The sequence below is a fragment of the Mercenaria mercenaria genome, chromosome 12 (genome assembly GCF_021730395.1).
Source record: "Mercenaria mercenaria strain notata chromosome 12, MADL_Memer_1, whole genome shotgun sequence".
Taxonomy (NCBI): Eukaryota; Metazoa; Mollusca; class Bivalvia; order Venerida; family Veneridae; genus Mercenaria; species Mercenaria mercenaria.
Genome location: NC_069372.1, coordinates 24,182,694 through 24,254,782, shown reverse-complemented (window position 1 = coordinate 24,254,782; position 72,089 = coordinate 24,182,694). Strand labels below are relative to the sequence as shown.

Below are 72,089 nucleotides of genomic sequence, written 5' to 3'. Positions count from 1 at the left end.
CAATTTGTAAGTGATCTAAGAATTGTCTAAATTAAAATCGTCATCCAGCCTTTACCGGTTAACCGATTTGGCAGCGAATCGGACAGAATTCTCTCAAAATTTAGTTCTGAGTCTTATACAGAAGCTTGACCTTCTTTGCAACAGAGCAACAAACACTTGTGTTGCAGTGTACCGATATTACTAAGGCTTGTAATAACCTGTGCTGTTCTCACTTGCGTTGAGTTGTGCTATATGTATATATATAGTTAGGAAAACCGATTCAATCATTTGTTTATGTTTCACAGCAATTAGTTATTCGTAGAAATCCCTAGTTCTACAAAAATCAAAAATAACAAATTGAATGCAAATGCAATTTGCAGTCAGTACTATTCAGACAGTAAATTTCAGTGAACATCCCTTCGAATAATAAATGGTACTGCCCGAATTGAAAGATGGGCTAGTCCATTTAATAAATTTAGCAGGGTGAAGGTTAAGTAACGAACGCAATGTAATAACGTATCAAAGAATATAAGTAACCGGTATGAGCGGTAACAGCAGTAACAGCAGTATAACGTTATAGCAATAACAGCAGTAATACTGCTGTTTCCAATTAGAACTTTTTCCATTACTCTTAGATAAAGAGCTGAAAAGAAGATTTAGTCTGGAAGGACAGTGTCTGAAATAATGTCAGAAGGTATTGTTCCACCTACAAACAAAAACAGCCCTTTTATGCAAGCTATGTTAGTTAAATCTCAAACGACCGAAAGAACATTGTCTTAAATTTGAATATCAATATCTGCAGAGAACTAATCAATTTTAGTTAAGATTATTTCATGAATAAGAGTGACATTTTATGACGGGTAGAAATGTATTGACAGTTCTTTTAAAAACATGAACATTTATCAATAATAGAAAAACAAATCTCTAAATAATGGGTTTGACGTTTACGCGTTATCAGATTTACATGTTGCACAATGATAGGAAATAAATCAACATTTTGAATAAACAGTTTCTTTGAAATGATAAACATTTAGTTTGCCCGCCCAGGTTTTTATTGAGAGCTTAATACAAGTACTTTTTCTCTGTCACAAAAGAAAAGTGAGTGCAGATTCTTGTAGGAGCCTGAGAACTATCTTTCTAAGGCGTTATGCTACAATTAGCTTATTAATGGATACTTCGAAAGGTTGGTCAGGCATTAGAGATAAAACAGCTTAAGCTTATTCGTCCGTTTAAAATATATCCTTTAAATGAAATCAAAATCATGTTTGAAGAGATACTATAAAGAAGTTTGAACCGCCCTTTTAAATTATTTGTAAATTTTGCAAATAAATAGACGATATTTTGGACAGACAACAGGTCAGATATTTGAATTCAAATACAGGTGAGCGTGCAAAACCTAGTGTATATCTGGTAAACCTATTACTTGTAGCACATCTGTAGATTTGCCTGTCTACTCGACACTGAGTACGACTCTTCAAGCAGGCTAAAAATTTCTTTAAAATATCAAAACAAAAGTAAACATATTGCCAAATTTAATTATAATCTTGGATTAATGCTGTCAAACTTAAAACGCACATATAGCCGCTCGTGCATTGTACCGTGAGTTTTAGCAGATACATTACACATGCAATTTAATATATTAAACTTTTGATGTTAAACGTATTCAAGCACAGGTGTGAACAAACGCACACTTTGAATGACAATAACTCATTTAGATTTATCAATCAATTCGAATTTCTACATTACTTCCCTTAGATCAGCATAATCTATATCCGGAAGGAATATCAAATAACGATCATGTAGACGCGTCGATAGACAAACATTTGACAATGCGGTGATAAAAGCTAGAACAAACATCGAGATTCCTTGTGTTATGAGGTAGGACTTAGACACTCGGTTATGTTTTAATATATAAATATCGGCGTATAAAGGAACATAAATTATAAGAATGGCGTCAAGCGGAAACCTAGGAAACTCATTCGAAGAAACGTTTGAAGCGAAAATGCGAAACCTCGAACACATTTTACACAAAAAACACGAGGGCTCCGGCACGACAAATTTATTTGTCGAATTCAGTAGTTTGCTGCTATGAATATGTCATGTTGGCGCCCTTTATTGTCGCGTTGTCGTGACTTCGCCTTGCCGACACGAAAACAGGGGCCTCGGCGGCCGGGCGGTCAAGATCGCGGACTTCAAATCACTTGCCCCTCACCGATATGAATTCGAGCCTCACTCGGGGCGTTGCATTCTTCATGTGAGGAAGCCATCCAGTTGGCTTACGGAAGGTCAGTTGATCTACCCAGATAACCGCTTGTGATGAAATAACGCACGGAGGGGCACCCGGGTCATCCTTCACCATCAAAGCTGGAAAGTCTCCATATGACCTTTAATTGTGTCGGTGCGACGTTAAACCCAACAAAAAAGACACGAAAACACGACAAATATCTTCTTTTTTTCGAGTTTTCGTTTTTTTTGTGTGTGTTTTTGCCCCGTCGACACGAGTTTTCGAGTTTTCTCCCCGCCGAGTTTTTGTCTTTTTACTTTGGCGTCTTCCGTAAGACATGCGCACAATTACTGAACTAAACACAACATAACTGCATGCAAACATTTACCAAAACAACTGGAAAATCTAAGGTTAAGAATAAAGATTGACCTATATTATATGTATATTTTGGCCGAATACCATTTTGCTATGTTACAAAATATCCAAAGACGAACATAGAATGTCAAACAAATTACATCTGCTTTTTTACCCTTCGCCTCCACTTTATGTATTTTCCCATAATGCATCAAGGCAATTTCTTACTAGATAGTACAGCGCTGGTCAAGTTAGGTAGTTTGCTTTTCGGGCCTTTAATTACTCGCGGGATGTAAATCTGTTTTTCGTTCAGATGAAAATCATTCTTTGTAACGAATTCCTGCTGACGATGCAATATTAGATCAGTCTGATATTTTCCATTTTTCCCAGATCAGATGTCTACAAGGGTAGACACGAAATCTCGACGCAAGTGCTGTTCTGTCGTGTTGGTATGAGGCGACGACACGAGAATACGACAGCTCGAACGAAATGACAAATAAAAGTGCCAACTCGAAAAAATATATAAAAGAAATTGGACACTTTCAGAAGTTCATTCTGTAAACATCAGACAAGAAACAAAACTATATAATTGAGGTTGTAAGTTCTATCCGTGAGCTGACATTTCCTTTTTACTTGTAGCTAACTATAACGTAATTTATCAATATTTAATAGCAGAATCTCGAACACGGTATATATATTTATCGAGATCTATTGCAGTTTTATTTATGTATTATGTATACTAAGGATATGATTAGAACATGACGTGTTCTGTCAAGAAAAGTATTCCAATTATAAAGAAAGAGAACTAATTTGAATTCATCATGCAAACGTGTATTGGAAGGCAGTTTTGGGTATATCTAGTCAGTTCGTTTTCATTATTTGATTGAAAGAAACGTATTGTATTACAAGAGTTTACTGATCAACTATTTGTTATAATTAAATTATTATAGAGCACATCACTACTCAAAAGTTGTCTAAAGTTCTCAATCTGAATATGTAAGCTCTACGACTTCACTCGGTAAATTGGCAAAGTAAAACATACAGAAAGTTACATCTTGCTCATTGTGCACAAAGTTTCAATTTTTATTTCCACCATGTTCTACGCATGTTTTTTTTTTTTTTTTTTGGGGGGGGGGGTTAAAGCCACATCGGCAAAGTTTAGGTCATATGACAACATTATAGCTTTTCGTGGTAGAGGAAGACCCCGTGAGCCCCTCCGGTTATTATTTCATCACGGGTGGGCATCTGGGAAGAACCACTAGCCGTACGGCCTTCGATAAGCCAGCTGGGTGGCTTCCTAGTTCTACTCCCCAAGTTAAACTCGGAACCACTCGGCCACGGAGGCCCTACCATGTTCTACAGATATGCAGAAAGATAAGAACATACCTTACGCAATGGTTAAAAAAGGCACTGCATACAGAACACAAAAAATGGCCGCGTAAATATGTTCTCTTAAATCAAATAACGAACTACATGCCCTATACTCGTTGTTGCACAAAATAGGAAATCTAGAGAGACACAATTTAGAGCGAAAAGTTTTAGAATATATTTCAAATAGGGTATTAGAACCAGATTGCTCTACGAACTGCCAATCATGTAGTCATCCACTTATTCCACCAAACTATCTCCATAAAGATTGTGGGGGAGGGGATGGGGGGGTGCTCCGAGTTCTTCTCCCGAGATATAGTTTTCGTATAAAAACAACCAAAATGTCGATTCCTGAGCGTGTGAAAGGGGCCTCAAACGACGCTTTCTATGCAATAACATTGTATTTCACTATATTAAACAACATTATACAACCCATCTGATGTGACCTTTTCTCGTGAATCTCCTGAATTTTAATCCCAAACATTCCATACTTACTTATGGGCGTTTGTTAAACCTGTCCCAGGTTAACGCGAACGATGCATCAAATAATTGTGGTGAACAATTGTGCTAAGTTCCTTCAATATCTCTAGATGTATGTCAAAGTTAGATTTGCATTGACCTCTCTCATGTGTGTACAAATGGTCCTGCTTGACTGAATCTAGGGCCGGTATATTTTCAAGGTCAAAAGGATAAGGTAAGCCGTACACAGCTAGGTGTCATGTCTTGTATGCACACTGTGCAAAACACGCTGTACACAACTACATATCGTGGTGTTACGCGCTCACTGTACACAACCCGTCGTACACAACTAGAACATGCCGTGAATTCCCAGTCAAAATTACCACTTTAGATTTTCGCAGTAGAGAACTGTGGCAAGTCTATATCTGCATGTAGTTTTCGTGCGGCTATCGGTGTGTAACATTAACGTATTCGAATTGACCGTTAATTATAGGCTATAGCATTTATTTTTATCCATTGGTATTTAACAAATTAGAAGAGTTAAAGACCCACCAATACCTAGTGGTCTACTTTTTCCTCCCACATGAACTTTGTGCAAATAATTCTGGTAATACAGGTATCATACAACTATTCTACAAGATGACAGGTGGACAAGCTCAGTCCGGTTTTCACAACTTCATCTGCAAACTTACTCAGTCATTCTCTTCTCAGTATAGTTTTATAAAAATAGAATAATAACTATCTTACACTGTATACAGAAACAAAGTGTGATCTAAACTCACCTTAATACATGAATTACCGTGCATAATACTACATTAATTGAATAATATATTTAGTAATACATTTTTAGCCTTAGCCTTATATCTGTTACTGTCAAACTGTAATTAGACACTTATTTCTCATTTCTCCATACAAAAATGTATAATTACAATTATGGAACAATCTGACTGAAGTACTTGATCTTCTAAACGAAGATCCGAGAAGGACCCATTCTTAATCGTCTTCTGTTTATTTTTGATTTCCAGAATTGCTATTTTTGATGTGTAGGCTGTCAGGGACTCGAATCCGAGACCAGTCGCTTACAGAGCAAGTACTCTACCGACAGAGCTAACGCTTTACCGACAGAGCTAACCGGCTATCTGACCCTTTACGTCATAAAAAATGTAACTATCAAAAACCCGTCTAAATATAGATTTTTTTATTCTTACAAAATGTTGTAAGTAAGCTTTCTGCCTGGCTAACGAATGGTCGTCAGAACGAGGCTATCAATAGCACGTCTTCAGATCCTAAGTATAGCGTAACAGGAGATGTACTTTAGTCAGACAACATTATGGAAATACAAAAGGTTACAGTTAGTTAGTGGTGTGTCTTTAAGGTAACTTGACATTAACCACTACTGACCTTGACATTTTAAAAGGATAAGTACAAATGTATATAACTCTCAAAGTTAGAATTGAAGCTCAAACAAGAGATGGCACTATTAGTGACAAACGCCCCCGAGGTTTGTCCAAGAATGCTACAGTTCGGTGCGCAAAATATGCCAGAATAGTTAAGGTATGACTAATTTTTCGACAAGAGAAAAAAATTCTCCGAAGGTAACCTTGACCTTAGAGCTAGGGTCTGGGTCTTGAGCATGACACACTAACTCATCATAGGGAAAAATTGTGACAAGTAATGTTTGATGATGGCAGAGTTATTGACCGGACAAGAATTTTTAATCTAAGTTTGACTTTGACTTTGAAACTAGGGATTTTGGACTTGCGTCTGACACGTCATTTCAATATAGGGAACGTTTATGCCAGGAAATTTAAAATGTCTTCATCTACGGAATAGGTATGGAACTGACAAGAAACACACCATGTAAACCGTTAACGTCTAAATGTGACACCGACCGTGGAGCTAGTGGTCTGGTTGTTATGCAGGACACGTTTTCTCGTTAGCGGGGAATATTTTTTCTAATTAATTTCGAAATTTCTTGATTAATGACAGAGTTACGAACCAGATATGAAACAGACCCTTTTAACCTTTCACTTGACTTCTAAGTATAAACTTGATCTTGGAGCTAGGGGTCTGGGTCTTGCGTGTAATCATTTTGTGGGGTCGAATCTACGTGAGTTTCTTTTTCATGTTTTATTTTTGTGTGTGTGTGTGTGTGTGTGTGTGTGTGTGTGTGTGTGTTTTCTTCTTTTCGTTTTCATCTTTATTCCCGTATTTTTGTTTCTTTCTTTGATGGTTTGTATTTGTATGTATGCCTTTATATAAAACAACAGTATGTTTATTATTTGCATGGCTTAAATGCATGTATTTAGTCAATATCATCTTTGATATATAATGGTAAACTTTTCTGATCTGCCATATCGGCTTATAATACTTCTCTATTGTGTTGTCACAAAGTTTATGAAGGAATCTAAATGTTTACGAGAAAAAGAAATAATGTCGATGGTGAGTTTCGAACCCACACGGCAAAAGATCTGTTTAATATGGACTGTATGCTTTACCACTGAGCTAATTTGCAATTGGTACAAAATTTAGAAATATTTAGATTGTAACATGATTAATAACAGAGTTACGAACCGGATATGAAACAGACCCTTTTAACCTTTCACTTGACTTCTAAGTGTAAACTTGATCTTGGAGCTAGGGGTCTGGGTCTTGCGCGTAACACATTGCCTTCTTATGGTAAACATTTATGCCAAGTTGTTTCAAAATCCCCTCATGGATAACAGAGTTATATATCGGACACGTAAAGATCTATTATGATATGACTTCTAAATATGACCTTGACCTTGGAGCAAGGGATCTGGGTCTTGCGCGAGACACATTGTCTGATTATAGTTACCATTTATGCCAAGATATTTCAAAATCCCTCCATGGATAGCAGAAATATGGATCGGACACAAAAATAACCCTGTTAACATTTGAACACGAAGTCTGACCTTGATCTTGGAGCTAGGGTTCTCATTTTGATAAACATTTATGCTAAGTACTTTTAAAACCTCTTGATGAATGGCAAAGTTACGATCCGGACACAAATCAGACTGTTTGACTTCTAAGTGTGACCTTGACCTTGTAGAAAGGGGTCTGAGTGTTACACATGAAACGTCGTCTCATTAAGGTTAATATATTTTTGCCAAACTATTTCAAAATTCCTTCATGGATGACAGAATTACAGCCCGGACAAGAATTTAGAAAGTTACGGTCGGACGGACGGACAACGCAATTTTAATATGGCCACCTTCGGGGGCATAAAAATCAAAGAACATACTGTAGTGTAAACAAAAAGTTATTTGCTGAAACATCTTTAAAGGATGTAAGGATGTTATCATTAAATAAAATCCTAAAACTATCAAATGTTTTTTTTTAATTCTTGAAATAGATATATACTTAATCACTTAATAACAGCATAATATATTAGGCCCTAACAAAATCTGAAAAATAGATCCCTCAGAAGCAACGAGGACAAAACAAATAGTAAATATTGCAGACTCGATTTGACTGATAGTTGGTTTAATTTGTACGCTAGTCAGCAGTGTACATGTATTTAGATAATTTACAACCATGCTTTGCACGGAATGAATTTGCAACCATGCTTTGCACGGAATGTCATGGATCAGAGGGATAGACTGGCTATATTCATCACTTAAACCCGGCAAACTGTATGAAATCTAAAGTGGTAGTATATTCATGGCATGAACTGTCTTCTTATTTTGCGGGCACACTGTGCACAACCCGCCGATCAAAACTAGATATCGTGGTGTTTTGCGTGCACGTACACAACCAGATAATTATATTGTTGCCTTGTGCGCACACAGTGCACAACCCGCCGTACAGAACAGGATATCTTGTTGTCTTGCTTTCACACTGTACACAACCAACCGTACACAACTAGATATCTGGTTGCCTTTCGCGCACTCTGTATTCAGTCCGACATACACATCTAGATATATTGTTGTGAGAACACTGTACAAACATGGCTACACAACTACTTATATTGTTGTTTTAGCGCACACTGTACAAGCATGCATTACACAAGTAGATATCGTGTTGTCTTGCGAGCTCACTGTACACAACCCGCCGTACACAACAAGGCATATTGTTTTCTTACGTACACGATGTACACAACCCGCCATACACAACTACATGTAGACAGTTTGTTTTCTTGTGCACATATTGTACAAAACACGCTGTACACAACTATATATATTGTTGATTCCGCGCACACTGTTAAAAGCACACCGTTTACAACTAGATAATTACCTTGTTGTCTTGCCTGCACTTTTCGCACAACCCGCCGTACACATATAAATATCTAATTGACTTGCTTTGCACTTTGTACACAACTCGCCGTTTACAACTGGATATCTTACTTTCTTGTTTTACACTGTATACAACCCGCCGTACACAGCTAGATATCTTGTTGTCTTGCGCTCACACTGTTCGCAAACCGCCATATACAGCTGTATACCTTGTTGTCTTGCTAGCACACTGTATACAACCCGCCGTACACAGCTAATTATCTTGTTGTCTTGCATCCATCATACAAAACTAAATATATTGAAGCCTTGTGTACATACTGTACAAAACACACCGTACACAACTGGATATCATGTTGTCTTGCGCGCTCACTGTACACAACCCGCCGTACAAAATTAGATAATTATATTGTTGTCTTGCGAGCACAGTGTACACAAGCCACCGTACACAACTGGATATAATGTTTTCTTGCTTTGACACTGTACACAACCCACCATTCACAACTAGATATATTGTTGTTTTGAACGCACACTATACACAACCTTCTGTACACAACTGGGTATTGTCTTGTTTGCAGGCTGTACACATCCCGACGTATGGATATCTTGTTTTTTTTTGCTTTTATACTGTGCACAACCCGCCTTACACAACTATATATCTTGTTGTCTTGCACACACACTGTACACAAACCGCTATATACAATATTTTAGTTTTCTTGCCCGCACACTGTATACACACTGTACACACACTGTACATGCACTGTACACACACTGTACACGCATTGTACACAACATGCCGTACTCAACTAGATATCTTGTTGTCCTCGCAGATGTGGGTTCGAGCCTTGCGTAGGGGTTTGAATTCTCTTTTTTAGGAAGCTATCCAGCTGGCTTAAGGTTGGTGGTTCTGACCAGGTGCTCGTTCATGACGAAATAATGCACGTTCCTCCAGCATCTAAAGCTGGAAAGTCACCATAAATATGACCTATAACTGTGTCGGTTTGAAGTTAAACAAAAAGTAATAAGAAGAACATAACTATAATTGCCATAGTGTACATTCATGATGCCCAGTAATTCTAATCGATCATCAACAACTATCCTATTATTTATTGCCTTGGGAAATCAGGTTTTATATTAACAAATAAAACAAAATAGCACAATAATAGCTGTAGCGTCTAGACAATGCAAAGTTCCAGATGACACCGTGGGGCAATAATGTAAGATTAATTCCGTGATTGTTTACATGCTAAATGGAAAACGATTCGTTTTAATACCATTGTTGCAGTTCTGAAAATGCACGTGAGTATTTTAAAACTAGCTGCGTATTGTTTATCATAAGTTACTTTTAGAAAATGAAAAGAACACAACATTTGCCCGATACATATTTTAGAAAAGAAGGTTGTATGAAGGTTGTATATGTATTTATGTCGAAGCTATCTAACTTTACTGAAGAACAGTGGATCAGTCCATATATCAATACCTCTCTCTATTCTATACTAAGTATTAATTATTTTACAACAATGTATAGCAGCCGGCCGTAGATGTCTGGCCGTGCAAGAGACGGGAGCGTGTATCACTGGTACAAGAAAAAACACAGGGATCCACAGTAACCAGCAAATCTGCAATGTTAACTTGGTTCTGGGTTTCCGCTTTTAATGGGTGTACCACAGGAAGTCTATTTTAACAAATGTAGACACTCCGTGTGGCCTGTAATATAAAGTCGACCTTCGTGAATGCATTTCCTTTGCTATCGAAGTAAAAACATTTAAATCATGATTTAATCCATAACAAAAAAAAAACACCTTTGATGTTGATTGTGACTCTAGTGGCCTTGATTATGTACATCAACGTTCACTTTACTAAAATGTCAGTAGCCTAGTGGTTCAGCGCTGTGCCTCGACTGCGGGTTTGCTCCGTGGCCACGACATACCAACGACGTGAAAATGATACCAGTAGCTCTCAACATGGAAAGGGAGACTGGCCTCTCTTCTCTCATATCCTCGTGGCGAAATATACCAGAAGGAACGAAGAATTGAGAGAGGTGATTAATACATTTTGGTATAAATTGAAGAAGTGGCTGCACAATCGACCTAAATAAGAATAGACGTTATGGAGTGTTCTTTTTAAATACATGAACATTTACCGATAATCAAAAAAACATATCACTAAGTTATAGGTTTGACGTTTACGCGTTATCAGATTTACATGTTGTACAATGATAGAAAAAAAGCTCAACCTTTTGAATAAACAGTTTCTTTGAAATGAATAACATTTGAGCCGCGCCATTAGAAAAACAACATAGTGGGTTTGCGACCAGCATGGATCCAGACCAGCCTGCGCATCCGCGCAGTCTGGTGAGGATCCATGCTGTTCGCTTTCAAAGCCTATAGCAATTAGAGAAACCATTAGCGAACAGCATGGATCCTGACCACACTGCGCAGATATGCAGGCTGGTCTGGATCCATGCTGGTCGCAAACCTATCTTTCCAAGGCGTTGTGTTACAATTAGCTTATTAATTGATACTTCAAACAGAGATAAAGCAGCTTATGCTTATTCGGAGAGTGTCGGAGGTAGCATTCGCCCCTTTAAAATATATCCTTTAAATGAAATCAAAATCATGTTTGAAGACATATTAAAGTGACATAAGTTTGGACCACACTTTTAAATTATTTGTAAAGTTTACAAATCAATAGACGATATTTTGGACAGACAACAGGTCAGGTATTTAAATTCAGTAAACCTATTACTTCCCGACACCGGGTAAGCTAAAATGTCTAAAACATCAAAACAAAAGTAAGAATTTTGCTAAATTTAATTCTTATCTTGGATTCATGCTGTCTTAAACTTAAAGCACACTTATAGCCGCTCATGTATTGTATCGTATGTTTTAGCATATACATTATACATATGCAATTTGTTTTATTAAGCTTTTGATGTTAAACGTATTAGCACAGGTGTGAACAAACGAACGTTTTAAGTGACGATAACTCATTTAGATTTATCAATCAGTTCGAATTTCTACATTACTTCCCTTAGATTAGCGTAATCTATACCCGGAAGAAGTATCAAATAACGGTGTAGATAACACTTTGAGGCCGCGTAACTATGTAAAGGTCGATAGACAAACATTTGACAATGCGGTGATAAAAGCTAGAACAAATTTCGAGATTCCTTGTGTTATGAGGTACGACTTAGACACTCAGTTATGTTTTAATATATAAATAACGGCGAAAAAAAGGATCAGAAATTATAAGAATGGCGTCAAGCGGTGTTGTAGGAAATACCTCCGAAGAAACGTTTGATATGTTATGTTCGGCGTGTAAGGAACAAAATATAAACAAGGAAGCTGAGAAATATTGCGTAGATTGTCGGGATTACTACTGTTCAGAGTGTTTGAAATTGCACTCGACACTTCCGGCACTGAAAGGGCATAAACTTCTGGGTAAGGAAGCTGGTCAGAGTGGACAATTACTCATGGTGCCAACAGAACGATGTGAGAGACACGACTTTAAAACAGTTGATATGTTTTGCCAGAATCATGACCAGATTGGGTGCGGAACCTGTATTGCGGTTGACCACAGGTAAATGATAAAATTCTAGATTGAATTTCCCGATTTTTTATTTGGAACTATCAAACATAAAATATTTCCAAATGCTTGTATTGCTAAATGTCTGATAAATATTATATAAATATCATTTGGCAGCGTGTGTGACATTGATATTGTCAACCCGAGGGCAGAATGTCGCCCAAGGCGAAAGCCGATTGGTGGCATTCAGTTTCGAAGGTTGACAATATCAATGTCACACAAGCTGTCATGTGATATTTATTTTATTATACCGAACAAAATGAAGTTCATAAAAAAGATGAAATATGTTTTTTATTCATTTAAATCATCAGTTTCATCTTTTCAACATCCTCCAAGGAACAAAATAATATAATGATACTATATGTGTACAAGGGAGGCAATCATTTCATGATTTGGCTAAAATAAAGAAGTAGTTATTTGCCCTTATATGACAGTCACTTTCCCTTGGTCACGTGGCAAAAAGGTTGAAAATGTTTTTGAAAGTCAAAATATCTCTTTCACGGGTAATGGGATTTTATCATTGTAGACAAAAGTGAGGCATAATAAACTTATATATATGATGACTAATACACCGTCATTTTCTAATTATGTCTCCAACATATAGTTTGGGGAGCCATATTGAATGAGTGTTGTCTGTCAGTCGTCTGTCATTCTTTTTGTCACAAAGTTTGTCCATGCAATTCGTCTGACAGCTCCAGGCGGGTTTACATTAAACTTCACCAAGCCTTGTTGAGCACATCATCGCCAAGTTCTGGTTCGGTGATGTCAGTGGAGTTATGGCTCTTGATTCACCAATTATGATGTTTAAGCCATTGCGAATTTCCACCAAGCCTGACAGGATTAGTCAGTTCTAAGCACAGTTGTGCATTTTTTCGGCATGTTTCGCTTCGGTGATTTTCAATAAAGTTATGGCCATTGGTTTGCCGTAGTTTACTTGTCTGGAGGAATTACGCCAAACATCATCAAAGTAATCATTGCCAAATCTAGTTTTCAGTTGAGTTATGACCTTTGGTTTGTCAAACTGTATGATGTTTTGGCCACTTCTCTTATATTGTTGCATATTTAATTGCGCAGATTTCCACCACACCTTACAGGAGTGATCAATGTAAAGCTTAACTATGCATATTGCTAGCATGTTCTGGTTCAGTAAATTTCATAGGAATTATGGCCCTTCACTTTTTTGTATTTCACAATGTTTACCTTACTAAACAAATACCATTCGGATGTGATTATTATGAAGCGTACTTGTGCATAACATCGGCATGTTTAGGTTTTATGATTTTAAGCGGAGTTACGAACTTTGACTTCTGTGATGTATGTGCTATTATCGCATAGTGCGGCAATTTTCCTTTGATCTTTGCAGCATGTTATACATAGTAACACACATTATTACTACAAAACTGTGCTGATATCTTACAAAACTGTTGCGATATATATCAACACGGAAATCTCTATGGAGTTTCATAAGAAAAAAAGTGTTCCGATATATATCAGCACAGTAAAACTGGTCCGATATATATCGGAACACTTTTTCTCTATTGAGGTCCTATCAAGGGAGTATAATTTTTTCCTTTCAAAGAAAAGATGATGATTTTAGCTCCAATTTACAGTTCACAGAGAAAGAATTGTCACAAACGCCTACATTTATAAAGTAAAAGAATAAATAAACTAAAATATTTCAAAAACTTGATAGTTATTGCCAAATTCAGAAATACATGAAATATATGAAATTCTGAGATTTCTCAAATGTTTCTTTTTCTTTGATTTTTTTTACAAACAAAACAACAAGTTTTACAATATGTCTGGCCAATGAAATGCAAAGATTTAAAACCAATGCAGAAATTTGTTGGGTACTTTTATCTGGGGAACACATTTTCTAAAACAGAAGTTTTAGTGTTTCAGTCAGCGAGGCGCAGAAAGGGAATCAAAATAGTAAAAATAATAATAAACAAATTTAAATGAAAATAATATATAAATTTTAATGATAAACTATGCGATAAAACAGTTATAATATGTAATGCTCGTGTGTTACCAGGATATATCAGAGCTAGGGGTACATCTCGTTATTTTTCTCTTCACATATCTGTCTCTCACACTCTCACACATACTATAACTATTACTTATTTGGAATTCTAATATGCTTGCATCTGTTAAAACACTCTTACGCTAGAATGACGTCACATTAACGAGCGGTGACGTCAATGCTTTTGTTGCGACAAAAAAAGAGCGCTTCTATATTTTATCTACTGTTTTAGATTACGGGCATAGATCTATTAGAATCGAAAAAATTTATAACACAAGCGTGTTTTAACACTATTTATACACTCGGGTGGTGGTACGTCGTACGCCCGACGTATAACCACTGCATAGATAGTGTTAAAGCACTCTTTTGCTATAAATTATTTCATAATTCATCAAACTTCTCTGGAGTGATCAATGCCAAGCCTAGTTTTGTATGTCGTTGGAATGTTATGGTTCGGTAATTTTCATTGGAGTTACGATCCTTAGCTGTAGTGTTTTACAATGCCTGCCTGTTAACTGGAGAGACTTTCGTTTTTCTTGGAAAACAATCTCCAAATTGTTTTCTTTATATTGTCATAAGGTTGACCGTATTCTTCGAAACCGTATAGAACGTGGTTTATTTATATCAAGAGCAATTATAATTGTTTCTGATACGTGCGTCCTGTCTGTTGTAATTCAGAGACAATCACATTTTATGGTGCAAAAACAACAAACGAACTGTTTTACATGTTTAATGTCATATGAAAATTAGTTGTCCTGCAATCACCTTGATTAACATTGACATGCAATCATTTTAGTAAATTATACATTAATATAGTTACAAACGTTCGCAAAAGCCTTTGACATACAATCTCTTTGTATGAATGAAATGTGTAATACAATCATTCAAATGCAGTCATTGGAATTTGTCACACTTTAGCATTTAATGATACGATTGATTTTTAAATTACCTTTCAGTCACTTGAATCAATCATAAGTAACTTAAACCTTATCATGTCGGAAACGATTGAGTCTGCCCTTGCGACCAGTGTAGATCATGATCTGCACCGTTCGCTATTCAGTCAGTATCTTTTTGGTAAGCACCCCTTTTACCATCGTCTAAAGTTCCTTCCTATAACCGGGTTTAGAATATTCTTGCTTGTCCTTTAAGTTCAGCTTGGGAAAATTCAGTAAATCTTGGCCTTAGCAAATACAAATCCAAGTCAGCCTGCACATCCGTGCAGTCTGATCATCATCATGGTCTGCACTGTTCGCCATTCAGACAGTATCGTTTTGGTAAGTACCCCTTTTAACAGTTAATGGTACTTTCCAAATTGGAAGATGGACAGGTTCATTATAGAAATTTAGCAGGGTAAGTGTTAACTTATACCCGTCTTTAACAACAATATGACTTTACTAATGTATCATTGATGTTTAATTTAAATCACTTCTTTTCCTTCCTATAGAACATGTCAAGATGTGTTCTACATACCGGAATTTCTGAAGTCCAGGGCCAACGTTATACCAGAATTTCTACAGCGCATGAAAAATATCGAAAACAAATTTAAAGAGTTTCTTAAAACATTTAGCGACGAAATTGATGATCTGAAAGCAAATAAACAAAGGGAAATAGAAACCATCAACACGTTTGCCAAGAAGCTTGAAGATAAGATTAAAGAGGCACAGCGAGATGCTATCTCTAAAGTTGAAGAACGATACAATAAAATTATGACGAAAATAAACAGAGACATTGATAACATAAAGAGAGAACAGGAGACTTTCGAAACAACAAAAAGCTTCATTGAATCTACAGTCATGAATAACTCTCAAGCTTTTGTTGCTATGAAATTAAATGGAAACAAAATTGCAACAACTGAAGCAGCAAGCGATGTCATCGCGAAGATCAAACTTGGCCGAAGAGTTCATTTTACGTTAGATCCTAAGTTTGAGGAGATCAGTAAGGAACGAATGTGCCTCGGGTATGTCAACATAATGCCCTATAGCTTTGAATATAAACGTGCAGCTGACATCAAATTAAATTCAGATACAAAGTCATGCGGTGTTAATGGTTCATGTGTACTCCCAGACGGGTCGATACTGTTCGCTGACAGAAGCAATAAAAATCTTAAGCTGGTTGATGGTTTTGCTTTGACCGTGATAGATCATCACGATCTAAAGACTAAGCCATGGGATGTGTGTTGCTTAGATGATAAAGAAGTAGGAGTTTGTCTCGACAATGAGAACAAGGTTAAAATCTTCAAAGTAGATCAAAAATTGTTCTACAAATATGAGCTTAGTTTCAGCTTTAGTTGTAGGGGAATATCGTATTGTGATAACACACTTTACATATCTGATTCGAAAAGCATTTACATGTGCAGTTTGGACGGGTCTATCTTGAAAACATTCGCAAGTAATTTTACATCTTCAAGTATTTACAACATATTTGTGAGTAAACAGAGCAATAGTATTTTTGTAAGTGATGGATCCATTGGTAAAGGTGTCATTTGCCTTAGCAGTGAAGGCAATATATCTCAAATTATTTCAAACGAGATTAAATGGCCACATGGTTTTGCAACTGCATATGATGGAAAAGTATTTGCATGTGGATTTTGGTCAGATAACGTCATTCTTCTAAACGAAAAGGGAGAATTTGAAAATGTTGTTATCGGAAAAGGTCTAAGTAGTCCGCAGGCTTTGTGCTTCAACTGTCAAAATGGCTTTTTGTATATTCCAAAAAATGATAACGATAGTGTGCTAATCTTTGAGTTGGAATGAATTGACTTTTTGAACTGCCGCCTTGTCTAAGCTGAAATATTTTGATAATATACGTTTAGTTGCATCTTAACATATTAGTCAACTATATATATCGGCAGAGAAAACTGACAAATGTTGCCTGGAAAATTATTTGATGGTTGTGTTGTAATTAACGAGATTTATTGAGTAACCATTTGACTCAAAATACTGCAACTGTTTTCAAAAGACTGCAAAAATATAATCTTCTTTTAGAGGGCTGCAGAAGTAGTAGTAAGAAATAAATTGGTCAAAAGCTACACTTTAACCACAACAATTTTAGTATCCTATTCAAGAAACTGGAACCATGACTGAATGACCGTTCGTTGCTAACGCTATATCGGCAACATTTACACATTTATATTGTTACTTATCGCTAACGGAAGTACTTTGAAACTTTGTAAATCAATACCTAATATGGAAAGTGACGTCAGAGTTATAAGCTCACCTGTCACGAAGTGACAAGGTGAGCTATTGTGACCGCTTGATGTCCGTCGTGCGTCGTGCGTCGTCCGTCAACAATTTCTAAAAAAAAATCTCCTTCTTGAAAATCACTGGGCAGAATTACACCAAACTTCACAGGAATGATCCTTGGGTGGCCCCCTTTCAAAATTGTTCAAAGAATTGAATTCCATGCAGAACTCTGGTTGCCATGGCAACTGAAAGGAAAAACTTTAAAAATCTTCTTGTCCAAAACCACAGGGCCTAGGGCTTTGATATCTGGTGTGTAGCATCATCTTGTGGTTCTCTACTAAAATTGTTCAAATTATCCCCCTAGGGTCAAATATGGCCCCGCCCCGGGGGTCACATGGTTTATATAGACTTATATAGGGAAAACTTTGAAAATCTTCTTGTACAAAACCACATGGCCTAGGGCTTTGATATTTGGTATGTAGCATCATCTTGTGGTCCTCTACCAAGATTTTTCAAATTATCCCCCTAGGGTCAAATATGGCCCCGCCCCGGGGGGTCACATGGTTTATATAGACTTATATATGGAAAACTTTGAAAATCTTCTTGTACAAAACCACACGGCCTAGGGCTTTGATATTTGGTATGTAGCATCATCTAGTGGTCCTCTACCAAGATTATTCAAATTATCCCCCTAGCGTCAAATTGTTGTATAATGACTTTAAGAATTCATTATACTTATTAGATAAGCATTATGGTCAGTTATAAGTCACACACTACTTAAAATAATTTCAGCACTTGGTCATATGAGAAAGTGACAGGTCATGATATCTCGCCCAGGTTAACTACCCTCTGTCCACGTCATGATTGTTGTTTTTGTTCAGTTACTAATTGTTTTGACAAGCTGACTAAATAGGAATTATGACATGTTTATTTTCTAATGGTCATTTGCGTGTGTGCTCCGAGAAAAACATTTTAGTCATCCGATAGACAGTTTTCCTTAAATACAGCATACTTTGAGGCAGAGCTTTAGTATCATTCTGGTACTCAGTTAGGTTAGATGCGTATGTTCGATACTAGCAAAATGAATTAGTTAGATAAAGACCGGGGCAATTAACGTTGAAGTAATTATGTCGAAAAATTGAAGTTCTTTTAATAACTGTGAATATGTTAGAAAATTATGTTAGAGAATTATGAAGAAAGACATTGATGTTTATATATTATCGATGTTTATATATTATCTTAGAACTTAGTACAATATTAAATAGTAGTTATCATAGAGAACAGAGTTGTTGTTGTTGTAGTTAGAATAGTGAACTTTAGACCCTGTTACATTACACGGGTTAATTTGGTACCTTAAAAGAACCAGGATTTAAACGAATCTTCAAAACGGCGCGGACACAACACGAAAGAAGTACTAACAACTACCACGAGGCCACCATGACGAATAAAATGGAATAACAACACTTGCGATTTGGCAGACGACTGGAAATGGAACTGACGACCGATAAACCTCTTAAGACAGCTGTTAGAACCCCAATGAGCAAACGAAACATACGGACAAGATGCAATTTAAGGCTCGGCAAGGAAAGAGAACATCCATGATGTATGGTTATGGAAAAAGAAATCGATACTTCATCAGGTTAGTGACTGTTCATTTTAACTCGTATACCAACGATGCTATTCGGGAATTCTTTAGATACATTTTTGATTTGAAGAGATGTTCAGCTCTCTTTAACATTTTCTTACAATTTTACAGGCGATCCAAAAGAAACTTTATTCTTAAATTGTACGAATTTTCTTACATTTAAATCAACAATTAAGATTTTTTACAAGAATATCATATATAATTTTTTCGAAAATGGTACATTTCATAAGGAAAATGCGTTTTTGTTGTAAAGATGAATTTCATACAGATTACTCATTAGAACATAAAAATGTCAAAGAATATTTATATTGTCCAGCTTCATTATTTTTTGTCACTATGATATTAAGTGAGGAATACCCTTAGGGAAGTAAAGTTGTATAATTGCTCTCAATTAGTAAAATGACAAGATAACATTGTATGAATCATAACCCAAATGCTCTGAACTCCATGAGATTTTGAGATGACGTTGATAACGTCTGTGATGCGTGTGTAACGCTATAAGTATTATTAAAATGTATCGTTGTATGATGTGTCAAGAACCATCATAGAGCATGTGTAAAGCTTATACATAGTAGAATGTCGCAAGAAATGCGACCGTTGATGAAACAAGAAGTTTCTTATTTTATGAGTCTTAGGGGAATTATGTCGCTAGGAAAGCGACCATGTATTGATATGGAACATGAAGTTTATTATTGAGTCTTTGAGAATAATGTCGCTAGACATGCGACCCTGGCAATCAGACCTAGAGATTGCTTCTTATGTATGAGTCTGAGTAGTTGCGGTTATGTTTCAATATGAATAGTAATACTTGTTAATTAGCTGGAAATTCATTAGTAAAATATTTCATTGAATTACAAGCATTTAAGGCGGGATTACATAATGAGAGAGACTAAAACATGTTTTTATGATTCTAAGTGTAAGATTTAAGGACAAATTTGTGCATGATAAATACATAGTTTTTCAGCGTAGAGATAACTGTTATTAGAATTATTTTTGAACATTTATGAAGAAACTAACATTTTGCATTTTACAATAAATGTATCCCGAATAGTTATTAGAGGTTTACGGAGTTTTTAACAGTCCTGACTTAAGACGACGACGCTTTGTTACTAAAATGAAATAAAAACTATAAAAGATTGAAAAACAGAAAACAGGAAATCAGATTGGCATACAAAAGACAAATTTATAAACATTCTATTTAGAGATTCTAAGAAGGCACACTTATGTAACGTTCATATATAGACAAACAAATCTTTTGTCAATGTTAAGTGATTGCTTGTATCTTCGTTAAACGGAGGGAATGCTCAACAACAAGACTTCCTGGAGCTACAATTCAAACCTTCTATCAAAAGGACCTTCCTGAAGACGGGCAAACTATTACTCAACAAATAAGGCTATAATAATGTGAGGCGACATACGAAGATATTTCATGGCCGTTTGGAGAAACCTGACAAGTTGACGGGTCACCACTCTTACTAATTCGACTATAGTAACTGCGGTGTAGAGATGTCAACCATGGAACGGGAATGAATGATGTCACTTTTCACGTAAAAACAAGTATCGTTCCGATTATTAAATATGATTCTAGAACATTGTTTCATTTTTAGTATATACTAAGTTGTAGATTTTTATTATTTCATTATAATATACAACAGGTTACGGGATATTTCATATTAATATTACTTTTGCGTATTTAATCGTATTTTCTAGAGATCTGTGACCTTATATATTTCTTTATATCAGTAATTAACATTTTACGCAGGTCTAAGAATTATACGAAGTATTTCTTAATGATAATATTCCTTTTGACAGGTATATTCATGACAGTTATATTGTGTATAAACAATTATTATCTTCTATTTCAGTTACAATCTTGAAGGCAAAACCCCTGTGGGCAAGGGAGGAAAAAGCATTGTTAAGTATTGTGAAAAATATTGTGAAATTATGTCTCGCTAGTAATGCAGTGATTTATTTAAATCAAATGGGGTTTTGACTTCAAAACGCAAGAAAAACAATCTAGGACTGAAACAAAAAAAAACGAAAAGAAATTGAATATTCTAGGACTGAATCAAAAATCTGTGAAATTGTGAAAAATTATATCTACAAATACCTTGTGTTTTATCTTATTCATTGATTGTGTATATTATATCATGCATCGATCTTATATATTCTTGATTTTGTGAATTCAATAGTGCTCTATTCTACTTAAAGGCAATAATCTTCAGTATTACGACTAAAAACATTTAAAATGAAATTTACGTATTAATTATAAAAATCAGCCGGTTTTATGCATTGCCTTATCTTAAATTGTTAATTGCCTCACATGAATTTTTGTTTTTATTTTTATTCTCTTATAGATAAAAAAAATAGAAAACTCACAAGGAAGAGGCGAGTGTTGTATAATGACTTTAAGAATTCATTATACTTATTAGATAAGCATTATGGTCAGTTATAAGTCACACACTACTTAAAATAATTTCAGCACTTGGTCATATGAGAAAGTGACAGGTCATGATATCTCGCCCAGGTTAACTACCCTCTGTCCACGTCATGATTGTTGTTTTTGTTCAGTTACTAATTGTTTTGACAAGCTGACTAAATAGGAATTATGACATGTTTATTTTCTAATGGTCATTTGCGTGTGTGCTCCGAGAAAAACATTTTAGTCATCCGATAGACAGTTTTCCTTAAATACAGCATACTTTGAGGCAGAGCTTTAGTATCATTCTGGTACTCAGTTAGGTTAGATGCGTATGTTCGATACTAGCAAAATGAATTAGTTAGATAAAGACCGGGGCAATTAACGTTGAAGTAATTATGTCGAAAAAATGAAGTTCTTTTAATAACTGTGAATATGTTAGAAAATTATGTTAGAGAATTATGAAGAAAGACATTGATGTTTATATATTATCAATGTTTATATATTATCTTAGAACTTAGTACAATATTAAATAGTAGTTATCATAGAGAACAGAGTTGTTGTTGTTGTAGTTAGAATAGTGAACTTTAGACCCTGTTACACCACAAAATATGGCCCCGCCCCCGGGGTCCCAAGTTTTACATAGACATAGGGAATTTTTTTTTAATCTTCTTGTCTGAAATCACAACAATTAGACCTTTGATATTTGGTTTGTAGCATTGTCTTATGGTCCTCAACCAAAATTGTTCAAATTCTACCCCTGGGGTGAAAAGAGGGGGTCCTGGGGGTCCCAAGTTTTATATAGACGTGTATAGGAAAAAGCTTTAAAAATCTTCTTGTCTGAAACCATACGACCTAGGCTTTTGATATTTGGTATGATGCATTGTCCTCTACCAAAATTGTTCAAATTATGCCCCTGGGGTCAAAAGAGGTCCCGTCCTGGGGTCACTTAGTTATTATGTGAGTTATATTGGAAAAAATATTTAGAAAATCATCTGATCCTATTTCCAAGACTGTTTAATTATAATTACCTGTTGACCCCAAGTAATATGATGTCACTTGACTGTGACCTTGACCTACTGACCTACTTTCTTGTTTTTAAGATACAGCCTTGAAATTTTGATGACATACACAGTGTTGCACAAATCGTAAAACTGAATTTCATTGACCATGAATGTGGCCTACTGACCTTCTTAATATTTTATCATCAGTTTGACATTTGAAACATGAAGCTCATATTACTCAGGTGAGCGATCCAGGGTCATCATGACCCTCTTGTTTTTGTATATAAACAACATGAATTCTTAAACATTCCGGGAAACAATGTACAATTCATTTATTCAATGTCACCTAGATTATTCTTTTTCATCTTGGTAGTGTGTTCTCACACAAAAAAAAAGATAAACAGAGACTTTTTTATAATTAATGCCCTACTTACATGAAGGCAAAATTGTAAAATGTAGTGACGTTTACAGCATATCTAGCCATAATGTCAAATTGTCCTGTTCCTCATATTGATTGTTTCACTACTTCATCATTTTAATACCTGTGCAGTACTGTTAAATTATAGATATATTTTATCTATTCAACTGTTTACTGATAACTTGATATTTGATTAGCTATGATATGTCAGCTGATCTTAGTTATTATCGTAATTTGAGATTGATATAAACTTAAACATCCATGATAAATTGATGAATATATAATGTGTTCTCACTATAATGACATTATGCACGAATAAAACTTACTTACTTGATTCATGTCTTGGTGATAAATATAGTTTTAACAAGTTAAAGCATAGCAAAAGTTCCTTTTAGGGCACATCTAAATAAATATATAATGACCATCTTGTAAAATTTTGGTTGCAATGTCTGTTTTAAATATCGGTCATCAGTGTGTGGAACCCCAGGATCGGACACAAGGACAAGACCGTTCTACCTTATTGACATTCCGTATCCCCACGTTTAAGCACCCCCGGTGGCGTTACATTTTGCACCAAGAGTGTGTTTATTTCTGTACCAAATAAAAAAAGTTAGAATTTTGAAAAAGAACTATGTTGTTTTCTACTACCCAAAAATGTCAAGTCCGCTATACTTCCAATTGTATTTACGTTAACATACAACTAAGTTGTTAAATCCTACAACAAAGTAAATCCGTTACCACTTTCAGTTGAGTAAATACGGCTATTAAGAGTAAATACTGCAAGCTGTAGAGTACCATTCGATGCGTGAATTTGTTGCGCACAGTTAGAGGGTTGCAGTGGGATTTGTTTTCACATACTGACTATGCATTCGAAGGTAACGGTGTATGTAAACCTTTGTAACATATAAGATGTTTGGCATGTTTAAAAAAGCCACTTTTCCATACTCGGGTTTAGTAATATGTAATCTGCGGAGCGCATTCAGTCAGAGAGTCGCCTCAATTAGGAAAGAATAATTTTAACCTCAGAGGTTATTTAAAAGGTCACGGAGTTTGACTGGCCAGCTTGTAATTACAACAGCTTTCTAGGTCAGTTGCTCAGTCAAGTGTGACTTACCATTACAATGTGTTCATTCTTTCAAGAGAAGGAACAACCCAACGATGGATAAATCGTAATCGTATTTAATTCGGTTCATACAACTTTAAAAAAAGCAAAAGGCGAAAACCAGACTTTGAACATCTGACCTTGAATAAATCGCATGACACAAAATTAATACATTTAATTTCAAAATAAGTTAAACAAAACCAAGACAAACAAGCTGTATGACATTGACATTGAAGATACGACATTCAAACTGGTTCAAGAAATATTCTCCTATCACAGCTGTTTATGATATAGGAATAACATTCCCTCAAATCTTGACATTTGAATCTTAAATGTTTTGAACGTATTCCTAATATAACTCTTCTGTTAAAACCATATTTAAGATACGTCGGTTAATCTTCCTGTAGATACAGCTAATCCTAATACATTTTGTACTATGGTTCAGGCGAGCTACTTAAAGAAATATAACATTTTAAAGAAGAAGAAAAGTAAAAATAAAACGTTTAGCCTTTTTGATGAGGTCGACATACTTCTCGGACTTAATCTACACTACGGCACTTAGAAGAGGTACCAACTGTTTTGTAAATATTTAAATGAACTTAGCTTACCATGCTAATAATACTTATACTGTCAGTAGTGACTCCACGACCCTTGCATCAATTTTATCATTAAATGTGACATTCTTTTTAAGCATTATTTATGGTCATTGTCACATCAAGATCCTTCATCTGTGAAACTTTCAAGTATGTTTGAAGAGTTGGACACAGAAGAGTTTTCTCTATATTCTATATAACAAAACTGACGGTAAAGATAGCTACAGCCTTCCTTCATGATCATCTGCACATCAAGCTTGTTCATTTATGAAAGTTTGAAGCAAATCAGGAAAATAGTGTGGGATAGTTGGACACACAAAATTTTGGGACGTACGGACATCAGTAACGCTATATGTTCCTCCCCATAATAAATGTTGCATAATGAGAATTGTTTTTGTCCAAAATTAACGAATACCATTAGATTTTGCTATGAATATTATAAAAATAATAATACATGTTAGCAAATATTACGCCTTAACAGCAGTAATGCTAGAATTGGTCGATTGGACCATGTAAGATGTTCGACTAAAAGTTTGAGGCAAATTGTATTCCGATAAGGTTGTGCATCTATGCAACTTTAAGTCCATTCTTTCAAAAAGTAAGAAAGGGTCATACATCTAGAAATAAAATAGCCAAAGAAACAAAGTCTATTATTTATGATCATCTTCATATGAAGGTCCTTCATTTGTGAAACTTTCAAACATATCCTTTCAATAGTGTTTGATGAGTTGGACACACAAGATTTTTCTCTATATTCTATATAGCGGAACTATCAAAGGGCCATAACTGCAATAAAATAGACATAGAAAAATCCTTTATGGTCATCTGCTGGACACACAAGTTTTCAGGACGTACGGATGTACCGAAGGCAGCAACACTTTATGTGCCTTCCCCATAAATTTTAGAGGCATAAAAATCATTGGCCACTGTGGACATAATGCCAAGCATGGCTGGGCATCTATATAATAGAAAGAACCCTTGTCTTTCTAGAAACTACCTGGATAGATGTTTGTACATTAATTGCCACACGTTGAGTCTGCTCATGAGAGGTAACAAAATGTGCAACACCTCTCATGCCCCCTAGCACCGGCTTAAGCAGAACTCTGTTACACATGTGTTGAATGGACTCCATGATCCCAAATGACCAGGAAATATAACAACGCTGAATCCTAGTACGGGGAGATTTAAAACAAGAAAAAAAATGTTCAACATTATGTTGTGCCAGAATTTCTACAGCGCATTGCAAATGTTGAAACAGAATTACAAAGTTTTCTCAAATCCTTCAACAGAGAAGGTACTTTTCTACAGGACAATAAAGTGAAAGAAATAGAAACAGTAAAATAAATTTACAAAGGGACTGCAAGAAATGATTAAGGAAGCAGAAAAAAGATGCGATTGATACAATAGAAAAAATATACACAATTAAATGCAGAGGTAGAGAAGAACATCGACAATCTACAAAAAAGAAGTGAAAAAATGTTGGATCAACCAGAGCCGTCATTGACTCTGCTATCCAAAACGATTCACATTTTTTTTTCAATGATATTCGGAGAAAGGAGTGTTTCATCTGCTGAAAAAAATTGGTTAATACGCCAAGATGATCAAACTTGGTAGACGAGTTAGTTTTTACGCAATCCGCAATGTGAATGTTATAAAATCTTTGCCTAGGAAAGGTGAAATGTTTGCTGTACGGTGAGACATTTTACAGCATTGGGTGGTTGTTGGACCAGTTAATGTGTAGTGATGGAATGAAAAATAACATGTCTGATTACTTCTAATGTTTTAACATTTACTGCGTTATGAAATCAAAAGTTCATATAAAAACTAACATGAGAATTCTTTTTGCCCGAAGACACATCCCCCTACTTTAAAAATGGCATTCCGACATTTCTCTACCTGGAATACATGGAATTTAATGAAGATGAAAAGAAAAAGCGAACAAAAAGTACAAGAAAGTATTTCAAACATAACGAATGATAACAAGGGGTTAACTATCAATGTCTTTTTGTCTGGAACAAAAGTCAAAAACTGGATACGTAAATTTCAGTTACAGTATAATAAAGGTGGAACATACATGCAATTCTATAATATTTGACATCTGTTCTAAAATAATTAAAAGTAAAGGGTAACTTAATTTCAAAAATAGCACGCATGATAAGTTACATTATATATGTGATACCAGTTTCCACACAAAATATATTTGAAAGGATGCACAGATGTGTAAATCAATTCCACAATACGTTTGTATTTCTGGTAATTAATACATCTGTATTGGCTCATTAAAATAATAACATCAACAACATTGATTGTCTTAGAAACAATACATTAAATCAGATCATATCAGATACATGACAGGCACACAACGTTATCCGGGTAGTCTAAAAGTAATATTAGCGTCTAGCCTGCTGGCGGTAAATGATTCGGTCTTTGCGGCCAGTCCGTGCAGGCTGATCTTGTTCTGCACTGTTCGCTATTCAGTCAATAAATTTTCAGTGAAGACCCCTTCGAGTAATGAATAGTACTGTCCCAATTGTAAATGAACGTTTTTTGTGCGGACGAAGAACGTTTAGAAAAGGAATTTTGGTCATTGTTCATGTACTAGAAAATATCTTGAATTCTTGTTGTTCTACTGTAATTCACAACGTTGAGGATTGCATTGAACCATGTATATGTATTGTTGGTATTATGTGAAGCGACAATCCAACTATGTAAAACAAGCACAGCATTCCTTGCAGAATACAGAAAAGACGTTGGCACATGCGCGCGCCCGCGCTCGAACACACAAAAACACACACGAACACACACACACAAACACACACAAAAACACACACATTTGTCAGTAAGCTTCTTACTCATTTTTTTTCTCCTTAATTCAATACGGTTATAAAGATATGAATATCTACACACTTGCAAAATGATAAACTGCAAATACAAAAAATGACTTGTGCAATATATTCTAATTCACTTCAATTTCCTCTGAAATGAATTGTTTCAATTCTGTGAATCCCGCCCAGTGATAAATAATGGAATCGCTTTCTCTTTCCTGCTTCCAAGTTCTAAAAAGCACTTTACAACATATCTATTTACTTATATTTTCAAAATATAAAGAGTTTTAAAAAAAACTATAATTGTCTTACAAAGATATCAGAATCTGATGAACAGCCTTTGATGAAATTGATTCAAACATAATTGTTCCACACTATCATCATCATCATCATCATATAACACAAGGTCCATAACTCTTGTGCAAACATATCATGAATTATGTCCCTTTTTACTTAGGATTTCAGTTTAATTTTGATGCTTTTTCACCATGTCTTTTCTGTTACTATTTGGTTTTGATTCAGACATAAAATTGTTATTCCACATCGTCATTCACATTATGTGACACAAAGTCCATAACTCTGCAGGAATATGTTATGAATTACGTTCCCCCTTTTTATTTAGAATTTCAGGTTCAAATTTTGATGCACTTTGCTCTGTTTCAGTTTTTACTAAATAAATTTTATTCAAACTTAAGACAGTTGTTCTACATTATTAGCCAAATGGTATGACACATGGTGCATCACTCTTACAAGATCATTTCGGAATAATGGCCATTTTATACTTTGTTAATATTTTTATATACTTTACCTCGATATCTGTATATATTAAATACATTTGACACTGTCCAATATCTTCATCGCCATTGGAGTCATTTGACACGCCAGTGGTAGCTGCAGCTTCTTCCAGTGTGCCGTATTTCACTTCCAGCAGTGAAGTAGTCAAGCGCGCTGTCTCCTGTGACAATTCTTGTTTTAGCCGACCTTCTAGACATGAAATGCAGTGTTGTTAAAAAGACTGACTAACTACCTGATAGTTTTTACGCCCATGAAGAACATAACAGTTTTAGTTGGGAAAGCTTTTGTGATCCTGTTTAAATCTTGCTTCTCTGGTCAAAATTTGCCACACCTCGGGGTCACTTTAAATGTAAGAAAAAATTGAATGATTTGTGATTACTTTCTTTAATAAAGTTTAATTAGTGATATATAGTGTTACTTGTTCCTCAATTCCCCTCTCATTACCAGCTGTAGGTTATTTAACTTATTTACACTGATAATGCAAATATGATCATGTATCATACTGTAGCATCCTGGAATGAATAGTCAAGGACGTTTGCCTTTCATGTATCATATGTAAAATCTTCAATGTTCCATTTGAATCAAGTAAACAATATAGGGCCATTATAGGGCCATTATTGCCCATTTGTTCAGTAATTGTTATGTATAAGTATCTACTGATAAATTCTGTAGAAAGCCCGCCCGCTTAGCTCAGTAGGTAAGAGCGTTGGTCTACGGATCGCGGGGTCGCGAGTTCGATCCTCGGGCGGGGAGTATGTTCTCCGTGACTATTTGATAAACGACATTGTGTCTGAAATCATTAGTCCTCCACCTCTGATAATTCATGTGGGGAAGTTGGCAGTTACTTGCGGAGAACAGGTTTGTACTGGTACAGAACCCAGGAACACTGGTTAGGTTAACTGCCCGCCGTTACATGACTGAAATACTGTTGAAAAACGGCGTTAAACCCAAAACAAACAAACAAACAAATTCTGTAGAAAGATTCTTTGAAAGCAAAGAATGCAACCAAGCAGAATAATAGCAGACTCGGTTTGATTCAATCTATTCATGAGAGGTAATGAAAAATGCAACACCTTCCATGCCCCCAGCACCGGCTTAAGTGGAGCTTTATTACACATCAATCAAATAGACTCCATGATCCCAAAGGATGATGTTCCATTTGAGTCAAGTAAACAATATAGGGCCATAATGGCCCATTTGTTCAATAGTTGTAATGTGTAAGTATTAAATACATTTGACACTGTCCAATAATATTATCTTCATCCATATTCGAATCATTTGACACTCCAGTGGTAGCTGCAGCTTCCTCTGGTGTGCTGTATTTCACTATCCAGCAGCGATATAGTAAAGCGCGCTGTCTTCTGTGACAGTTCTTGTTTAAGCCGACCTTCTAGACATGAAAACGCAGTGTTGATAAAAAAGACTGACTAACTACCAGTTTTTACGCCCGTGAAGAACATAGAAGTTTTAGTTGGGAAGGTTTTTGTGATTCTGTTCAAATCTTGCTTCTGTGGTCAAAATTTACTACACCACGGGGTCACTTTATATGTAAGAAAAAAAATGAATGATTTGTGATTACTTTCTTATATAGTGTTACTTGTCCCTCAATTCCCCTCCCATTACCGGCTGGACGTTATTTATTCCTGATTTTCCTGAAGTTGCTCTCTACACTGATAATGCAAATATGATCATGTGTCATACTGAAGCATCCTGGAATGAATAAAGTCATTAACGTTTGCCTTTCATGTATCATATGTAAAATCTTCCATTCGAGTCAAATAAACAAGACAGGGACATAATGGTCCATTTGTTCAGTAGTTGTAATATGTAAGTATCTATTAAGTAAATATAGTTTTTAAAAAACTGATATTGTATTTTAATGGAATGATATGGCTACTGCAATTATGCTCAATATGTTATCTGACTGGTGATTTTTAACATTTTTAGTAATGTTTTTTCTTCCATCGGACTAACGAAAATGTACCAGCCCAAGGGAGCTAAACACAAGTATGGCTTTGTAACCTTGTAAGTAACATATCTTGTAATATATGATGTTGTGCTTAAAAAGTCGTATGTCTGCAAAACTTTCAACTTGCGTTTCAGTGTGCTATAACATTCTGTACTCCAATACCAGAACTATCATATTCTATACTTATAACTTGTAACTTCTCCACATGAAGCACTATGCTATTCTCTGGAAAAAAACTGACAACTTCACATTCATTCTCTGACAATTTCTTCATAAAGAGTACTATCCTGTTCTCTGCAAGAAATTTTCAACTTCTCCATATGCAGTACAACTCAGTGATCTGTAAGTAACTGTCGACTTCTCCACCTATTCACTGCAGAAAACAACTGACAACTTCACTTCCCCATGTAAAGTACCTACCAGTTCTGTGTTAGACTTACGACTTCTCTCCGCATTTAGAACTATCATGTTCCTAGCAGGAAATTGGAAATATCTGCATATGAAGTACTAACCTGTTCTCCACAGGAGAAAACTGACAACTTCTCCACATGAAGAACTATCCTATTTTCTGCATATAAAAATCAACTTCTCCACATGAATCACTGTCCTATTCTCTGCAAGAAAGTGACAACTTTGTGTGAAGTACTACCCTGTTCTCTGCAAGAAAGTAAAACTGAAAAGTTCACATGGAAGGAAAGTGCAAGCTAAGCAACGGCTTTGGTCACTGTCTCAAAAAGACTTGTCGATCTTGCCTTAGTAATGAAACTTGCAACAACAAATCCTCTACTAAGCTAGACCTATAGGTTCGAGTTTTACAAACCTCCCTGCCCAGAAACAGTAACTTTAACTTAAATACTATAAGTAGTTTTGGATTATTTTTCATTTTTGTACATAACTTCGGTTCAGACAGTAACTGCTGAAGGGAATTTTAAAGAAAATTGTCATTATGCGGAATGGTTAACTCTACTCAAAGTAAATAACTTCAAAATGTCTCCTTTTCTGCAATTACTTTTCAAAGTATTGCAATAATTATGCATCTGTTGGAAGGGATAAGGATGAGAGTGTTTACACCAGTCAGGAAGCGACTACTCAGTGATACATGCGAGGTAGTTCAAAAGTTTAGTTCCACCTTCTTGATAAAATATTGTATCTATATATGAGCCGCGCCATGAGAAAACCAACATAGTGCATTTGCGACCAGCATGGATCCAGACCAGCCTGCGTATCCGCGCAGTCTGGTCAGGATCAATGCTGTTCGCTAACAGTTTCTCAAATTGCAACAGAGTTTGAAAGCGAACAGCATGGATCCTGAGCAGACTGCGCGGATGCGCAGGGTGGTCTGGATCCATGCTGGTCGCAAACGCACTATGTTGGTTTTCTCATGGCGCAGCTCATATAATGAGTTACGGTTTTGGCTTAGTATTGATTGCTGATTGTACTGGGAAGAAATTTAGACCACTGTCTTTGTAGAGTTAAGTTTTAGTTGTATTCATTGAATAGATGTCTACAAAGACATAATTGTTCACAACAATTTTTATGGGAGCATTTTCAGAGGGTTTAATTCTTGCTTTTTAACAGTTTATTTTTCTTCTATATAATGTATCATCTCAATATATCTCCATATCTTGTAGAGACATATTACACTTACTGACTTTTAGGTTATCGTATCATTGAAATGTTCAAAAGTAATGAAAATGAGGTGTCAAGATTAAATTGTTTATATGAATTTAGGAAAAGACTGAATAAGAAGTGCAAGAACCATAACTCTATCCTGAATAGTTTTCAATTTATTAAATGGAAAAAGGAGGAATGAAAATACGATTTAAACAGATTTGACCGTTCTTCGACGGCACATAATACATTGATTACTAAAACTAATTTTCACGTTTCTCATCCTGACCCCAACGGTAACCTAAGCTGACAAAGGGTTTTCTCGAGTCCACTGTTTCGGAGCAGAGTACAGCAGCAGTAACTGCCTACGAAAACACGATCGAATTTCGTAATCAGAACATTGTGAATTACAGCAGTAACAAGGATCCGAACCCGTTAAAAGAATAACCAAAAATAAGACTTTTAAAGTCTTGATCGTATGCCAGCACATAACGCATTGATTGTAGACTCTTCCATGCGTTAGATACTATATACATATTAACTGTATTCGATAAGACAGATCAGTGTAACAGACTAGCATTGATTGCTGTTTTAAATGATTTCACAGGGTAATGATCCAGTCCCCGCGACGATTATGGCACGCGGATTGCACAATAAATACAAAAACCTATGTTCTCAGGTGAGAACCTAGGTTCTCGGCTGAGAACCTATGTTCTTGGTCGAGAACCTATGTTCTCACTTCAGATCACAAGTTTTTCAGAGAACCTAGGTTCTCAGAATATTTGTGCAAATGGCCAAAACCTGTGTTTTCAGTCGGGATCATAGGTTTTAATTTCAGCCTCAGATCATACGTTTTTGTATTAACCGACGTTCTGGCGCTGTTGTAATTAAACCGAGCGCATAGGTTTTTATTGGCTGATAGGGCGTACCATCGTACCATCGCGGTTTCACCATCGTGCCATCGCGTTTTCACCATCGTGCCATCCCGTTATAATCATCGTACCATCGCGTTTTCACCATCGTACCATCACGTTTTCACCATCGTGCCATCGCGTTATCATCATCGTACCATCGCGGTTTCATCATCGTACCATCGCGGTTTCACCATCGTGCCATCGCGTTTTCACCATCGTACCATTGCGTTTTCACCATCGTGCCAGCGCGTTATCATCATCGTACCATCGTGGTTTCACCATCGTGCCATCGCGTTTTCACCATCGTACCATCGCGTTCTCACCATCGCACCATCGCCTTCCGGATAGAAATGCATAGTCTCGTACAGTTGTAGTTTTGTCAACAATAGATGAATGTATCTCAATGTATTTTGTTAGACGTAATTTACAAGTTAGATTCTGCTGTTTTGCAAAATGTTTTACAAAATGTTCAGTGCTCAGTTCATTAAAGCTGTAAAATCGTCAAGGCCACGTCCTTTGTATTTTATGTATGCATGAAAGTAAATAAAAAGCTGGGTGTAATAGTCACATGGTATTATTCAAACTCAGCTTATTGTTGTTAGGATGTAGAAGGTACATAGTGCAATGTGAAAATGAGATTGTATCAAGCCTTATTTTACTGACATATATACTGTACCACTGGCATGACTACCGGAAGGCGATGGTACGATGGTTAAAATGCGATGGTGCGATGGTGATAACGCGTTGGTACAATGATGAAAACGCGATGACACGATGGTGAAAACGCGATTGTACGATGATGAAAACGCGATATTACATCTACTTTATGTGACTGTTACAATACAACCAATGTTTTTTTTTTACAATGTTATTCTCATTGACATTTCATATATTTATAACTTATATCTTTAACTCTTTGTAACTGCTGGCAATAGAGGCTGTTAACTGATGTAACTGATGTTGTCAGATGTACCAGTTGAATGCTGTAACTGTCTCAAACCTTATGTGCCTGTCACTTTCAAACCTATGGCTTTAATATTTTTCAACCTTGTTATTCCCATTGACATTTCGTATACCGGTATTCGAGATGTTTATTTTAATTGCTGTAACTGCTGCAACTGCTAACTGCAACTGTTTGCTGGTAAGATTGCGGTATATATATTCTATGTGGCATCTTCGCTAAAATCTAAAAAGACGAAATTGGACTGTCTTTTGCTTCCTTTGTAATTTTAAGGAAAAACTAAAAGAGTTGTTTTCAGTTAGAAAACACTAAATTACTCTTATTAACTTAATAACTGCATTACTACATTATGCTAATGAAAGGTATTGCGACACAGTCGACGGCCATTGATTTAACCTTTAGCCTGCTAACAGCAAGTAATTTTGCCGTTACGACCAGTGCAAAACAGTTATATCAGCCTGCATGTCCGTGCAGGCTGATCATGGTCTGCACTGTTCGTGCAATCTCTTTTATTTTGAAACCTTAACCGGTAATTTGCTGTATTTAACATGATGTGGCCCACGAACGCAAGTTGCCATTTTAATGGAAAAGGTGTCGTTGGAAAGAGTATAGAATATTAAGCTAAACGGAGATACCTTTGACTTGTAAGTGATGTTGGAATTTGTCTAAATTGAAACCGTCTTCCAACCTTAACTGCTTAACCGATTTGGCAGCAAGCCCCTTCAGAGTTAAGTTCAGAGTCATAATACAGAAGCTTTATTTTCATTGCAACAGAGCAACAAACACTAAGTCTTGTGTTGCAGTGCACCGATATTACTAAGGTTTGTAATATCTTGTGCTGTTCACACTTGCGTTGAATCGTGCTTATATAAAATATCACTTGTTTCGCCCAAATATTTTATGTTCCACAGCAATTAGTTATTCGCAGAAATCCCTAGTTCTATAAACATAATAAAAAACAAATTGAATGCAAATGCAAATGTAAACAGCAAGCTCTTCTATTCAGAAAACGTGCCAGAGTCATAATTTTCTATATTTAACATGATGTGGCCCACGAATGCAAGTTTGCATTTAAATGTAAAAGGTGTTGTTGGAAAGAGCATAGGATGAACTAAACGGAGATATCCTTGATTTGTCACTAAGCAAAAGAGAAAAACCAGAACAGCAATATGAGTATAACACTCTTATAATCATAGCCGTAAATTGGTGATTGTAATTTTGTAAGTGATGTAGGAATTTGTCTAAATTGAAATCGTCACCCAGCCTTTACCGCTTAACCGATTTGGCAGCGAATCGGACAGAATTCTCTCAAAATTTAGTTCTGAGTCTTATACAGAAGCTTGACCTTCTTTTCAACAGAGCAACAAGCACTTGTGTTGCAGTGCACCGATATTACTAAGGTTTGTAATAACCTGTGCTGTTCTCACTTGCGTTGAGTCGTGCTTATATATACACCTGTGCATCTCTAAGGAGCTAGGGAAACCGATTCAATCAATATTTTTTATGTTTCATAGCAATTAGTTATTCGTAGAAATCCCTAGTTCTATAAACGTAATAAATAACAAATTGAATGCAAATGCAATTTGCAGTCAATACTATTCAGTTAGTAAATTTCAGTGAACATCCCTTCAAATAATAAATAGTACTGCCCGAATTGGAAGATTGGCCAAACCATTTTAGAAATTTAGCAGGATGAAGGTTAAGTAACGAACGCAATGTAATAACATATCAAAGAATATAAGTAACCGGTATGAGCAGTAACAGCAGTATTACTGCTACAACGTTATAGCAATAACAGCACTAATACCGCTGTTTCCAATTAGAACTTTTTCCATTACTCTTAGATAAAGAGCTGAAAAGAAGATTTAGTCTGGAAGGACAGTGTCTGAAATAATGTCAGGAGGTAAACATTAGGTATTGTTCCACCTACAAACAAAAACAACCCTTTCATGCAAGCTATGTAGTTAAATCTCAAACGACCAAAAGAACATTGTCTTAAATTTGAATATTAATATCTGCAGGAAACTAATCAATTTTAGTTAAGATTATTTCATGATAAAGAGTTGACATTTTATAACGGGTAGAAATATATTGACAGTAGAGGGATTGCGACTTCAATCGCGTACGCGGACGTCCAGCTTTAAATACACGTTCCTTTTTCACGATAATTTACTGACCATACGACCTGTCTCTAGATCTCTACTTGTAAATGATCAAAAATCATAGTAGAAATATTAGTAGGGTTAAAAACAGGATAAAAGCAAGTATATATAATAGTTATGGTTGAAATATCGATGCAGCCAGTGCTAATTTGAATCCGAAGATTGTTTCAGCACTGACTACATGAGATGGTAAGATGTTCCATATAGGTTAGAGACCACCAATTGTTTTCCCATAGACTTACATTATGGCGTGTACGGCCTTCCATACATCGAAACATGTATATCTAATTACAAGTTTTTCAAGAACTATCTTAGTTCTACCAAAATAACCGAAGAAACACATATGAATAGTGATACTTTATTTAAGTAATTTTCGTGTGAATGAGATGACCCCCTGTTTAAATCGTTGGCATGGCGGGAGAACTTTTTTCAATACATATAAAATGTAGCAAATTTTGTCAAAATGTATAATAAAATACTGTAAATGCAGCGAAAAAGTATCAATTTTGAAAAAATAATGACTTCCTGGGTTTGTTTACATGACTGACCAATCAGAACGCACAGACGTTACCGTATTCCCAGGTATACACTTACCTCATTCCCAGTAAGTTCCCTGTACTTTTTTGAATTGGTGGTCTCTCACCTATAGATGAATGTCTCGTATCACATTTTCCAATTTTATAGTGATATTGTCAAACATGATCCAATATCAAATGTCTTACAAAGTTTCATCAAGAAATGTTCAGTTTTAAGAAAGATATGGACAGTTTACTGAGGTCATCCACTGTCAATTTATATGCCCAGACTCAGTCCCTTTCGTCGTCAGATTGCAATTTTTCGTGAAAATTTAAGTTATCTGCATTGGATTTGACTTGGAAGCTGAAATATTATTCATTCCGTAAAAACAGAAATAAAGTCTATTAATTTTGATCATTCTCTGACATTACATAGATAAAAATGATCCTTTTTGGCCCAAAAGCTCAGATAAAAATGGGCACACCTGTCAAAAAAAGAGGCCAAAATTTTAAATATATTCAAATTTCACGTTTATTTTTGCACGAAAACGTCTTTCTACATCATTTACAACAGATTTGTGGCCATTAACATTACCTGTGATGGCTTCCGACGAAAGTCATGTTTTAGTTCTAATATAGGTTAGAGACCAAAAAACAAATATACTTCGTCAGTACAGCAACAACTCAGTACACAGTGCGAACTGCTATATGTCAAAATTAACATGAATGCTTCTCAGCCTCTATATGTTGCTGCCCACTACAGACCAAAGGAAAACGATCTCATGAGTATAATTGAGTTCGAAAGGTCACTGGAATTTTCCAGACCCCTTAAGGGCACCAAATGGATTTTTGGTGATTTTAACACCCCAACCTCACCTGGGATTCTGACCACATACCCATAATGAAGCCAAATAGTACAAACACCCAATCCTATAATAAATTCTTTGAAATTATTGATGACTTCAACTTTACACAAATGGTTAACACTCCCACACGGAATGAAAACATATTGGACCTATTCCTTACAACAAACCCAACAATAGACACCACAGTATCTGTCCTAGCAGGCATCTCAGACCACAACATAGTCATTACCCAGGCCCGACTTAAACCATATATTAACAAGCAAGTCGATCCCCAGAAACATTCCATTATTCAAGAAAGCTAAATGGGATGGTTTCAAACAATTTATAAACACTTCTAAGGTCAGTCTCTTAAAAGACGCAGAGGCTGTTTCAGTCGAAGACCTCTGGATCAGGTTTAAACTCCTAATACAAGAAGGCATATCTAAGTTTGTCCCAATCAAAAAAATAGGCACAAAGCAGTTCCTCCCATGGGTCACCCAAGATATAAAACGACTAATCAGAAAAAGGGTCAAACTCTATCAAAAATTCAAGTTGCACAGAGGTCAAAATCAGCTTTATAGGTAATTCAAAACCGCCAAACACCTAATCCAACAAAAAAAATAGGTTATCTTATGAAACATACATCGAGAACATTCTCGACATCCAATATTCAGACAACTCGCACTCTTCTAGATTCAACACTAAAAAACTTTATTCACTCATAAAAAATGCCAGACAGGACAACAAGGTATTGCCCCGTTAAAAGATCAGACAACTGATAAAAATAACTCAGAATGCATTGTTAAAGCAAACATCCTGAAGAAACAGTTTCAGTCTGTTTTTTTTCAGGAGTTTCTGCACTCTCACTGACCCAGCTATGTAAGAATGCCCTTGGAAAAACCAAATACCCAATTATGACCGGTATCGTTATTGACCCCAGAGGTGTCCTGGAACTTCTCCAAAACCTAAAGGTGGATAAGGCTGCTTGCCCAGATTTGATTAAGCCCATTGTCCTGAAGGAGCTCCGATATGAGATCCTTGACACAGTATCACTGATTTTCCAAAGATCTCTAAACACTGGTCAACTGCCATCGGAATGGGCGAAGGCAAATGTTGCCCCACAGTTTAGAAAATGTGATACTAGTGACCCCGCAAACTATAGGCCCATATCTTTAACATGTGTTCTGTGTAAACTCTTAGAACATGTTATTGCTTCTAGCCTATCCACACACTTCTCAAAACACAACTTTCTATATGAGCTGCAACACGGGTTCCGGGAAAGACGGTCCTGTGAGACCCAGCTAATAGAACTGCAACATGGGTTCCGGGAAAGACGGTCCTGTGATACCCAGCTAATAGAACTGCAACATGGGTTCCGGGAAAGACGGTCCTGTGAGACCCAGCTAATAGAACTTGTTGATGAAATATCAAGGAATCTTTGAGTATCTGTAGTAGTCAACTCTGGTAGAAGGTATTTGCAAAGCTAAATGATGGTAATGTCTAGATTGTCTTGTGATTGGAGCGAGATATTGTTTAGGATCGACATCAACATGATTATGAACCATTTTATAAAATAAAACCAACATACTATATTTCCTTCTAGATTGGAGGGAATTCCAACTTAAATCTGTCACTTTTTTGCAAACCTTTTCTGACAGCAGTATTTGGTAGTCTAATACCTACTGGAGGATAATAATATCAAGAGAAAACTTCATTAACACCGTTACCCTGTCATTTATGTACACTTCCGGATTAAATTGTAAACTGAAAGTTGTAATTTATTCGTAGTTTTCGAAATTTGCGAGGTAAAACTTCTAAATTTTAACTTGTACATGTATTTGACTGATCATTGATTTTGTCAGCCTTTCAATGCAGTGATATTTTAAAAATATTGTGTTTTGCTTTGAATTTGTAATGCTGTGGTAATTTTTATGCTTCTTCAGCACATTTCATAATGTAGATCTCGAGAATATAGAATTTTGCTCTGCCTGTTCAATGGGAAAATCAGATCATATGCTGTAAATTTGGTTCATTCTATAAAAATGTTTATTTCCGTTGTTGCTGTTGAAAAGGACTATTCCATTAATTTTGAGATGTCACATATTTTAAGGATGACGCCATTTGCGCTTTGTTCATGTTGTTTTAATCATATAATGCGATTTAAGAATAAAGGCAAATTATCTTTCAGACATATTTCTTAAGTGAATGTACTAAAGTGTCTTTCTGTTAGTTAAAGGTAAATTTAATTTCTGTCGCTTTATGAAACAATAATTATAAACATAAGCTCTGTATAAGTGATGGAGCGACTGTTACGCAGTAAGCTGCACAGTAACAACTGCCGGAAATGCCCTTGAGTAAATATTCACATAGTAAATAAGGGATTTGTTTAACCTTTAGCCTGCTGGCGGCAAGTGATTTTGCCATTGTGACCAGTGCAGACCAAGACTAGAAATTAATTTATTCCAAAGCAGTGTGCAGTTTTACAATGTGCAGTTGGGTTCATATTTTTATTGAAATACACTAATGTCTATCAAATGTAAGATATTAAACTAAAATCTGTTTCCTGATGAAAGGAACTACACATATTATAAGTATGTTCATATTTATAAGGGAGCCAACTTGCTCAGAGGCAGAAATCAGATGGAATATTTAAATATGATGGTTTATATTTCAAGGCTTGTTTGTGGAATTTTCATGATGGCTAGTGTTGGCAAAGACAGGCTATTAGATGGGGGTACAAGGTCTAGTGTAATAACTGTTGGTGATGACAAAGGATCAGTCTTTGTGATAGATTTTGACAACAAGAAGAAGAAAGATATTAAAGTACCAGAAAGGTTTGAAACTACATGAAAGCAAAGATAAAAAATACTACGAAATCATTAAAGCTAAACTCACACACAGCTTGGGTGACATTTTTTCAACATGTTCATTTCTACCAAGTTTGACTTAGAATGTATATATGACACTGAAAAATGATAAAATGGGTGAAAATAAAAGTTAGATATAGATAAAAATGCAAAGAGAATGTAAATTTTCTGCATAATTTCAAAAGTGTTGCAATGTTTTACTACCGGTACCTTCTGCACAATATTTTTTGTTATTTATAGGAATATCTTGCAAAAATCTTAATATGTCAATAAGTTTGTACCACTTGTCACTTTTAAAGTATACTCACTTTTTATGGATTTTTGAGAGAATTATTTTTCACCTTAAATGTGTTGGTTAGTCTCTTTAATATTTGTTGGGGACTATAGGTTTGTGGATTTTATGGTTAAGTCAATCCCAATGAACATACAAACTTCTCATTCATTCTATGTTCAACATGTTCAGAAATTGGAATTCACAAATTCATGTTCCCACAAAAAAGCCGTTTTAACTCATTTAAACCTACAAAATTTCATGCACAAGAAAATAAATGGTTTTACAATTATACAGAAATTAATTACGTCTTCTTAAAGGCACTGGCCTCCAGATCATACGACAACAAAAAAAGAAGACAAAAATAGGTATCAGGAAATTAATGTTATATTTCTTAAAATTGCTTTCACTATATGTTATGGAAACACATGAGAACTAGTTGTTTTTACAAATTTTTACAATGAAAATCGAAAAGTCTTTGTAAAGCTTTACTCGAGGTAAACTGAAGAAGTTTTTATTGCTGCGGTAACCCGGGTTCAATTCCCGGCACAGGCATCTTTTTTTTCTTGATATGGCATTTTAAAGATAGTTTAGAAAACAAAAACTCGTACTCTAATGTTCATAATATGACCAAACTTCAGTTTTGAAGAAAGATCATTTTTAGCCAAAATTTGTAGGTCAGTGCCTTTAACCCTTAGCTTGCTGGCGGCAAGTGATTCTGCCTTTGCGACCAGTGCAGACCAAGATCAGCCTGCACATCCGTGCAGTCTGATCATGGTCTGCACTGTTCGCTATTCAGTCATTAAATTTTTAGTAAACACCCCTTCAGATGATAAATGGTACTGCCCAAATTGGAAGATGGACCAGTCCATTATTATAGAAATTTAGCATGGTAAGGGTTAAGGTGGTTCTGCATGTTCAGATCACTTTTTTTCTACACTGTAGCATTTGGTTAACATATTGCTAACATAATGATATTACTTAGAACATTCAGCCATTAAAAAAGAAAGGGTAGTGTTTTAGAATGTCAATTGGTAGACTGATTTGAGAAATATGTACCTGGATCAAAAATGCACAATTTTGATGATATTTTCCCACACAGAAAAAGTATCTAGTGTAGACTTTAATCAAACTATGCACAGTTGTATTTCGACATATTGTCTTTCTTAGTTACATTAAATTTGTAAATTTGTGTGCTTATTTTTGACGTATTTGCCCATGATTAAGAGACCCCCCCCCACCCACCCCTTAATATTCGACGATTATTCGTCAGATTTTATTAACTTATTTGGGGTTTTTCCAAAGTTGTGCTAGAAGTTTGAGTCATATCATTTAATATTAAGAGAGATAGAAGTGTGTCAGTTTATCAATGCTGTTTATTAAAAAAATATATGTGTGTAAATCACCCACTTAAAAGAATTCAAGTATCAATAGCTAAAAGTTAAGTGTTTTTTTGGTTTTTTCAGGAGTTACCATTATGTACATATTAAGGTGAAATGAACTGCATAATTTCTCTGCTTATATATGTATATAAGTGTGTGTATTTGCATTTATAATTGAAAAAATTAAACTTATTTCAGATTACAAAAATACAGCAGCAAAAAGAAAACTGCAGAAGAAATAGCTAGAAGTCAGGCACTTGCTGAGGAGAGAAAAAAGGTACATATTTAACTTATGATGTTTTACAATGGGAGGTAACTACACTTTCCATTCATATGTTCTAATAAAACATTTATTTCTCTTTGCTCATTGAGAAACAAAATGAATGTTTACATCTAAGCAGGAAGGTCTAATACGTATCAGTTGTTCCAGATCTAAGTTAATCATTTTGAATTTTACTATTTAATCATGAGTTTTTCATATTGTAATGTCAAGCCAATGACAAGACATGTTAACTTTTCAGCTTGACTTTTTGAAAAAAAGTAGAGCTATTGCTCAGGCCCCGGCATAGGCCTCGCTATCACAGATGATTAAAGTTGTTGATAAAGTCAAATATCTCTGTTACTGTCAAGGCTTTTGACTTGATACTTAAAATAGTTATTTACTATCATAGTGTTCAACAGGAGAAAAAATCCTCATAACTCTGATTTGAATTTTGACACAATTATGCCCTTTTTTTTGGTTAATGTTTTTGATAAAGTCAAATATCTCTGTTACTATCAAAGCTTTTGACTTGAAACTTAAAATAGTTATTAACTATCAAAGTCTACACCAGGAGAAACAATCTCCATTACTCTGATTTGAATTTTGACAGAGTAATGCCCCTTTTTAACTTAGAATTTTTGGGTTTTACGGACAGCTCTTGTTTCAGAAGCTATTAAAATGTGTTGTTTATATACATACCTGTGAAATGTCACACATTGATTTTGACGATCACACAGTTATACATTACAAAGTATTTGATGGAGATAAAAAGGGACTGGTCTGTTATTAAGTCAGGCTGTGGCATCAGTGAAAAATTGTAATACTGGTCTAAATAAAAATACATAATCAAAACCGTTTATAAACGTTATAATCATTATATATTTATCCTTAGAAACATGATGAAAACAAAGCAAAAAATGCAAAGAAGGTGAGAGAGGAAGTTGTACGCTTTGACAAGATGGTGCAAGCTAAACTCGGCCAGTCAAGTGAACCAAAAGGTAGAAAATGGTACAGCCACGCTATCAAGGGAGACTAATGGACGTAATTTGCTGCAGCACAAAAAAGAGAAAAAAAAAACACATAAAATTAGTATATCATGATATGCCATGCAGCCCATATTTAACTTCCACTAGCAGTTTTAGGCTTGTATGCTATAGTATGGAAGTTAAAAGCAGCTCAGGGTAAAGATACAGAAGTGTACAGCACATTTAAAGTATACACCCAACTCATTTAGATCTGTACAACTGCTGCACTGTACATCATGCACATGTTACTTGTAGAAAGCTTTCAAGCTGACATTTGCATATAAAATGAAGCATTACTACCAGAAGTTGCCGCACTGTCAGTTTGATTTTTTTATTCAATAGGTATCTAGGTGCCATATAGTGTCTACAACCACATCAAAAAAATTCATTGCGACTGTTATGTTATTTCATTTCTTTTACATTCTTTTTACTTAACAGCTCAATGAAATTTATACAGACTGAAAATAGCTGTTACTTATTGTCTCCAACATTATATTTAAAAGGTCTATAACTCTTACAACATTATTTGTTTATTTAAACTACCTTTTTAGCTCGACTATTCATAGAATAGTAGAGCTATTGGACTCGCCCATGCGTAAGCATCCGCGTCCGCGTCCACATCCGCGTCCGCGTCCCGATTTGGTTAAGTTTTTGTATGTAAGCTGGTATCTCAGCAACCACTTGTGAGAATGGATTGAAACTTCACACACTTATTCACTGTGATAAACTGTCTTACATTGCACAGGTTCCATAACTCTGTTTTGCTTTTTTACAAAATTATGCCCCTTTTTTGACTTAAAAATTTTTGGTTAAGGTTTTGTATGTAAGCTGGTATCTCAGTAACTACTTGTGGGAATGGATTGAAACTTCACACACTTATTTACTGTGATAAACTGACTTACATTGCTTATAACTCTATAACTCTATTTTGCTTTTTTACAAAATTATGCCCCTTTTTCAGCATAGAAATTTTTGGTTAAGTTTTTGTATGTAAGCTGGTATCTCAGTATCCACTAATGGGAAAGGATTGAAACTTCACACACTAGTTCACTGTCATGATATGACATGCAGTGCAAAGGGTCAATAACTCAACTTTGCATTTTACAAAATTATGCCCCTTTTTGAACTTAGGAGTTTTTGGGATAAATTCTTATATGTAAGCTGGTATCTCAGTACCCACTAATGGGAATGGATTGAAACTTTATACACTTGTCCACTGTCATGAGCTGATAAGCACTATGCAGGTTCCATAATCCTATTTTACTTTTTTGCTTAATTATGCCCCTTTTTCGACTTTCTTATTCATTCAAGCGACAAGGCTGTTAAATAGTCGAGCGTTGCTGTCCTCCGACAGCTCTTGTTACTTCATGTTCCAAATTTTTTTATATTTGCTTGTAAACTTTAAAGAGGTGCCACAAAATAACTGTATTGTTTTGTATTTCCCTGTTAGTATTTATACATGATTTGCATTAAAAAACTTGTGAAAATCTAGTATCTTAGTAAATAAACTGACAGTGACATATATTAGGCGAAGACTATGTGTTAAATGTCTAAACATTTTATTGTAGCAATATGCACATTATTTGATGTATTGACTTTAGACCATATTTTGTTTGAACACGGTAAGCTAGTTATTTTATCTATGTTTCTAAAGGTGTACTGAAAAGAGATTGACTGAATAAGTTTTCAGACAAAGTTGTGAAAACATATTTTTAGCTCACCTGTCACAAAGTGACAAGATGAGCTTTTGTGATCGCGCAGCGTCCGTCGTCCATGCGTGCGTTCGTGCGACCGTCCGTCCGTAAACTTTGCTTGTGACCACTCTAGAGGTCACATTTTTCATGGGGTCTTTATGAAAATTGGTCAGAATGTTCACCTTCATGATATCTAGGTCAAGTTCGAAACTGGGTCACGTGCATTCAAAAGCTAGGTCATTAGGTCTAAAAATAGAAAAACCTTGTGACCTCTCTAGAGGCCATATTTTTCACAAGATCTTCATGAAAATTGATGAGAATGTTCACCTTGTTGATATCTAGGTCAAGTTCGAAACTGGGTCACGTGCCGTCAAAAACTAGGTCAGTAGCTCAAATAATAGAAAAACCTTGTGACCTGTCTAGAGGCCATATTTTCATGGGATCTGTATGTAATTTGGTTTGAACGTTTATCTTGATGATATCTAGGTCAAGTTCGAAACTGGGTCAACTGTGGTCAAAAACTAGTCTGTAGGTCTAAAAATAGAAAAACCTTGTGACCTCCCTAGAGGCCATACTTTGAATGGATCTTCATGAAAATTGGTCAGAATGTTCACCTTGATGATATCTAGGTCATATTCGAAACTGGGTCACATGCTGTCAATAACTAGGTCAGTAAGTCAGATAATAAAAAACCTTGTGACCTCTCTAGAGGCCATATTTTTCAATGGATCTTCTTGAAAATTGGTCAGAATTTTTATCTTGATGATATCTAGGTCAGGTTCAAAACTGGGTCGCAGGAGCTCAAAAACTGTGTTAAATAATAGAAAAAACAACGTCATACTCAGTTCAAAAATGAGAGAATATTTAGACATCAGAAAATTGCTTTATTTCTTTAGAACTGCAGTGAAAGTCAAAGCTACTGACTCATCATATGTTATGGACACAAAGGAATTAAAGTTGGCTTTTATTAGTTTTTCCATTCAAAATGAAAGAGGTTTGTCACAGGGTACCAGAGGTAAACTGCTTTAACCCTTTAATACCATGCTGGACAGGACTGATTCTGTCCTTGTGACCAGTGCAGATCTTGATCAGCCTGCACACCCATGCAGTCTGATCAGGATCTGCATTGTTCGCTATTCAGTCAGTATCTTTTTGATAAGCATCACTACTAATAGTTAATGGTACTGTCAAATTGAAAGATGGACAAGTTCTCAATAGAAATTTAGCAGGGTAAGGGTTGATAATAAATTTTTATATAAATGACCGCTATGTGCAAATTCCTAGTGGTGTAATGGTCGAGATGATAGTTTTGATTTTTAGCTCGACTATACGAAGTATAAGGAGAGCTATCCTACTCAACCCGGCGTCGGTGTCTTTCTGCGTCCCCACCTTGGTTAAAGTTTTTCTACACTTTCTCTTTTTTCAACTTTACTCTGTAATTACTTGATGGATTTGATTCAAACTTGAAATACTTATTCCTCATCATCATTCACATCATCTGACATAAGGGCCATAACTCTGGCTCCAATATTTCATGAATTATCCCCCCTTTTTACTTAGATTTTCAGGTTAAAGTTTTGATGCACTTTCACTCTATCTCTGTTATTACTGAATGGATTTGATTCAAACTTAGAATAGTTGTTCAACATCATCACCCACATCATATGACACAAGGGGCATAACTCTGGCACCATTTTTCCTGAATTTTTCCCCCTTTTTACTTAGAATTTCAGGTTAAAGTTTTGATGCACTTTTACTCTACCTCTGTTATTACTGAATGGATTTGATTCAGACTTTAAATAGTTGTTCAGCATCATCAACCACATCATATGACACAAGATTCATAACTCTGGCACAGTTTTTCATGAATTATTTCCCTTTTTACTTAGAATTTCAGGTTAAAGTTTTATGCACTTTCACTCTATCTCTGTTATTACTGAATGGATCTGATTCAAACTTAACAATTGTTCAACATCATTACCCTTATCACACAAGGATCTGATTCAAACTTAAACAATTGTTCAACATCATTACCCTTATCACACAAGGTGCATAACTCTGGGACCAATTTTTCATGAGTTATTTCCCCTTTTTACTTAGAATTTTAGGTTAAGGTTTTGATGCACTTTCACTGTTTCTCTGTTATTACTGAATGGATTTGATTCAGACTTAAAATGGTTGTTCAACATCATCACCCACACCATATGTCGCAAGGTACATAACTCTGGCACCAATTTTTCATTAATTATTTATTCCCCCTTTTTACTTAGATTTTTAGGTTAAAGTTTTGATGCACCAATTTTTCATGAGTTATTTCCCCTTTTTACTTTGATGCACTTTCGCTCAGTCTCTGTAATTACTGAATGGATTTGATTCAAACTTAAAATAGTTGTTCCACGTCATCACCCATACCATATGACACAAGGTGCATAACTCTGGCACCAATATTTAATGAATTGTGCCCCGTTTTGCTTAGGATATACTTATATAGTGTTTTGATACATTTTATCTTTACCTCTCTTATTGCTTTAAGTTGATATTTTTGACATTGACTCAGGCTATTGTGCAATATCTTCATCCACAATAGGAATCAGTAAACACTCCAGTGACAGCTCTAGTTTCCTCAGATGTGTCCAGTTTCACTATCCAGCATCGAAATAGTCGAGTGTGCTCTCCTGTGACAGCTCTTGTTTAGTTTTTATTGCCAAGGCAACCCAGTTAGATTCCAGATTCCAATATGTTTTATTATGTCTCTCACACCACTTTGTGATAGGAGACATATTGATTTACTCCTGTCTGTTTGTCTGTCCATCCATCTGTCACAAATCTTGTCTGTACTCCCAAGTCAAAGATTTCTCATCTGATCTTCACCAAACTTGAACAAAATGTGTTTGCCAGGAAGTCCCCAGCCAAGATCGATAAGTAGCCAAATCGGCCCAGGCACTTCAGAATTATAGTCCTTAAAGAGAATTCCTATAGTTTTTTTCCTTTCATAGATTTTTTTTTAATTCACATATATGATAGGAAAATTTGTGCTGAAAACAATGAACAAATAAAGACAATAGGTCACCAGGCTTGTTTTTGTGAAAAATAGTTTTGAACACACCCACTGTTGCTGAAACTGCCAGCGATTTTTCAACATTTTCATAATTTTCTGCTTTTTTATAAATACAAACCAAAATATACATCAAGACAGCACAATACGTTTTTTTTTTTCTTTTTACAGATTTATTATATACTTATTTGATATCATAGTCATATTTGTAATACTCTATCCTTACAATAATGGGTACAAATGAAAAAGAAATGTTGTTTCATATTTACTTTTGTGAACTTTTTTCAATGAAAAATACCCATAATGAAGAATATTTTTTTTAATTTTGAAAAAAATCTTTCATAGAATTTTTTCGTGTTTTTCTTGTGTATAGATAATTGTATTGTGAGCATAAAAATGGCTAAAAATGTATGGGTCACCAGGCTAAATTTTATGTTAAGGCCGCTAGAATACAACACCTGTTCGGTAGGAAATGGCGCGAACCTGGCCAAATTGATTACATGTATGTCTGCTAAAAGTTAAAGACACTGATTCTTGTATGCCTGGTATGTGGCCTATGGAGACGATAAGGTCTGCGTATTGGCGATAAGGGCCAATACACAAGTCAGGACCATTGGTAGACTTGCTTCTGTTTATCATAATAAGCTACTGTATAGTTACTGTGCAGTAAATAAATTTAAAGTTTTAAAAATTCTTAATTCTTTCTATAATTGAATACTAAATAATCTGAAAGGTGATATTGTCTTATCAGTACTAAGTCAATTATCTTACATTATATGAACAACACTGTCTTTGTACTAAAATGCGATGTGAAAACACAGCCACAAAAATAGCAAGATACCTGTCAGGCATGATACTTGTCAATACAACATAAACCAGTATCAACATTTGATTACTGATAAAACTTATCAAAAATGTGATTTCATTCAAGATTCATCATATTTAAGATTGTCTGTAACATGTTTCAACAAATGTTGACTTCAGTTCAGTTTTCCATAGAAAGTGTCGGCTGCGCAGAAAGATGCGCATAAAAAACAAAAGGAATTCCCTTTAAATTACCAAAAATTGGCCTTTTTATACGCCCGTTTGAAAAACGGGACGTATTATGGGAACGCCCCTGGCGGGCGGGCGGGCGGCGTCCACAGACCTTGTCCGGAGCATATCTTCTACATGCATGAAGGGATTTTGATGAAACTTGGCACAGTTGTTCACCATCATGAGACGGAGTGTCATGCGCAAGAACCAGGTCCCTAGGTCTAAGGTCAAGGTCACACTTGGAGGTCAAAGGTCAAATTCAAGAATGACTTTGTCCGGAGCATATCTTCTTCATGCATAGAGGGATTTTGATGAAAGTTGGTACAATTGTTCATCATCATGAGAAGGAGTGTCATGCGCAAGAACCAGGTCCCTAGGTCTAAGGTCAAGGTCACACTTAGAGGTCAAAGGATACAAGAATGAAAACTTTGTCCGGAGCATTTCTTCTTCATGCATAGAGGGATTTTGATATAACTTGGCACAAATGTTCACCACCATGAGGCGGAGTGTCATGCGCAAGAACCAGGTCTCTAGGTCTAAGGTCAAGGTCACACTTAGAGGTCAAAGGATACAAGAATGAAAACCTTGTCCGGAGCATTTCTTCTTCATGCATAGAGGGATTTTGATATAACTTGGCACAAATGTTCACCACCACAAGACGTAGTGTCATGCGCAAGAACCAGGTCCCTAGGTCTAAGGTCAAGGTCACACTTAGAGGCCAAAGGTCAGATACAAGAATGACTTTGTCCGAAGCATTTCTTCTTCATGCATGGAGGGATTTTGATGTAACTTGACACAATTATACACCATCATGAGACGAAGTGTCGTGCGCAGTTCCCTTCTTTAGAATTACTTCCCTTTGTTGTTACTATAAATAGCTTATATTGTAACTTTTTCATTACTAGTCGTAGGGAAAAATCGAGACCACTTTTCTGTAGTACAACATGCATGCTACATCCAATTTTGAGGTGTATTTTGACCAGTCTCTACCTGGTAAAGATTTTTGTGTGGACTTACAATTTTTTTTTTGATTTTTTTTTTTTTTTTTTTTTTTTTTTTTTTTAAGATTAACTTCCCTTAGTTGTTACTATAAATAACTTATATTGTAACTTTTTTATAATTGACTGTAGGGAAAAACCAAGACCACTTTTCTGTGGTACAACATAGATGTTACTTTCCAATTTTAGGTGTATTTTAAGGTATCTCTACCTGGTAAGGAGTTTTTTTGTGGACTTAGAAAAACAAAACACTTAGTTATTACTAAACAACCACAAAATTAAAATTCCATTTGCAAATACAGGCGCTAGAGTAAAGAAATTTGCTGTGACGGGCGTATATTGTGACATTCTTGCACTCTTGTTTACTATTGTCTGCACTCGAAGTTGAACATTTCTCATCTGATCTTCACCAAACTTGAACAAAATGTGTTTGCCAATAAGTCCTTGGCCATGCTTGATAACTAGCCAAATGGGCCCAGGCACTTTGGAATTATGGCCCTTGAATTACTGAAAATACTGATGTCAGTGATATTGGTCTTGTTGTATGGTTGACTCAGATACATAATGGAGAAGAAATGCCAATCTAGATGATAAGGCAGTTCTGGGAGATCATAAGCTTTGCTTTTGATTTAATTAGCATTTTGTAACACAGCTTAGATACAAAAAGTAATGTTATGACCAAACTAGTTCTAACGAAAGATCATTTTAGCCCAAATCTGGAGTACAGTTCTTTTAAAATTATCCTAAGTTGGACTTGATTCCAATTTACAGTAGTTGTTCTTCATTATTATGAACTTTACAGTAAAAACTGTTCAACAAATATCACATGAATAAAATCCTTTTTGTACAAGGCTTTTCTTTTGCTATAATTATCATTTTATTTAAGGATGGTGATTTAAATCTAAACAATCGTTACCAAATATATTTAACTTGGCTAAGTATTATACTAGATGTGTATTAAGAGATGCAATATTATAATTATTGTAAAATCATTAATATTTGCTTGGGTTTAATTTTCCTGGATTTTGTGGCAGAGTCTATCTGCAAAGTTAGATCTGTATTCATGTCTTCATTTAATTGCCATTTTGATCAAAACCATAACATTAACCATTACCCTGCTAAATTTCTAAAATGGACAGGTCTATCATTCAGTTTTGGCATATCCATTTATTATTCAAAAGGTAACGTTCTCTGAATATTTACTGACTGAATAGCGAACAGTGCAGACCATGATCAGCCTGCACGAATGGGCTGATCTAGATCTGTGCTGGTCACAAAGGCAGAATCACTTGCCACCAGCAGACTAAATTTAAGGTTAATAGATTTCACAATAATTGACATATCTTGTTCTAGTTAAAGCTATTTGTTAAAAACTTCCATTTTTGGTTGTTTTATAATGTTTATGCTGTTTACTACCACACCATGTTGTATCTTTTTTCACATCAATATAGTAAATCTTATACATTGTTTGGATAAAATCAATTTGTATGCACTTAGTGTCTTACTTTAGTTTTATTTTAGACATGTTTTTACCATCATTCACTCAAATCATATAAGCCTTGATACCATTATTGTATAGATTATGCACCCTTAAGATTTTTCTGGTAAAAGTTGTTAATTTATAAGTTTCACATTTTGTTTAAGTGTTTTAAGTCACTGTAGACCTAAACAGTTGTTTACATTAGTGATCCATGTCAAGATCCATAACTCTTGCACCAGGAATTTATGAATAAAATGCTCCTTTTATCTTTAGATTTCAGGAAAAAGACATACTGGTACTCTCCTCCTTTTTTGAAACTGTTGTTACTGTTCACCATATTCACATATATACTAGTAATATGTCATAAAGCTCATAACTTAAAATGAACAAATATTTTATGAACTAGCTGTACCTCCATTTACTTATCAGAATTAGATGTTGGCTTAGGGTGAAGGAAATTTTATCTTCATTCTCAAAGCAGAGGTCAGACAATTTTGCAGCATGGGTCCATAACAGACCTGGATCAGGGATCTGAGGAAAGTGAGGAGGGGTGGTGGGGAATGTCCCTCTTTTGTTTGAAAAGTGACAAATACTCGAAGTTCAGACCAAAAATTGCACCAGAAGCAACCACTCATACCTGTATTTCAACAATTTCTTGACCACTCCCATACAGCAGTTGGTCCTCTCCTTGAGTACCTACCCTGCTCCACTCCACCCAGCCCACTCTACCTAGAGATTGAACAGAATTTGGGTGTTCTAACAAAATAATGTCTTAGTGAGGTTATTTTATGCCCCTGTCTCTACCTGACACCAGATTAATGATACTTTTTTTCAGAATTCAGACCCCAAAATGAACCACAACTAGTTTAGTCTCTATTTCATACTTATATTTCTAAAATTTCCAGGGGGACAACCCCTGATCCTAGGCCTGCCTCTAGGAAGTGGGTACTCTAGGCTGAACAACATTTAGGGAAATCTTCTGTCTGCTCGTTATATACTTTGGTCTCTTCTTTTATCCAGATTAATATTGGGGTACTTAAGGTTTAGACCCCAAAATGCACCAGAGGCCTCAGTTACATACTTATGTTTCTAAACCTTCAAGAGGGAGACATCCCCTTGATTTCTGTACGAGAAGGGTATTCCCCTCCAGTACCTACCCCAAGCTTGGCATGATGCACCTCATTACTGTGAGGATGCCCCAATCCCCACAAATGTAAGTCTCTAGATCCAGGCCTGTAAATTACAGGGTCATGAATTGATTAGAAAGTCACTCACCCGTGCAACTGCATTAGTGGTTTTGAATTCAGCAAAAGAGAAAATGTTATCTGTTTATTCATTTTATTTGTGATACATGATTTGGCATCTTTGTCAAATTTGTTTTCATACTTAACAAATTCAGAGGTATGATTCAACTGAATTTCACACAATGATTTTTATAAAACAGCTATTACGTACATAATGACTGATGAGCTACAGTTTGTTTACTGGATTTGGGGAAAGTGGGGCAATTAAATTGCACTGGATATATACCTTTTAAGGATAGATTTTATGAAAATTCACTTTAACTTTTGAATTAATTAATGGATTTGCTTCAGTTTGAAATGTCACTCACACATGCATGGTCCATAAATCTTGCATCAGTATTTGATGAGTTACATCCCCTTGTACTTAGAATTTTAGGTTTGTGTTATGTGCAATTTTTGCAGTAGTCTGGATTACCTGCCCCTTAACTGCTACACAGTGGTAATATCGGTACATGCCAGAAACCAGGCTATTTTTGCAGTCTCTGAGATTGGTACTCGTAAAGAAAATTTATATGATTATTTCAAAAGATTTCTGTTCTCGCGCACACTGTTCCCTATTCAGCTGGCAATTACTGTAAAAGCAGAAATTTTCGCGAAGGTTTAATTTTCGCTATATTTGCTAGGCCCAACATCTCGTGAAAATTAATCTTCGCATAAATATTCACCATTAGTATAATTCATTTTCAAGTATGATACCATTTTTAAAATCTCGCGAATAAAAAACCGCGAACATTATCAAAATTTCAATTTCGCGAAATTTTAACCTAGCGAAAATATGTGCGTTTACAGTATGATAATTTCATCTGGTGGATGAGAGTAGGCTAGATTTCCTTCCCAAGAATGTTTTGCTCTATGTAAAACTTTCAGATATTTTTTATTATTTTTTCCTAATCTATGCCCATTTTCACTACCCAGCTTCAAACTATTTCTCCGATCTCGTTATTGTTGGTTGTTTTATTAATTTTGTTGTATGATAATTTTAACTGAAAATAAAATGTTATTTATGCTTTTATTTGAGCGTGTTATGTGTTCAAGTTAGTCCCCTGCCAAGAGACTTATAGTTTGAACCCCAGCTGTTTGTCCATCAGTCACACAAGGTGGAACCATCCAATAACAGTAGAAGTACATGTGCACTGATTTTTTTTCATGAAACTCGGTCCATAGATAAATCATGGCAATATGGAGAATATGTACATCCTTTATTTCCTTTGTTTTTATTTTGCATTGGTAACAGATAGGCCTATATATAACAAAAAAAAAAAAAAACGTGGATTTTGTAATTACTTCAAAAAATACAAGAGAGTTGTTCATGAAACTTGGTACATAGATAGAGACAGTGTAGAGAACAAGCACATTGTATTGTTTTCCATCTGTCTGTCCTGTCACATATGGTGGATTCTTCTGAAACTTAGTACATTCGATTTTTAGCTCACCTGAGGACAAAGTGCTCAAAGGTGAGCTTTTGTGATCGCCCTGTGTCTGGTGTCCGTCCGTCTGTCAGTCGTCCGTCGTCAACAATTTGACTGTTAACACTCTAGAGATCACAATTTTGGCCCAATCTTAATGAAACTTGGTCAGAATGTTACCCTTAATAAAATCTTGGGCGAGTTTGATATTGGGTCATCTGGGATCAAAAACTAGGTCACCTGGTCAAATCAAAGGAAAAAATTGTTAACATTCTAGAGGTCACAATTTAGGCCCAATCTTAATGAAACTTGGTCAGAATGTTACCCTCAATTAAGTCTTGGATGAATTTGATATTGGGTCATCTTGGGTCACCAGGTCAAATTAAAGGAAAAGCTTGTTAACACTGTAGAGGCCACATTTATGACTATATCTTCTTGAAACTTAGTCAGAATGTTAACCTTGATGATCTTTAAGTCAAGATCGAATCTGGGTCATGTGGGGTCAAAAACTAGGTCACCAGGTCAAATCAAAGGAAAAGCTTGTTTACACACTAGAGGCCATATTTATGACTTTATCTTCAGTAAACTTAGTCAGAATGTTAATCTTGATGATCTTTAGGTCAAGTTCGAATCTGGGTCATGTGGGGTCAAAAACTAGGTCACCGGGTCAAATCAAAGGAAAAGCTATTTAACACTTTAAAGGCCACATTTATGACCATATCTTAATGAAACTTGATTAGAATGTTAATCTTGATGATCTTTAGGTCAACAGGTCAGGTGAGCGATACAGGGCCTTCATGGCCCTCTTGTTTAAATGAAGCCTTGACCATAGATAGAAGGCAAAAATGTGCAAATCGTTGCGCTGTCCTAAAGTTACGTTACCTGAACAATGTATATAAGTCTATACTTAAAACTTTAAATGAAATTTAGTAAATTGCGGTTAGACAATCGTAATGTACACATTGTTCTAATGCTTGACATGTTGATAATATGTTGTAATCTTAAATAAAATTAAAATAATTTGATTGCAAGATATTTGTATCGCTGAAAAATCTGTGTGAGCGTCATTGTTGAAAAATATAACATTATATATCTGTCCGTATGCGTCAGTCCTGTTATTTATCAAATAATCGAGGCTTTTGAGTCACGGGTTTGTAACCTGATTTGTCACGGTTCAACGTTCAGATCTCGATGCCCCAGAATTGAAGTACGAGGTCATTAGCGCAAGTCACTAAGTAAAAACATCTGAACGATGAACCGTGATAAACTAGACAAATAGCCATGCACAAGAAGGCATTGACTGTTTTCATTCTTACATGCCCATTGAACTATTTTGACGAAAATTTGCTGGACTTTTATTTATCCTATTAGCAATGAATGGAACGTCATGTGGCACTATGACGTCTTAATTGACGTCATAATGCCGTCTTACCGGTCCGCGCGTCAACCGTTGCTTATCGCAGAATATGCATAACTTGATCCTCTTTGTTTAAATGACATAGACATAGAATAAAAACTATCTTACACTAGGTTGTGGTGGGTCTTAAACTGATAATCAAATCAGCTTGACAAAGTGATGTTTACGAGGGATGGTCGGACAATATAGGACTTTTCATGTTCCTGTCTTTCCACATGCAGCTACCTACACATATCATACACGAGCGAAACCTATAATTCGGTCCGTTTATTTTCAATAAGAAGTTTATTTATAAATAAAAGTGGTATAATACAATGTTTAAGGCATTATTTATAGACTGATTTCGGCTTTAACGCAATTAGTCAAATAGACATTTCTTAAAAAATACTGTGGCGCTACTGTTTACGTTAATTTTGACTGCCCCGCGACTACTCACACTTATGCAATTTCTGGCAACGCGTTTTGGCTTGAATGCACCAAGTCAAATTCGGAAATTTCTGACGTTACAGGTTTGACTGAAAAGCGACCAGTCAAATTTAAGCAGCATTCCTTTTTCTGTAAATTGAATTAACAGTCAAATTTAGACAGTCCTTACAATACATATTTTGCAACAAGGTGATCCAAACTTAAGCATACCTTACAGGCTATTTTGGCTTTGACGCAACCAGTCAAATCTTACTACGGTGCCCATTCCTTACAAGTTTTAATGTTAAAGAATAAGGAAAGCCTGAAAATAAGTTAATTTTATATGAATGCCACCATCAAGCCTTTCATAACGCTGAAAGAATTTTTAAAATCTGACAACTATTGTAAAAGATATGGCCGTTTGAATTTTAAGAAAATGGCTGATAATGGAGGCAGCCATTTTAGTGTGTTTATGACGTCATTTACACACTGCTGAATACTTTATTTAACAATTTACCTTTTAAAAGACTAATTTTCATATGTTTCTTGAGTGTAAGGTGTAAAACATGACAATTCCTTTCATTATAGCTGGAAAAAGTAGAAAAAACAATTTTACAGTAATAAGCATATGCAGTTCAAATGTGTATCTAAAAACTAAATAAATCCACCATTTATTTTTTGTTGCCATGGAAACAAAATGGCCGTCAATTTGATCAAATATTTGAATGCTCATAACTTTCTCATTTTTACTCCGATTTTGAAAATTCTTTCACTTCTATAAATGATTTAAAAAAATCCCAGCTGACAAAATTAACGTTAGAACAATGTTGCCTTTCCCTTTAAAGCTGTGTGATTCCTTGAGACAAACGTGGGCTGCATTTCTAACTCATTATGTACATGCAATTGGTACGCGTTGTCTGCAATGATGTAACAGAATTGATGTTAGTATTTCATATTACTTTTTAAGCGTGCGTTAGTGATAAACAGTAATGGTATGCGGATTTGTGCTAATCACAAACTACTGAATTTTAACAGGTGGCCTTACACTTACAGATTAATGCATGATTAAGTAAACAGATAAAATGTGTAATACCAAAGTGGCTATCAAGATAATTTATATCTATTTCTAATCTACAGCAGGGTCATATTTATTTCAATTTTGGAACTAGAATATTTATAATGTACGTGTCACCACACTGACCTACTGGCAGCATACTGCGGAGAATTGTATTAGGTAAGTGAAAATACATGTAGTTTCCTTCAACAATGGCATAATGCATTTACTATACCTACTCCACAGGCACAATCGCGATTCGAACATTGAGCTCAGTATAGCAGTTCAAAAGAAGACAAGTAGATTGTAGAATTCCATACGGGATTTGTAGATTTGTGTGTTTATAAATAATTGCTTGATGAATATGTATAGCTTATAGTCCAGATAATTGTACTCATTAATTTTTTTTTTTTTTTTTTTTTTTTTTTTTTTGACGTCGATATCCCCCTTAAGGTAGACAACGTAAAATATCAAAATGTAAAATCGGTCTACCCGAGGTCTCATTATTTAGACTAGTATAGGTTATAGACCATGTATGGATCGGATTACCCTATCCTAATTGTTTGGCACGATCTGGATGTTTTATGGCATTGGAGATTTTTTTCAACATTTTAACAAAAAGTTGGAAAACATAACTTTTTATGTTATAAACATGATCAGTGATGTTAGAAATCAACTTACTGGTGCTCTAAAGGCATGCACCCCCCCCCCCCCCCCCTTATTTGTATTCTTTTTTTGACACAAAAAATAATTTCCGAAAAGTCCAACAATAAAAAAGTCCAAAAAAAAAATTACCGACCTACCTACCCTAATTGTTTTGAGCATGTTACCGGAAACAATTTTTACACCTTAGTGTCTAAGACATATAAGTATAAAAAAGGTCACCGCAATAGGGCATTTTCTTCGCCCACTCATTTCTGAAATGCATTGAAAAATCGGGGTTCTTTTAACTTCTTTAAAAGACACATAGTATGCCAAGTCTTACAGGATATTAAGAATTCATACATTGTGACATCAGTATCATATAAACATTAATCTCACTTACAGATCTCTTTTAGTTTTGCGTGTTGGCATAATTACCCACCTTTTTTCACATTTAAATCAATAACAAAAAAATACTGTTAAAATTTTAAAATATTTTACTGTTTTGATGACATACAAATACATTACATTTCAAAATGGAAAGAAAATAGTTAGGGTCACCATGCATCTAAGAGATATATGAGCCATGCCATGAGAAAACCAACATAGTGGGTTTGCGACCAGCATGGATCCAGACCAGCCTGCGCATCCGCGCAGTCTGGTCAGGATCCATGCTGTTCGCTGTTAGTTTCTCTAATTACATTAGGCTTTGAAAGCGAACAGCATGGATCCTGACCAGACTGCGCGGATACGCAGGCTGGTCTGGATCCATGCTGGTCGCAAACCCACTATGTTGGTTTTCTCATGGCACGGCTCATATTTAGAAAAAAATGTATAAGGCTGGTGAATGTTGATATTTTATTTCTTTTTGTTTTGAATGATATTTTCTAGATAATATAAAGTTCTATGTTGAAAAATACTAATTGAAGCTTATTATTTTATTATTAATGTATTAGAATCAGAACTTTTCTACTTAAATAGATATTTGATATTACCGACCCCTACATTTTTTGCAAAGCAAGCAGAATTTAAATGTTTCATTGTTATGTATTTAGCATATATTTTCGGCATTAAGCTTGTTTGAAAGAACTATTCAATTTAGATGGCAGATATCTTGGATATTGTAAAATCAATTTATGAATCAGTTAAGTCTAGAGTTAAATATTGTAATACCTTAAGCGAAGAGTACTCTTGTATGTTAGGGGTCAGACAGGGGGAGTGTTTATCTCCCGTTTTATTCACAATATTTATCAATGATTTGGAAGATGTATTTATTAATAGTGATGCAGTTGGAATAGATGTTAATATGTTTAAAGTATTTTTATGGTTGTATGCAGACGATATAGTTATATTTGCAAATTCTGCTAAAGAATTACAAAACAATATTAATCTGCTACATAATTATTGCATGCTTTGGAAACTTAAGGTGAATGTTACAAAACAAAAATAATGATTTTTAAAAAAGGAGGTAGTATTCCAAGAAACATAGAATTTCTATATGATGGTTTTAGGATTGAAATTGTCAATAAATTTTGTTACTTAGGTATAGTATTTACTTGTGGAGGGTCACTGAGTACAGCCCAAAATACTTTAGCAGGCCAAGCACAAAAGGCAATATTCAAATTAAATAAATATTTGTATAAGTTTACTTATATATCACCAAAACATAAATTGGAATTATTTGATAAGCTTGTGTCACCTATTTTAAACTATTGCAGCGAAGTTTGGGGTTTTGTAAATGATTTATCCGTCGAGAGGGTGCACATGCAATTTTGCAAGAAACTTTTAGGAGTTAAAAAGGTAACGCAAAATGACTTTATATATGGCGAATTGGGTCGAGTATCTTACAGAACAATTCACATGTATAATATAGTAAAATATTGGTTAAAAATATTACAACTTGGTCATAACAAATATGTTTTTATTACATACACATTGTTAAAAAACGACTTTGAAAATCATGGTAGACGTAACTGGTGCTCTTTACTTAAGATTTACTTTGTTCGCTGGGTTTTGTAGATGCTTGGATATATCAAGGTGTAGGTAATGTTGATATGTTTTTATATATGGTTAAACAAAGATTAAATGATCAATTTATACAAAATTGGAATTCAAGAATAAATAATTCTTCTAGAGCTTTATTGTATAAGAGAATTTCAATTTTCAGATTTCAGCCGTATCTTGAATATTTTAATGTAAATAAATTTTGTATATCTGTTACACGTTTAAGGGTATCTTCTCATAAATTACAAGTAGAAGCTGGAAGATGGGTAAGACCAGTTAGTACACCATTAGATGAAAGGAAATGTATTATTTGTCAAAAATTAGAAAATGAATACCATTTCATAATAGAATGTGATTTGTTTAATGATTTAAGAAAACAATATATACCAAGAAAATACTGGATTAGACCAAATATGTTTAAATTTATAGAACTTTTGAACTCAAAATAAGAAAATAATACAAAATTTAGGAATATTTATATTTAATGCATTTAAACTTAGACAGTCTACTTTGTAATACTCTATATTATTATGAAGAAGAAGAAGAAGAATATTTTATTGACTTAAATATTAAATATCATGTTTTATGTTATATTTGTAGTTAAATATGTGTGTTTTTTCAGGTCTTGTATTTCGTTTCGACAAGGCTGTGATTGAACTGATTGTTCTATATATGTTGTACTTAAATGTATTGTTAAACGGTCCATATATATAGTGTCTATTTGGTTGGCTGCTTCTGTTTTGAAGCTACTTATCTAAGCATTAATTATGCTTCTGATTGTTGATTTGAATAGATCTATGTCAAGTTGTACAACTCTTGTAAACTTGTCAAAGATAACCTTCTCCGTTTTTGTTTTGTTTGTTTGTGTGTTTTATGGTTGTGACTTTGTCTTTTCTGTCGCTCGTCTACATGTTATATAACTCTTTATAGTAACTTTTATATCGTGATGTGCACCACTGTTTGCTGTATGTCTTGTATTATGTAACATTTATGTCATGATGGGCTTTTAAGCCTAAATGATTTGCAATAAAATTGTATTGTCTTGTCTTGTCTTGGATAAAATATCTCGTACATTCTCAAATTACGGAGAGCAATAACTTAATTAATTAGTCTAATTATTAGACGGCCAATAAGGGATCTATTACTTGTTTTAGATTAAAGGCGCTAAATAAACACAAATTTCCAATCAGAGTCTTATAAAAGGGTACACATTTTGAAATATACTAGTAAAACATTCCGATAGCTGTGCAATATTGTAATCGTACCCGGTCTTTGTCATGGATGGCGCTATAACAGTTAGTACTGGATGGCTCTTAGAATTTACTACTTTAAAAACCTGATCTCTGAATTATATCATTGGATGGCATTTACTACCTTGTAACCTTTACGTATATCTGATGGTAGAGACGTAATTCAATAGAAAGATTTATTCGTTTCAATTACTTTTAATGATGTTGAAATATTTGCTATATTATTATAACGATGTTGAATTAAATCATGTAATTAATACGTTATTGTGTTTTGTTTTATATTTCATAACCCTTGGTAGTGTCACTGTAGCTGTAAACTTCTGTATTTCAATGCTCTTAATTGTTAAATTGTTATGAAAATGTCACTTTGGCAAAGGAGATGTACACTTTTGCTGTTTTTGTGTTATTTTGACGGAATTCACTATTTTTGACGGCGTCCACAGGTTTCGACGGATTTTACAGTATTGACGGCAACCACCTTTTGACGGCATTCGCGAAATTGACGGCGTTTAGTATTGTCATGTAGAAGTCAATATTATTAATGCTCTTTTGACGGTATACTTTGACGGCTGACGGAACCAGTGAAATTTGACGGACTATAGACCTATCTCTGATGACCTACGGGTTTCAACCACTTACCCGTTTTGACGGTGGAAAAGCTAAAAACTTGACGGCATTCGCTTTATTTATAGCCTTTTGCGTACTAATATCCCCAGGGTAAATAGTCCCGCCAGAAAAGTTTCAAACATAGCGTTGTCCAATCAGCGCGCACAGCGGCTCCAGTAAGCCAATGAAATCGTTACGCATCACGATCATCGTCTGTATCAAATCGCCGTCATGCGAGATAGATCCGTCAAAGGTCCAGTAAAAGCACGATTACAAGGTCCACACAGAACGAATCCCTAAAAGGGTTACAGCTTTGTTATTGGCAGTCTTAGGGGATTTAATATTTACTAACGGTAGTTATGCTGCTTGTTGGTAATTTCTCACAGCGTCTGGCATGGAAGGAACTAGCTTCCGTCAAAAGTTTGACGAGTAAATGTAAGCAATCCAGAGTTTATACGTTTGTCAACATTATTGAACGAGATTGTTATTGGCATGAACTCTATTGATGATGGTAAATATCTATGACTATGAATAGCCGCCGTGCGTTTGTTTGTTGAAACATAATTTGCAATTGTAACGCATTTCCGCGATCATAACAAATCTTGATGGAATTCATGTCTTTGCCAGTTGTGTACCAATTCACACTAGTTACTGGTCTATTAAGATGATTTATGCATAGTACATGTTTGGTTTGGTCTGAAATAGTTCCTCACCCAGTTATTTTGTGATTGTATACTTATTTACCAGTGTCAGCTAGACTGACTATTACAATATTCCTTTGAAGTCAAAACCTAATTTTATGCAGTGATTTCCTTTTTCACGCTATTTATAAATTATAGCCTCGTTTCGGAGCATTCTTCCGAAAAAAAAAAAAACCAAGATGTGCGACGGGTCCGTAGCAATCATATTTGTTTATTTGTTGGTTATTCTTGAACATATGCATGACTATTTGGCCAGATTCGATGCAATGGGTCATATTTTCAGTAATATAAAGTCACAACTACAAACTCTGGTTTTCATATAATACTCGTTCGGGCGTTAGTTGTGGAATTTTAACAGTAACAATTTATGTATAACTGATATGTACGTGTTAGCAACCTTCGTATTTGCCGTCTAAATGATCAGTAAGTAAATCAAAATTTGAACATCTCTGGTCGCTGATCCGATGTTTGGACCAGTTAAACTATATATTTTGTTTTGTAACAAAATGTCCTATGCTCCAGGGATTTTTGACGCGCGTAAAGGCACAATACAGACCCATGATATTCAAAGAAAAATCACAAAGTTCAGGAGCAAACGTGCGCATGCGTGAAGCATTAAAAGAGTTAATTGAGGCCCGCCACACAGATCTGGATAAGGCCTAAAATAGATAACTAATTATGTTAGCATAATGAAAATGAATGGGATTGGGCATCATATACGACACACTGAGACAGTTAAACCGTTCATACAACACAGCACAAATTATGGACAAAATAGAAGCAGTCGATGGTTTCGGACCACGTAACAAAAATGAAACATACTGTAAAATCACATATTTTCGCTGGGTCAAAATTTCGCGAATTTGAAATATTGAGTATGTTCGCGAGAGTAAATATTCGCGAAATTGTAAAAATGGTATACTTGAATTAGAATTATACTAATTGTGAATTAATTTTCGCGAGATGTAAGGCCTCGCGAATATAGCGAAAACTAAATCCTCGCGAAAATTTCTGCTTTTACACTAGATAAAGTGGTTTTACTAGCCCCCTCCCCATCATCCATGAACATATGTCTGTCATAACAGGCGTTACCCTCACCACTTGCGCCGTCGTGATGTTCCAGTTCCTTATTGACATATGAGCCGCGCCGTGAGAAAACCAACATAGTGGGTTTGCGACCAGCATGGATCCAGACCAGCCTGCGCATCCGCGAAGTCTGGTCAGGATCCATGCTGTTCGCTTTCAAAGCCTATTGCATTTATAGAAACCGTTAGCGAACAGCATGGATTCTGACCAGACTACGCGGATGCGCAGGCTGGTCTGGATCCATGCTGGTCGCAAACCCACTATGTTGGTTTTCTCATGACACGGCTCATATGTAGAGTTTTCATGATTGTTTCGGGCTTAAATGATAGAAGTGGACTCCAGGTGACCCACCCAGGCAATATTGACATGGAAGGATACCTGGGTAGAATCACACACCTTGCATGGAATCCTAGCCTCAACTGGCAGGTGATTTAATGCTCTGTGTATTTGGTTTCAAGGGAAGTAAATATCAAGGGTAAAACCTATAAGAGAATATTACCACATCTGTTCCCTTCCTATTTTCAGAAAATTATTTCGAAGAAAACATATCACAAAATAAATTTATTATTTAGTTTTCTTCCTAGGAGGTGACTGGATATAATTCTTAACCGCAATTGTAAGTTTATTTCTTCAGATTCTGCTCAGATAATTCATTTATCTGTTTTTGGATTTTTATAAGTAATTTGATTGTTATTTCAATTTACAACTCGTTACCTTGAAAATCCGTGTCATGAATTTAAGCCACCTGTTGAAACACTGCCCACTAAATTGTCTGTCTGTACCAAACTGCCGAAACAAAGATAATGTTACCCTGTTTTTATTACACAGAGTTAGAAATTTATGAACTTATTCTTCAAGATTCTTTGGGAAAAAAATCTTAGTATAATGTAATAATAATCGACCGACATGCAAAAACTTTTTTACAGACATTATGTGGGCTTTAGAAGAACTGGGTTTACAAAATCAATGATACATTAAAGTTTACTTGCTATATTAAATTATTCATTTAGTTTCGTCAAAGTGTGTGGGAGAACGACAATAGCAACATTTTTTTCAACTCAACCCGGATGTTGTTTCACTTGAATAAGTATTTCTCAATTCTTTATTTATAACTGTTTCATGTATTTGTCATGTTTTGAGTGTCGATTGGATGATATTAAACCCACTGAAAGTATACATACGTAACTTTTTGTATTTCATTCTTCTTCTATAGAACACTACACTGACTGACATATCACAGAGTTGCTGTAAAAAAAGTCCCGCCTTCAATTAATATAGTACAATGTAACTTATATATCTATTGTAGGTCAATTTGTTTTTCCTTCACTTTGAGCGGATGTGGTAATTGATGATAAGTGGAAAAAGTCACTTTGACACATTGATTTTATTTTTCTACATATTATTTACAGAGGATTTTTATTACTTCAGGGTTTTGGAGTATGGATGAAACATCACGACTCGTGTCTCAAGCCCTCGACCACATTGGGTACGGGTCACAGATGGTTCGTTTTAGAAGAGACTGTTGGCAGCAGTATGCGCTGCTAGAGAATGACAAGAAATATCACAGGGCTGGCAGGCATTTGATCCTGGCCGGAAGTAAGGCAGAGGGCGTGACCGCGTTCTATGAGAATGACATTGATCATTTGTATATTTTGAAGGATGTGATGTGCGTGAATGGTGAAGAAGGTTTATCATATAATGCGTCAACCGTATTTCAAACCGATACACACAATGCACCGCCTGGTTATACCAAACTTAAGCTTGTAAAATTATGCCGCGACAGAAATACAGATTTGAACATGATTAAAAGTGCTATGTTTAAGGACGCAGACGACAATACATGTATTTCAAGTACATTTTATATGGCGGAACAACGGAAAGAGGTTCAGGGGAGACAATCTAAGCTTGCTAGTCAGAATACAGTATCTTACGGTGAAGCCGCGGGACCTGCCCTCCCTTTATCAACTAGCAGTTTAAAAGTTGACGTTGTCACGGGAATCTGTTATCTTAAACCGAAAGTGCTTCAAGCATGGGCCAAACGCAATCACACCAATGGCTGGCCGTCTTCTGACGTCATCAAGGATATAGCTACGCGGGACTGCCAAGTTGTGCCTATAGGTTGCCGCGACACCGACACACAGTTTCAAGACTGGCGTATGTGTTTTATTGACTCAGAACTGCAGCTAATACAATGTCTGAATACTTCACAGATCAAACACTATATTATTCTCAAACAAATTACGAGAGACATTTTAAAACTCGCGAGTGAAGAAATCACGTCCTTTATTGTTAAGAATGTATGCTTTTGGATGGCCGAACTACTGCCGTCTACAATATTTAGAGAAGAAAAGTTAATTGAAATGTGCATTTTCTCTCTGACATTTTTAAAACATTGTATATCTAGTTGGAATAATCTGCCATATTACATGATTCCAGAGAGAAACCTTCTGGCCGGAAAGATTTCGCATACCGACAGACGGCAGTTATGTAGTCTATTAGACGAGCTAATAATGGAGGGTCCTCGCCTTGTAATGAGATGCACTAAAATCCGGCTGGCTATGACGGCCATGTACAACATACCTGGGCAGCTTAGTGTCTACAGCAAGAAGAGAGATGAACTAGAATCTCTGAAATTACAGCACGCGCTTGCCAACCTTGCTCGTGCCTATGGTGAGGATACTGATGGCATTTGTGACAACCTGAGATTCAAGATGGCAGATATTGTACTTCCGGAATGGAAGTTCATGAGACATGTTGGCAGTGATGTAAAGGATATTATAAGCGACAGAGTTAAACAGTGGTTATCTTAAGACAATAGTCAGTTTTTGGCGAACGACATATATCATAATTATTCAACGTTTAATGTGTTCTATGTATTTTGTTCAAAAAATGATTATTCATTTTTCTAACTCGTGATGAAAATTTTAATAGTATGTAAATTTTATTGTTTTACTTGTTGCATAATCTTAAAATGATTTATGATTTTAATGTAAATAATTATACAGATAAAGTATTCTTTCAAAAACACTTCTTTCAAAATGACATTGTTTTTCCAGAAAAAAAGTTTTAAAGACAATTTATATTTATTTTTATAAAAGCTTTGGACTGATTAAAGTCACTCTCATGTTAGGTTCTGCTAGTAAACCTGTAAGAGAAGCTAAAGTTTGATTCGGTGACCAGCGCACAAAGTAATTTCTGTAAATTGATTTGATTACATTTTTGATGTTTGTGCTACACCAAATAAACGTTATTGATAATATAGTTAAGTTCTGCGTATTTAAAATTCTTAATAACTACATGCATTAGTTGTATTAGCTTGTAAACTTACGTTACATACGTTGATATTTATGCATGCATGACTTCCTTGGTTGAAAGAGGATAGAAAGAAAATAAATGAAATATCTTTGCAACCTAAACACTTAAATCTCACGAGTGGCAAAAAATGCAATTGTACGCGGAAGTAAAATTCTTGCAAATATTCAGTGTCAACATCAATTTTGCTTGCCACCTTTTCGTTTAAATGAACTATATCGTAACAATATACTGCTTTACAAATTGATTTGTCTTTGATTCAAAGAAAGAACCAACGAAGACGTCACAAAGGTGTCTACAACCATCTACCTTTTAAACGGCCAAAGGTGACCCGGAATATGTATGTCATAGGCCACGTCAGGCAACTTTTGACCGAGACGAAGTCAGATTGCACAAGAGATGTTGCGTCAAACTTTTAAACAGACGCCGTTTCAATAGACTTTATAAAATATGACGTCACATGCGTCCGTGTCCTGCTACATAGCCAATGTAATAGCAAACAAATTTTGTAATAATAGTCGAACGGGACATAGAATGAATCGGATGGAGATACGTACGATTTCACGCCCTACGTTAAACGTCTTTGACTTTGATGACGTTGTAAACGTGTGATGCGTTGTTTTCACTGTTCATTTGATATTCAGTAGGCTTCAGATGAGCTAGGATGTCTGGTCAGTTGTTGTTGTTTTTTTTTTTTTTTTTTTGTTTTTTTTTTTTTGTATTTCAACCTAATTTTTCAGTAAATACCCAACACCTATGTTGAATATTGTCATGGTGCTGATTTAGCCTACAATGTAATGCCTGAAATAACACATGTTAAACTGTACGCCAAGTATGTATTTTATGCATAATCATGAAACTTTTTTCTTTAGCCTTAGCCTGTATATGATAAAAGAATATTTCTTCAACAGTGTCTTATCTGGTATGAAACCAGTTGATACTCCTTATATTGATTATTCTGCCGACTTGTAAACCGTGAACTTAATCAGTGTAACTTTCGGCTCAATGTGATATTTGCGGCACCCATAATTCATAACGCCTTTATAGAATTTTCATAAAAGCGGAAGCCAGTAATATTTTCCAAATAATTGAATATGACAGTCAAACGTTGGGAATTCATCCAAATTCGGTAATTGGATTGGATCCGATTGCCTGTATGAGCACCAGCAATTTGTTCAGAATGACGAATGTTAAAAATATTGTATTGACCCGATGGCTCGGATAAGATGGATAGGGAGAAGCGGGTTTGTAGAAGACCCATGTTTGATGTATTGACAAAAGCACTGAAGAAAAGTGACTTGTATGATTTAGCATGAAGTATTATCAATACCCAGGCGGGACTAATTCAATCAAGCTATGTTTAACTTCTCAGAAAGTTTGTAGACCGTGATGTTGAGTTTTCTTTACAGGATCGATGGATATTTTCTTTAAAAAATGTCTTTCTCTGAAAAAAAAAGAAGAAAAATTACAATGCAAGTTTTCAAAGTTTTTAATTAGATCTAATCGCAGTTATTTTTGGCGGGAAAGTTGAACGCATTAACTTTTTTCCCTGGGACTTATTTTTCTGAACTTATTTATAGTTAATTTAATATTTTTATTGTATCCGTTATCAAGGTAATATTGGTAGTAATCAATCCTTGTCATGCTGGACACGACTGATTCTGCCTTTGAGACCAGTATAGATCTTGATCAGCCTGCACATCCGTGCAGTCTGAACAAGATCTGCACAATCCGCCATTCAGTCAGTATCTCTTTGGTAAGTACCCATTTTAACAGTAAATGGTACTGTCCAAATTGAAAGATGGGCAAGTTCATTACTGGAATTTAGAAGTAAGGGTTAATGTGAACGATATACTACTGAGTTTCAGTAAACGCCCCATTATATCATTTTATAATCAATACGGATCCGCTCAAAGAGAAGATAGAGTCATACCTAGTGTAACAAATTTAAGGTGCATGTTGAAAAATTGCAACTGCAGTCGAATACTTGGTATCATTGTATAGTTAGATAATACATCTAATTATTTTTTCGAAATTGTTTTCAGATGTTTTAAACAAAATGTAACAAAAATGTAATTTTTTTCCGAAGAAAAAAACTTCATTTTTATTTCAAAATAGTATATTTCTTTATGACAATTTTAAAAAATAATAATGTTTCTATATAATAAGCTTATATTTCTAGAAACAAATTTCATTATAACTAATTAACATTTTAGAAAAAAAATTGTAAGAATTATAAATATTTCGTTATAACAAGTTGAAAAAACATATTATAATGAATTAAGAAGTCGATATTTCTAAATAAAAAATATACTGAGCTCATTGACTAAAGTGCCCCGTAAGAATCTGCAATCAAAAACTACATATATTATATGATTATATTAATAAACATAATAATAATGATAATAACTTTATTTAAAGAGGATAACATATTTGGCCGTAGTCTCACTAACAAAACCTTCGTAAGAAGGATCCCATTATGCGTAAAAATGGCAATGTTGACATACCTTTATGTGTAAAATGTCAAAACGGCAATGTTGTCATACTTTTATGCGTAAAATGTCAAAAACGGCAATTTTGTCATACCTTTATGCGTAAAGTGTCAAAAACGGCAATGTTGTCATACCTTTATGCGTGAAACGTTTAAAACGGCAATGTTGTCATACCTTTATGCGTAAAATGTAAAAAACGGCAATGTTGTCATATCGAATATCAAGGTGGAAGCAAAATAAACGTTTGGAGACCTACTACCATCCTTTTGGCATCAGAATTGTTTTTAAAAATCCCTACTTAAAATTAACACGGATTTTGTGTTAACTGAGGTTTGTCACTGATGCAGTAGACTTGAAACGGCAAAAATGGATCAAGAGTTACCGCAATGCAGAATTTGACAAATCCAAAAATGTTTCCAAAACTACAGCACACACTAACAAATTTCAGCAAATAAAAAGATAAGGTCGCTTGCTTGATTTTTTGCTAAACTTATTTTTTATAAAAAAAAAAGACCTAACGCAAGTTTTTATGATAGAAGGCTACGGTTAAGTCGCAGTTTTAATGATACATTTCCTATTAAAATATTTCCCTTCAATATAAATTTTAAAGAACCTGCTCACTGTCATAATAAAAATATGGTCCATAATAAACTAAAATGTACAGGTCCGTGTTCTACTATATTTTTTTTTTTTAGATATTTGCCCATATTCATCAAGATCCGCATATTTCAGGCAGATTTTAAGGCTTCATTTAGAATTATTTCGCGTGTCAATATTTTTAATATAATTGAGCCGTGCCATGAGAAAACCAACATAGTGGCTTTGCGACCAGCATGGATCTAGACCAGCCTGTGCATCCGCGCAGTCTGGTCAGGATCCATGCTGTTCTCTAACGGTTTCTCTAATTGCAATAGGCTTTGATAGCGAACAGCATAGATCCTGACCAGACTGCGTGGATGCGCATGCTGGTCTGGATCCATGCTAGTCGCAAAACCACTATGTTGGTTTTCGCATGGCACGGCTCGTATTAGTTGATCTTTCAAAAGACGTTGCCGTGTTAATAAATTGATTCACGGGTTGTCATTGATACACAAAATGATTTTTGTTACCATATGCCGAGTCCATTCTTTATTATATGTGTCATCACTTCTTGTTTATCAGACGTGTAGGACTACCTTAATTAATAAGGGTGTTGGTTTAAACTGAGTTTAGAGATATCAGACCACAATCGTGAAAGTGTTATCATGCAATATGTACCTCACAAATCTACATTTTTTATATAAACGTTGCATTTATAAATGCTTGCTTGGAAACAATTCCAAATGAATTCCATCTATTACAGCAACTTATATACTGAGACTCTTTTCATATAACGCTCTGAAATGAAAAGAAAAAAAAAACTTAACTGGGAATAAATTTCTCAAAAGAGATAACTGTCTGCAGAAGCAAAAATCTTCATTTTCTGTGAGTTCCTTCTTAACTCAGTCATCACGGTTTTCCATCTATATTGATTTAGTTTTATACATGTTGTATTTATTCCTATTTCTTATATTTATCTTCTATCATTTTACGACCACCAAGCTAGGATTAAATCGAAAATATACCATTATATTTCAGCGTTTTATTTATTTATTTATTTATTCATTAATTCATTCATTTTTTCATTCATTCATTTTATTTTATTTTATTTTATTTTATTTTATTTTAGTTTATTTTATTTCATTTCATTTCTTTATTTCCTTATTTATTTATTTATTCTGGAAATTTAAATTGTTCTTTTATTTTTAGTAATTGTACTAAAGCCACAAATCTATCAGAGAATAGTGGTTGCTGTTAAATCTAAATTGTTTTCCAATTGTAATGCGAAAAAAAAAATGAAATGTTAAAATTTTAAGTCATTTTTACACGGAATATTTGCGTAAGATATTCAGTCTTTCGAATATTCTTAACTCCTGATATTACAGCGGCATGCGATTCAACAAAATACGCCACTTTATTGCATCCTTGAAAAAAAGATAAAACATTCTTTTTTCTGAAATTTGTTTTCCTTCAAAATAAAATTTATTGATTTTCAATTTTCTACCCAGACAACACTGTTATAATGGGAATAATATCTCAGATATGAATAATAACATAGTTAAAAAGAAATGAAACGGACAAGTTTGCAAAATTTCGCAGTAATCAAATATAGCACGTAAAAATGGATTTTAGAATCAAATTATTCGTACAAGTGAAACAGGACAGTAACTTCCGCTTGACACACTGACCTAAAACTGTCATGACCGCACTGTCGGGGAAACTGTTTAATTTCTGCTAACATAACTTTCCTATTTATTTTTTCTTCAAAGTATCCCTACGTAGAGTGCGCATGCGCTATTTTTTCTTACGTCGCTAAGGATCGCGCCAAGTGTAAATCCATCTAAACAGACTATTCTCTAGAATTCTGGGGTCAGCTAGGATCAGTATGTTTCCTACAGTAACGTCGATCGGGATATTTTCGGACTTGGTAGTATATTGTAACTGCACACGCCAATAAACAACACCTTTTAGGCAATTATAGTGTTTGAATTGTAAATACACCCATCAAATTTGTCAGTTTACAAAGTACAATAAAAACAGCAACAGAAAAGTTTATAGAAGTCGCTTAAAACGAATTAAATCATTTCCAAATACAATCATTAAAAATAATATCTAAAACAGATATTAAGATAAAACCATGTACATTGGTGGGCTTGAAAAGTCTTTTCATTTCATTTTGGAATCCAGTAAAATGAGCCGCACCATGAGAAAACCAACATAGTGTATTTGCGACCAGCATGGATCCAGACCAGCCTGCGCATCCGCGCAGACTGGTCAGGATCCATGCCGTTCGCTTTCAAACCCTATTGCAATTAGAGACACCGTTAGCGAACAGTATGGATCCTGACCAGTCTGCGCGGATGCCGGTCGCAAATGCACTATGTTGGTTTTCTCATGATGCGGCTCATTTATAATCTGAAAGTGTACAAAATGTACTCAGATTGGATGTATTGCTTAATTACGAGGAGTGGTTACAAATGCGGAACATGGTTACCCAGATCAAGTTTCTACAGGTCAGGTACAATATACACATTGAATGAATACTTAAGAGATT

The 72,089-nt window shown here is 35.2% G+C and overlaps 2 protein-coding genes across 5 annotated transcripts; both read left to right on the top strand.

The window, feature by feature from the left end:
* The first annotated feature begins 11,739 nt into the window (after positions 1-11,739).
* LOC123534461 (transcription intermediary factor 1-alpha-like) lies at positions 11,740-44,425 on the top strand. Of its 2 annotated transcripts, XM_053519463.1 has the most exons (4): positions 11,747-12,219; positions 39,884-40,042; positions 41,927-42,005; positions 42,883-44,425. In XM_053519463.1, the coding sequence occupies exons 1-4, from the start codon at positions 11,894-11,896 to the stop codon at positions 43,024-43,026; spliced, it is 708 nt and encodes a 235-aa protein (XP_053375438.1). In that variant the 5' UTR covers positions 11,747-11,893; the 3' UTR covers positions 43,027-44,425. The 2 variants fall into 2 exon arrangements, with proteins under 2 accessions (XP_045173591.2, XP_053375438.1); XM_045317656.2 differs by lacking the exons at positions 39,884-40,042; positions 41,927-42,005; positions 42,883-44,425 and adding an exon at positions 15,693-23,247 and having other exon boundaries at positions 11,740-12,219.
* Positions 44,426-61,589: 17,164 nt separating this feature from the next.
* On the top strand, positions 61,590-66,209 carry LOC123533896 (uncharacterized). Of its 3 annotated transcripts, none has more exons than XM_045315857.2 (2): positions 61,590-61,800; positions 64,581-66,209. In XM_045315857.2, exons 1-2 carry the CDS (start codon positions 61,725-61,727, stop codon positions 65,960-65,962), a joined length of 1,458 nt encoding a protein of 485 aa, XP_045171792.2. In that variant the 5' UTR covers positions 61,590-61,724; the 3' UTR covers positions 65,963-66,209. The 3 variants fall into 3 exon arrangements, with proteins under 3 accessions (XP_045171792.2, XP_053375437.1, XP_045171797.2); XM_053519462.1 differs by having other exon boundaries at positions 61,591-61,876; XM_045315862.2 differs by lacking the exon at positions 61,590-61,800 and adding an exon at positions 64,257-64,323.
* The last annotated feature ends 5,880 nt before the right edge of the window (positions 66,210-72,089 follow it).

Coding starts and splice junctions, on each gene's coding strand:
- LOC123534461 (XM_045317656.2), top strand. CDS start 11,894: ATGGCGTCAAGCGGTGTTGTAGGAAATACCTCCGAAGAAACGTTTGAT. Junction 12,220..15,692: donor TGTATTGCGGTTGACCACAG/GTAAATGATAAA, acceptor TCCTTCCTATAG/AACATGTCAAGATGTGTTCT.
- LOC123533896 (XM_045315857.2), top strand. CDS start 61,725: ATGCTGCTTGTTGGTAATTTCTCACAGCGTCTGGCATGGAAGGAACTA. Junction 61,801..64,580: donor CAAAAGTTTGACGAGTAAAT/GTAAGCAATCCA, acceptor TTATTACTTCAG/GGTTTTGGAGTATGGATGAA.